The sequence below is a fragment of the Nicotiana tabacum genome, chromosome 5 (genome assembly GCF_000715075.1).
Source record: "Nicotiana tabacum cultivar K326 chromosome 5, ASM71507v2, whole genome shotgun sequence".
In the NCBI taxonomy this organism is placed as follows: domain Eukaryota; kingdom Viridiplantae; phylum Streptophyta; class Magnoliopsida; order Solanales; family Solanaceae; genus Nicotiana; species Nicotiana tabacum.
The window spans coordinates 68688962-68761050 of NC_134084.1; the positions used below are offsets into that span (position 1 = coordinate 68688962).

Below are 72089 nucleotides of genomic sequence, written 5' to 3' on the forward strand. Positions count from 1 at the left end.
TAGAATGATCTTATTGAGGCAAAACATTTCTCAAGTATATGCAGAGGGACTATTTTTCATGTTTTTTGGTGATTTTGGTTGGGAAATAAAAAAGAAAATGAACACTTTCCTTTGCCATTCACAACAACGTACTATTTAGCATTAACCATCTGCGCTGGGAGAATAGCACAAAACAAAGGATATCCCAGACATTCTACACAATAACTAACCTAATAAAACAAGCATCAGCGTACGAATCACATGATTTTAAGTCATGAATAGGGGCTGCTGAATAATGCACATTTGCTCAATGCTTGCAACAAAAAGGCTCTTGTTTTTCAAGAACAACAATCTATGGCATGAAATCTTACATTGAGCAGTGGCTCCCAACTATGGAAAATTCATTAAGCCAAATCTGATAGGAAACATCTCATCTTTAGATATTCCATTGTGACGGATGAATCGAGCAGTAAAGGCATGCTATTGTACCAGAACTGCGCTTTCTATATATACAATGCATAGAAGTTTGTACACTTCATCACCATTAAGACCATTAGCTGATGGAGAGTTTGTGCTATGCGTTCAACTGGGCCCAGTATTCTCGGTAGGGAACATAGATATGTGTATGTGAAACAACAAAAGAACTCACCAACTATTAGATTTTGAACACATAATTTCAAAAGTATAATGAGTTCAGCGCTAAGAACTTCAATGGTTAAATCCAGCAAGCCCAAATCCTGGATCCGCCTATCGCCATCAACATCTACCAGCCTTCAACTTTGAGCATGGGAAGGTAATCTGCGAGGTACATCCTTTCCTTATGAAAGAGATACCATTAGATAGCAAACAAAGGATCTGTTCTAATAGAAATGAGGACCATGCTCCTTAGCTCTTTCAAAGTAGAGCCTCAATTGTGAAATGGAAACTGCCACCAACTGCAGGATATTGTTGATGGGCAGCTTTTGTACTCTTCAAGTAGTTGCCTTTGGAAAGCTGGATCAGAAGTTCTTGATGTTGTGAATCACTTAAAAAGTGCTAGCAGAGAGATGCTACCTATGTAGATTCATACTCACTGGAAGAAAAAGAAAGAAATAGGATGTAGCTTTCATACTCAATCCCAAGGAGACAAGAGGGAACTATAACAACATATCTTAGATAGCCGACGGTATTTTCACCATTTTGTACCTTTTAAGTTAAATCTCAATGTGTCATAACATCAATCCTGGGAATGACCTTGCTTAATAGAATCCTTCCCCACAAGATTCATGAGCTCTGCCTTTGCTGCTTCCGTTATTGCTTTGAAGTCTGTTTGCATATACCTTCCCCTGAAACCAGCAAGCACAGGGAGCTTATTCAATATACTTAGTTGAAGGTTATGAACATGAAAAGTGAGAGGTTCAACAGGCTTTTTTTGCCATGTTTTTTGCACAGCTATAGAAAGAAATACTCAATGCTGTAAATGATAAATGATTAACTCTAATCATCTTTGGACGAAAAAGATCCGAGCATATTTTTCTCAAAAGATCAGCTTTAGAGAGGATGTACCAGAAGTGAGTTCTCGACCACGAAGAAGACGGGAATGCTGGGCTCGCAATGCCATGCAATATCCTTGCAATAGCTCTAGGAGTAAACTTGGCATGTGAGTTACACTGTAGAAATACCTGTTCCATGAAACAAGGAAAACATTAAGACTGCATTGTTTTCTTCCCTTCGGAAGAACTATTTGAGAAGAGAACTACCTTTATATCAGCTGTCAAAAATGGGCTGCAATTAAGAAATCGATTGTGTTAGCATATAGATTGACATCTTTGGGAGAAGAACTGATGCTGTATACTCCATAAAAAGACAAACTAAAGAAAGTGTAGAAATACGTAAATGAATAGAACAAGCTGCAGTCTGTAATAGAAACAAAATTATTCTGATCCCCAAAATTCGAGGATATAAAAGACATCACAAAATAAGACACTGTCTACTGGATGCTTAAAATCTGATAGACAAGACATCTAACAACATGGGAAGTAGCAATTACATCTTCCTATGCATGGACAAAGCAATAGCCCAGAAACTGTGATAGGTTTCTCACCTGCTTCCACCAATCTTCTTTGGAACGTCAACTTCAGTACCACTTATAAAATACTCTGCAATCTTCCTTTGCAAGCAAGGTGTGTGTTGACGGCCAAGGCAACCATGCACCTTGTCACATGCTTCTGCTGCAAACACAGCAGCATCGTACATCGTGTCCATCTTCCTTACCTATGACAAAGGCACAATCACAAGACTGGGAGACAACAAGAATACTATATCTGTATGTCAATAAAAGCTTATATGCCTGATATTTTTGCATGAACAGCAGAAAGCTATACCAAAGCCCTTCAACTAGTAGGCAATGATACCCTGGTGTGCTCAGGATTGTTCCTAACATATATGGATCACTTGGAGGTGACTTACATGTAGTCTAGGTAACAATTAATGCAAAGTCATGATAATTTACTGTAAGAGATAACCGGACAAAGGAAATAAAGGCTTAGGTGTTATCATTAAATTGAACGTGTTGTCTATTAATTTTAACTTAAACATAACATCTCTTCATCCCCTCCAAACACCAAAAAGAAGAAAAAAATTATTTAGACAAAAATGCACATCTGTTCCTTCAAATGAGTAGATTAAAAGTTCACAGGAAAATAACCTACCAATGGAACTAGGTAACTGTTAACCTACATTACTGTTGGCCAATGAGTTGGTAGCTTCATTTATAAATGAAAAGCTGTGTGGATTCCAGTACAGCACATGTTGTATAGTCAAAAAAGTGAATCTAACTCTAGGTGATATGCGCTCAGGCTCTTACCTAAGGATAGTAAATTTCTTATTTGTATCTTGCTCCAATATCAAGAACCCAACATTTGTTTTATTTTTACATAAAACAAATATCCGCTTCAAAAGGAAGCAAAATTACTTCAATTTCTCTTGCCAAGCAGAACAACAAAACAAGAATAGAGGAAAATGGACAAAAGGATAAGTAAGGACAATAAGCTATAGGTCAGTGGAAAGTCACCATCTATTTGATACTAAAATCAACTTTGAGACCATCTTGATACATTGAATCATAATTCTGGAAGAAGCATGACCAGTCAATTTTTAAAACAGATGGGTGTGGCACTGAGTTGGCACTGTTCTGACGATCCTGCGCAAGTTCAATGACACTCTTCCTATGATGAAAATTCTCATCACGTTTAAACAAGGGTGTCCTCCTTTCATCTTGAACCCAGCTCTGGGATAAAGGGTTAGGGAGGAAAAACAGGACAATAGGAAGAATTGCATCTTTGGAGGAACATGAAGGAAAATCAAACTTCCGTTATTAATGAAGAGAGTCACCTTACAACTCTCAACCTCAGATAACCACTTTGTAAGCCATGTTGCTAAAGAACAGATATCCTTTGGGACTTCCATGATAACATAACAATAAGCGTGATCCTTCAGCTCATATGTAACTTCCCCCTTCAACTGAGATAGGAAAGAGAGAAAGTTATTCATGTCTAATAAAGAAAGCAGAAAGTGAATAATTAATGTTGAACTGAAGATTGCTCAAGACCATCAACTTTTGGTGTTAATGTCACCGTTTGAATAAAAAAAATGGCAGAGACATGAAGCGCACATACAAATAGATAACCATGCACAAACACAGATAGTAAAAGGCTTCATAATATTAATATCTATATTGTTCCTTTAGTATTTCTACGTATCAGAAGGTAACCCTTAAGAAGTACTGCGCAGAATCTTATGCTGAACATAAGTGTATATAGTGAAGTACAACATTCTGCTGGATTTACCCAAAACTATAAACTGGAATTTGGCTGGTGCATCATTGTTCATCCCGAGTCAAGTCAAACAGCACTGCCGATTACTGCTAATATTTCTTTCTTAATAAAAAAAATAAGAAGCATGGGCCAAATGCTCATATTATTCACAGTTCTAGAAAAAGAATGATTGGGTTTCCAAAAGCACTAAAGCAATCAAAGAAATCATTACCTAACCCACCCATACAATTTTGGGGAAATTCAGATCTTTATAGCCAGCTTTGGCATCAACGCGCATACTATGTAATACCTTTCATGAACTCCCTTCACATCCTGGTGGAAGACCACCACAAATATGAAGATGATAGTAAGGCTATCAGAAACCAAAGACTGAAGAATATAATGTTTTTCATTTTTCCTGTCAGTTTTCTTGGAGACGAATTCTGCTCAGGTAATGTTGTCATTAAATGTTATTCTGACAGTAAGGCTATCAGAAACCAAAGACCAAAGAATATAATGTTTTTCATTTTTCCTGTCAGTTTTCTTGGAGATGAATTCTGCTCAGGTAATGTTGTCATTAAATGTTATATCCAAAAATCAAACTTGCTGAAGAGAATTGCATAACTCCTGCTATGCTCACTATCTTCATCATCATCCTCAGTTTAACTAGGATCAAAGATTTTGATGAATTACTATATGACATCTTTGTGTTTCTAAGATCTAAATCTTTACTGCTAAAAGTGTCAAAACATGACGTAGAATAACCAATATCAATCTGGAATAGTAAGAGGGGTCAGGAAATTCACACATAACTTACATCAGTATGTCTAGTCTTTCACTAATATCGCAAAAGACCCCATAAAAGAACTACTGTCCATATAATAGCCGCTGATGGAACTTACCTTCAGTGTTTGCAAATGGTTTGACAAGTCATTGACTTGCAGTCTGGTGCTGTTTGCTACACTTGTTATGTCAAATATATACTGCCCATCTTTGATCTCAGAGCTAATATACATGAAGTGTATAACATTAGATATAACAGAAGTTTGTGAGAGCATATGTTTGTTCTCACAGGAAACAAAAATAAGGTACTCACTTCTTCAAGATAGCAGCAACCACAGCATCTTTCATAGCTAGCAATGCAGGGGAAGTCTGCAATAAGTTGTTAAGTTCATGATGTAATGTGAAAAATGGAAGCCGCCACAAAAACAGCAAAAGGAGGCAGACAACCACTTTTAGGTTTCTTTCTAGTTCTTTTAATCGCAAAATTCTAACCATGCAGGTCTAATCCTTACTAAGTAATGTTCAAAATCAAACCAAACGTTAGACCAACTGAAAGTAAAATTAGCCCTCGAGCATATAAAAATCTGCCAACTGGCTGTTGTACTTAACTTGCTATATTAACTTTAACTAACCTGGTGAAAGTGTAACGTGCATGTTACACTCATCTGTGGGAGCAGGTGCAAGTATTGGACCTCGCCTAGCTCCAATTGTGTTAAGATCGTTAGTATAACCTATGAGAGAGAAAACCAGCTCTTCAGCATCTTACTAAGATAAAAGAATGTACAACATTCAGTTTCGGTCTTGCACTATCCCACATTTGTATAAAAAATGGAAGCTACTTTCACAGCAAAGGTATTCAACAACAGATCAGAAGGAAAATACCCAGGACCTGCACACATCAGGTGGTGTGGAAGTTTATTATCTATCTCTAATTGAGTAATAAGGATTAATATATGTTCTGATAACTGTAGAAGAAATGTTCCAGCTCTGTTTAAGCAATGACTTAAAATGCCAAATACTGCATGTACAGGTCAATTTCATAAAATAAAATAAAAGAAGCGCAGGTATTATTATTCAGGATCTAGGACTTTCTTCTTTTCATGTCCAATGTTCCATAAGAATGTTTCAAGGATTAGTAGTCTCATCAATATACTGCAAGTTATAAATTTAAACACAGCCAAAACATTCAGTCTGTGACTGTGCTCAAGGATGTACGATGAAAGGGCCGTGCCTTTGGGTTGCAAATACAGTCTTGAAAAAGAGTTTTTAACCCAAATAAAAGATCAAATTGGTTTCTGGAAAATATAGAAAAAGTGATTGGGTAGTAATAGAAGCAATCAGAAAACTGATACTCAGCATGCCAATTTAAATGACAGAAAAAGTACCTCTTCTTTCATATCGAATTTACGACTAGCAGACTCTTTAACTAATGAACATATTTTCCCAGCAGAGTTCGTGCTGCCACTGAAAATTTGACACAGCAATTTGTTCACCACATACTCGTCGACACCATCACTGAGAATAAACAATATGCAAAGCTTTAGAATCCTTAGATTCAAATGATCTCTATGAATATTAAGAGTTTTTTCCTTTCTTTATCACCTGTACATAAGACTGCGAGTCTTAAAATAGGAAACATCATCAAAAAAGAGATGGCAATATGAGATTCTACCATCACGTCCAGCACGACCAATCTCCTGCACAGGTAGCATCAATTATTTGGTTAAAAGAATTGCAAAAGTCAGTATCTCGGAAATTGCAACCGTCATAAGCATAAATATCGACCTGGACATACTCTTCCAAGCTTTCTGGTAAGCTGTAATGTATTACCTGAGACAGAAGCATTTAGCAAGTCTTAATATGAATGTTGATAGGAAGTCAGGCACAATTGCTGCACATTTAATGCAGCAGTACTTGGAATCTTTGGTCAACATAAACATTTTGGAGATTGTTTTATGTTGAAGTGCACCTTGTGGCCAGAAAAATGAGAGATGATGAGCTATCAAAAGGAAGTGTGGGCAACTAGTAATCTCACACAGCAAAAACAGATAGTTACTTCTTATAATTACAAGAGAAAATCCATGTTGAGTTGAACTGGGATCCCGAAACCAACCACATAGCAGAATAAGTATTTAGGAACAAAATGTTGAATATAGTGATGTTCTTGATTTCTTCTTGGAAACCTCCCTAATTTGGAGGTTGATGCAGACAAAAGGGCAAATATATCATATAGGAAAACCAAGATCAGTTCTTACAGCTTCAATATCCTTCTTATTCAGTCCCATGCCGAATGCCACAGTTGCAACAACCTTGCAGAAAATATTCATGCAAGTTAAAAAAAAACTTCATTTATATAAAAGGATAGTATTTAATATCTGTAAATTAAAATGAATAGAAAATATGAATTGCTTCTCTCACCACTCTTATCTTGTTTGCACAAAACAGTTCCTGCGTACGGCTCCTTTCCTTTGCGAAAATTCCACTGTGATAACTCTGAAAACAATTCAAATTGTAAGTCACTTAACCCATTAGGCATCAAATGATTTACATGAGGATGCAGGTAACTGTAAACTGTTTACAAAGAATAAACCAAAAGGCAGATACAAAACCTTTGCCGAGATATTACTGTCACATAGATATTTGCAAATGAGATCAGTTTCGAACTGTGCACATTGAGGAGGAAAAGAAAAAACCAGAAGTCAAGTTATGTGATACAGCTACAGAAAACAAATATAAAAAATGAGAGTATCACAGACAAATAGGAAGCAGCACCTGAAATTTGCAGTAAATGATGATGCTTTTAGCCTCTGAAAAGGGGGAAGACTTCAGCAAGGTCATCAGATCTTTCATCCTGAAATCAATTGAGTAAATTTGTAGCTTTCAGTTTGTTTGTTTGTTTTTTTTTTTTTTTTTTTTTGGGGGGGGGGGGGGGGGGGGGTTGTTATTCAGTTTGTCAAGGGAAAAGATTATGATAGACTTACCTGTTTTCGCTCAGAGATACTGACAATTGCAAATTATCCCTTGGTTTCACTGATTGGATAAGATCACTTGATGGAATATCCAATGCATGCATCACACTATACAATGTTTTAGTAGTTGCTGTTGCTGTCATTGCAAGTATGCATTGAGCCCCGAGTCTATCACGCAGTAATGATGCTTTAAGCCGCATATATGAAGGCCGAAAGTTGTGTGACCTACCAAAATGTTCGTGATTGTTGATACCACATAAAGTTACACTTAAATAAGCAAAAGAAAAAGAGAAAAGATAACAAAGTTGCAAAGCTAGACTAGAAAATGTAACTTTGAAAAGGTCAGACTCACCATTCAGAAACACAGTGGGCTTCATCAATAACCACAAGTGAAATTTGAGTGTCACAAAAAATGGATAAAAATTCTGAATTGAGAAACCTCTCTGGTGAAACAAAAAGGACCTGAAACATAAGCATCCGCTTATTTTTTAGGACAAGGAGATACCGGAAAGAAAATGATCTCAAGGAACTGCTATCGTATCTGGTTTATAATATTAGTCAACACTCAAATGAGATCGAGTTTTATATGCTCATCCAAGAAAGTCCACATTAAACTTGGCCAGCAGATGTGTGACTAAAGTAATAGTGAATGGATTAAAGCTACTTTGATAACGGCGGTGTCCGGCAGCTTTGCACACATCAGCTATTCCAATGGGTACATGTATCATTCTATCAGTAAATGTACGTAATAATTCTAGTCACCAAGGCTTTAGGCAAATGGGAAGAAATCACCTAGCCTTTTTTTTGGCCTCGGCTGGGATTAGAACCCTAGTCTCCTATGATCTCCATTCCAGTTCCATCAGCTGCTAGGTCATACATTTGGGTGTACATCAAAGCAACTTTGGAGGAAGTAAAAAAAGCTTACCTTTATGGATCCCTCTTCTAGTAACTTATAAGTTTCCAAAACCTCCTCAGGTGTCTGCAACAGTGAAAACATTAACTCAGGAATAGCTCAAAATGCCATAAATTCGACAGGGCTAAAATTGCTAATAAGTTATACGCAACCTGGCTGCTACACAAAAGACCACCCTCCACAGCAGCAGGCAGCTGCTTTAGCTGATCAATCATTAAAGAAATCAAAGGGCTAATAACAACTGTAACTCCCTGAAAAACCATTGCCGGCAACTGATAACACAGCGACTTCCCAGCACCCGTTGGCAAAACCAACATTGTAGATTTCCCCGAAAGCACCATCTTGATTGTCTCCAACTGGTCATCTCTAAATGAATCATAACCAAAAGTCAGTTTTAACAACCTCAACAAATTCTCATCTGACGCCTCATTTCTAACCCTCATCACAGCTTCTTCAATCAACTTTGTCTCAAAATCCAATCTTTCCCCTCCTCTTCCCTTAACTTCCACAACTAAACCTTCTTCATCACACAAACCATTCCCCCCTTCCCCCTCCTTACCTACAACCCCAACTTTCTTTTTCCATCTTCTATAGATTTTTTTACCACTTGATGAATTAGAATTCCTTCTTTTGAATTTTGATGCAAACTTTTTACCATAACCATTTATGTTGAGCCTTACAAAGTTACCCTCATTAACACATTTAACCTTCTTTGCTGGCAACGAAGACGACACGATGCTCCCTATTAAATTAGGATGTTTCCTGACAACTGTTTCCTTCTTTTCAGTCTGTTGAGCCAATCGGGGTTCAATAGGATCAGCTTCAGCAGGCTCAAGATTGAGAATGGCTTTTCGGGTTTTCGAAAAGGAAGCAAATTTGGATACGCATAAGCCTCCAGCAGGAAGAACTTCACCAGAACTGTTGTCATTGGACAAAAGGGTGTCGTTACGATGGATTAGAAAAGGTAAATCGGAGAATTTTGGTGGGGAAAGTGGATTTTGAATTAGGGGTTTCGAACAGGAAGCATTTTTCGTTAAATTTGGAAGAACTTCACTTGAAACGGTGTCGTTTTTGTGAATTTGGAAGGGTAAACTGGAGGGATTTTGTGAGTTTTGAATTGGGTTTTCTAGGGTTTTAGGGTTTGAAGGAGGATTTTTTCTGGGTTGTTTGGATGAGGGTTTTGGTCTTAGAATTGGGCGGGAAGATTTTGTGGAAGTTATAGAGGTTTTTTTGGCTTGAGTTCTTGACTTTGCGGTAGAAAGAAGAGCACGGCGCAACGGCAACGGCAACGGATGAGGAGGGTGGCGTGGTGGGGTTGAGGATACGTGAGAGCCATCGGAATCGGAATCCATGGAAGATTTGCTCGGAGTTAAAGACTCTGGACTTTTGCTTTTTCACTCTTACCTCCAAAGTTTTTCCCGCCAAGATCCTCTGAAGGTCAATGTTGTCATTTCGTATAAACAAATTTCGTCACTAAATCCTTTTCTCATAATTGTTTCTTTTTCTTTTTCTCGAGAGAATATGAGATTTATTTCATAACTTGATAACAAACAAGCTACTATTAGCTTATATGTTACATGTATCATCATTTAATATTATATATAACACTATTTGATTAAGAAATAGGGTTTAAAGTATTAATTCAAACTAATTGAAATAATGGCCACTAGTTAGTATTCAGTACTAGTTGGTTGGGAGAAAAGGAGACCAATTTAATTAGATACTTTACATAATTTGTATCTTAAGAAATTTGTAAAAGCTATAACAGAAAAGTGTCAAATATTTTAGAAAGATATGAAATTGAATAATGTCAGGTAAATTTGATAGAGAAAATAAGGAAAATTTTATTTTGTATCTCATACAACTGACACTAGTTGTATGAGACATCTTTTTTATTTCACAGTTTTGTGGATCCAAATTTTTGTGGACCCAAAAGTGTAAGATTGGGGTCCACAAATTTGTAAGACAAAAAAAGACTCACACAACTAATGTGAGTAGTGTGAGGCACACAATAAAACTTCTCGAGAAAATAATAACAAATGCGAACACGATATAACCACAAGTTGAACATATCTCCTTTTAATACTCACTCTATGATCTAACCATTCAAATTAGGTGTTAATGGTATAATATGGTCTCAGGCATATGGTAGTATTCATGTTGATAATTGTGAATAATAAAGATTATGGCATATTAGCTAAAAGAATTACTATATGAATTAGCAAGATCAGGTGCCAGTACAAGAAAATGATGTTGTATCAAGAAAAGTTTGTTTTTATGGGACAGATTTAGAATTTTTATAACATAGGTGCACCACTAAAGAAAGGAGAAAAAAAGAAAATATTAAATGGAAATTAGTCTCTATTCCTCTAGGTAAAAAACTAAGCATTCAACCAAGTGGATCATTTAATCTCTTTAAAGCATGGATGCCAACAAATAATATTAGATCAATTCTGACAAATATATACATAAAATACCTAATCCACCCCGTTTACGGGAGCTTTCTTTGATTGTAGTGAATGGGTCAGGATTTAGGAACAACAACGAGAATCTCTTTATGATAAACATATATTCAGTTTGCAAATTCATTATTACGGGTAGTTTCTATCCAGAATTGAACTAATGAAGTCTACAATACTTGTCCTGAAGGGCGGCCCAGTTGGGTTTGGAGGGTGTTGTCCATACGGACAACGCGGGTTCGATCTCCCTCAATGTTCTCTGGGTCTGAGCTTGTAGCACGGGGATTGCCTAGTGCGGTTTATATCCCTTGTTTGATTTGAAGGCTATTACACAGTGGGAAATTTACCCAGTGCACACAGAGTGTTCACCGAAAGGGCAAAGGCTGTGGCAAAAGCTGTAGCGGCTGCGAGCTTTCATGGGATTCCAAAAAAAAAGTCTACAATACTTGCAGCCACCACAATACCTACTACCTAGTTACTCAGTTGATTAGGCATAGAATAAACTCCAAATTTTCATTGCAGAACAATAACAACAATTAGCAGAATGAATGAATTAAAGTAAATTTTATGTACTGATAATGATATTTTTTGCAGAATAAATCATTAAAAAGCTAACTGCAAGTAAATGTTTAGACTAGAAAATAATTGATAAAGAGTACTGTACTATTTATCATCTCTAGCTTCTTGGTCTGTACTATCTCCTTGTACTTCAATATGGAGGACTTGTTCTTCTTCTTCTTCTTCATCATCATCATGAGGAAGTTTCACAAGAAGAATAATCAACTCATCATCATCCATTCTAACAGCCCAGATTTGAATTATGTTCCCCTCTTTGATATTATTATCGTTACGCATATCAGTCCATTTCCCATTCAACACATAACTAACACTTGTCTTACATTCTTCCTTGTGTTTCTGCTTCTTCATCTCCCATCTCCTCAACTCAAGTTCCCCAATCTTGAGTGACGGTTCCATTACTCGGACAGTCTTGGAATTCACATGTTTGCCAATAGTACTACGCCTACGCAGATACTCTTCTTCTTCATCTCTCAGAAATTTCTCCTTAATTTGTGCTGCTGGTATTGACAGCCTATTATGACTTTCACTTGCATCCGTTTTGTACACTTGTTTTTCTATTATCAATTTCACCTCTTTTACTTTTTTCCCTAACTCGTTTATCCGATTCTTGAATACTGCAGGCAGTTCATTTATTTCAGACTTAAAAATTTCAGACCTTTTTCGTTTGAGACCTGAAGGACTTCCACGAATTAATATTCTTTGTTGTACTTCATCATCCATAGGTCTCTTCAGCTTCTTTTCTCTCCTCAATATCTCTGTTGGCATAAGTTTTTTCTCTGAATTTTCTTCTTCATCACTAATTTTCTTGTCAAACTCATCTTTGACGGACCAAGTGAGAACGTCATTAGTAGTTTCATTGCTTTTCCAACAAGTAAAACCGATCATATCAAAACCCATTAATCGTTTCTTGAAATTGTCTTTCTCCCACCTTTTCATAATTATTTTTGTACGCTTACGATCATCACCGTCAACAATGACGACATTGTTATTTTGTGCAATTCTTGAAGATGAATTAGCACCCATAAATAAGTCATCTTTCAAATTCCTAGTGGGACTTTTGGGGAATTCCACCATTCTTGAAGGCGAAGTAGCATCTGTTGAAGTTGCAATTTTCTTGTTGATTTCTAAGTTTTCTTTCTGATGAATTTCAGAAGCACGTTCACAAACAGCACCCAAGATATCAAGAGGACACCAATTGGGATGAACTTCTATATCTTCAACGTCTTCAAGTGTCAATTGCCTCATCTTTCTCTAAAATGAAATTATATCAGTTTGGAAAAAGAATTCTTCACAAAATTGTTTGTTATATAGACTTTGCCGTTTTCCTAATTCAGCCCAAACTACAACTCCTAATTATACAAGGAAAGATTTAATTTCTTACGCGTTCCTTCATAATATAATCGTTAATTTTAGACTCCCAGTATACTTAGGTTATGCATTTCACTGCTGCTTGCAAATTCTGTAAACGCCCATATAATAATATTCTTTTTTATACAAAATTAAAAATTAATTTGAAATCCTACATAAATAAGGATTTTCATTATTTAAGAGGGTTTAAGTCTTTGGTTCTGGAAAGCATGGGATGCATATGCAACTAAATAAAATTTAAAAAACAGTAAGTTGAATAATATATATAGAATTATGAAATTTCAGAAGAGATACTAATACATTTTTGTCACTTGTTTAGAATTCAAATTTTAGATCTTATTTGAGCTACGTATTCCCCTCATGTATCTTTTTTGGCATTTATATAACTAATTAGATTGTTTGAATATATATATATATATATATATATATATATATATATATATATATATATATATATATATATATGTCAAAGATGTTTAGTATATCTCCGATCAAATTCGGATACTAGGCCAAAATATGAAAGCTATTACTATTACATTTTAAAACATGTCTAGAAAAAGTAATTCTAAGGATATATGCCCAAAAAGCTTCATTTGTAAACATCCGAGGAACTACCAACTCTTTGCACGAAAACTCTTTGTGTTTTCGGGCAAAGAGGGGCAGCTGTGAGCACGTAATTTTTGCTTCACGGAAATTACTCCAAAAGAAATCGAAAATAAAACAAGTTACCTTCGGGTACAATTTTGAGAATTTGCGTGACATTTTTGGTAATCATTTTTGTCCGTAAATGTTTACTTTTTTGTAGTTAATCGCGAAATATAAAATAAATATATTACATGCTTATTTAGGATTTAATTGTACATTTAGGAATTAATTAAATCATAGTTTGGTTTTTAAAGAAAAATCGCAAAAGTATGCTTTTCGTCTTATGTTTGTTGCCATGGTGTGATTTTACCTATTTAAATATTTTAATATGTGTGTGATAATTGTGTTAAGTGTTAATTAATATGTGTTTAGTTTTACTTTAATTAGGTATTGTGTTTTAAATTAGAAAATAAAAGAAAAGAGTGCAAATTGGTCTAAAAATCGGATTGTGCTAGTTTCTTTAGGAAAATTCGAGGCCCAAAAGCACCAAAACCAGCCCAAGGCAGCCGGTCCAAGAGACCCATCTCCCAGGCCACCAAACGACGTAGTTTGATACCAAAACTACGTTGTTTCAAGAACAACTCATCTCAGTCGTTCAAACCAAGTTGATTTGACGACCCTCGTCCCATCTTCCTTACCCGTTACCTGACCCGACCCATTCCACCCAAAGACCAACCCGTTCTCACTTAACCAAACGATGTCGTTTTCTTTAAGTGAGAGATCCAGGCCGTTGATCTCGACTGATCTAACGGCTATGATCAAACGACCACCCCGGTATATAATCCCCCTTCTCTCACCCCACGCCCCCCATAACCAAACCCCCCCCCTTTCGTCTTCATCGTCTCAGGGACTGAACCAGACGATCCCCACGAAACCCTAGCGCCGCCCCCTTACCCCATCGCCTGAAACCCGACGGTATCAACGTCGTCGGTCACCAAATTAACACCCCTAGTGCACCTTGCCCCCTGAACACGAATCTACAAACCATTTGGCTTGAATCAACCTACATCGTCTCAAATGTTCATTTGAAGATTCGAGCCAAACCTCAACCTACACCAACCGACCCCAAATTCACACCAGTTACTCCCTTGACCTCCCTCATACCCTAATCAATTGTGGTTCCGTTCGAATCTAGTTGGAACCATTCGAACCCTAAAATCAAACCAAGAACCTTGGAAAACCAAAGCTGGAACCAGTCCGAAGGGGAGAAATTTGGGTGTCTAATGGACCTTAGTCGATGTGTTCTCAGTCGAGAACACTCGATTAAGGTCCCTTCGACCTCAAAAGAGTCGAGTCAAGTATTCAACCTGATTTCGTCTAGTCTTGTATTTGTTTAAGGTACTCCTTTCCTCCTCTCTTGTTCTTAGTGTTACGTCTAATTATTGTTTAGATGGTTATAATTTAGCTTCGTTTGATTGATCCCATTGTGCCCCGTCAGACCTTTTTATTGGATCCAATTTTATTATCATTTTTCTGTTTATTGTCATTTGTTGTACGCTGTAATGTGTTATCGATTAGTCTGATGTGTTTGAATGCTAGAGTAGCATGAGAATTAGTCTGATGTTTAATTCATTCTTGACTGTAACCCCTCATGTTTCGTTTGTGTTCTGAATGATGTGTTAACATGTTTTCCTGGGTAATATTTGAGTCCAGATTTGAGCCTGTGGTCATTTTCAGTTCATTGAGCTTAACTTATGATTCGTTTTGTTCAGCCTGATTTAGTGAACCCCCCCCCCCCTTTGTGGAACTCTGCTGTTTGTTCCCTACTTTTGTACTCCAAATCTGTTTAGGGCATGTGCTGGTCAAGATGCTTTCAGTCCATCCTGTTTTGCTGAGTTTAAATGTGTTTGTTTTCCCATTTATAGCTAGTTCAATATATGTTGCCTTGAACTCTTAGGTTTTATTATAAATGCCATCTGATTTAGTATTTTGAATTACTAGTTGATTTGAATTGATTGTAGTTGTTGTAACTAGTTGGTTGAATGAGTAGGTTTGAATAGGTCATTGATCAAAGTTTGTATCCAGCACGTAAGGTTTTTGGTTTTGGGCAGTAATATTAAGGGTTTTTCAGGGGCAACTTGGGAATGAAATAGTTAGGATAGTATTTTAGTGTTAGTGCTTTGATAATGGAGGTGTTAATTAATACATTAATAGGGAACAAAAGGAAATGGGGGTTGATTAATTGGAAAAGGCAATCTTAGTGGCAGATTTAATGGAAATTTCTGATTTTTTCAAAAGAGAGGGGTCGGGCATGCACTAAGTTTGAAAAGGGGCAGACTTGTATAAAGAGAGAGAGGAAATCAGAAAGAAAGGGGGAAAAAAATAGGAGAGCTTTCTGGAGAAAAAATATACTGCTGGACTGCTTCTTTTCTTTGAATTGGTTTTCCATTCCCCATTGGAAGTTTAGCTCCCATACCCTTTTTTTTAAATAAAAAAAAACACCAGAACATAGTCTTCTTTGGTTTTCAAGGAAGAAACCTTGTCCAGTACTAGAATTTTGGAGTCTTTCGACTCATTCGAACCCCAGTAGCAAGTCATTCCGTTTGTTCTGATTCATTTGGGGTTTGGCTTGGGAGGTGTTGGATTCATTGTGTTGAACATATTTGGTCAATTGGAGTCATCTCTGTAACTCTATTTGGTTCTCAAAACCATTCTGAAATTTGGTTTGGTTTGCCTTTGTTGCTTGGAATTTCTGTCATTAATCTCGATTGATTCAGAGATTTCACTGTGTTGCTGAACCTGTCTGTCACTATACTACTGCTACTTCTACTGATCTTCCTCTTCTTCTCATTCTCCAATTCAAGTACACATTTTGAATCTCACACTGATGTAACAGTAACAATGAGTATGAAATGAAAGACGCGAAGAATTTTTTAGTCATTTGGTGCTGTATCTATAGTCTTATAAAGTGTTAGCATATTTGTGCAATTCTTTAGGTTGTAATTCAATAGGAAAATACAACAGGTAGTTTCGTATTTAATTGAAAACTTAGTTTGTTTAAGTATTGTGATTTACAATTGTTTAGTTTGTTTAGTTGTACGTATGGTGTAATTATGTAATTCATGGAACGCACGAGTAGTTAGTATGTCGATAATTGGACTTCATTTTTAGTTATATTCTGTACGTATAAGGTAGATTGCTACTAACCCTGCCAAACACAATACAGCTTTTAATCATTTGATTTAACTCTATCAAAAATCGGATTCCATTAGGCAGTTTGTAGGATAATGTTCGAATCTCATTAGTAGCGTCCTCTAGTAGTTAATTCCATTAACCTAGTTTAAATAAGTTAGTCTCAATTCAACTTGAAGAATGTTTAGCGTGAGTTTAGCATTTTATTAATCTTGTATGCAATTTTTTATGTTAAATTAAAAGCATGTTCGATCATGGAATAAGGCTTGAAACAATTCCCCGCCTCGTAAATAGTTAATCCGATAATTAATAAGAGGCAGAATTAGCCAAGCATGTAATTTAATTAGCGTGTATTTTTTTCCATTTATTTTAGAAAACGAAAAAAATAGAAAATGTAGTCATGCTAAGATTATCCTTTTAAAATAATGAGACGAGCCTCGCCAAATAAAAAATACAAATTGCGGGGCCCTCAATAATTGATCATAATAAATACTTAGAATTTGGGATGGACTATTTAGTGAATTTCACTGCCTTCCCCAAAAATAATAACGCGTTAAACTCTTTAGGCGCGACTTAACTAAATTACATTCTTAAATTCGGGTGCGCATTTATGTGACCCAAATTCAAATCTCAACGGAGTCGAAATGTGTTAACAACTACAGGTGCATTGATTGTGACGTGGTTCGAGATGCATTTTCACGACGTTGCAATTCTATAAAAAAATAAATGATAATAATAAAAGCGGTTTAAACTTAAAGCACATAAGTCATAACATGTATTTAAATCAGATATTTAGCCATTATAACAATTTGAGCGACCGTGCTAGAACCACGGGATTCGAGGGTGCCTAACACCTTCTCTCGGGTCAACAGAATTCCTTACTTAGAATTTCTGGTTCGCAAACTTCATTTGGAAAGTCGAAAATTTCCTCGATTTGGGATTCAAGATAAACCGGTGACTTGGGACACCAAAAGCCAAACCTTTCCCAAGTGGCGACTCTGAATTAAATAAATAATCCCATTTCGAATATTGTCACTTAATTTGGAAAAACTCTCTTGCGCATATATCCTTCGGGGTAGGCGCGCAAAAAGGAGGTGTGACACCAACATGGTCAATCTTCCAAAAATTTCCTTCTTGGCTCCATCTTTTTCCAAAAGATCAGTTGCTCTGTTCTGTTCCATGTAGTTGTGCTTGATCGTTGCAGCGGAGCTGTTAATTCAGAATGAATATTAGAAGTGTGTGGGACGCTACCCAGAAATCTTATTACCCAGTCATCATCGAAGTTTTTGAAGACACCTTACCGGCATTAGTGTTATCTAGTGTTGCACCATTAGTGTTTAGCTTATCAGGGGCGGCCCGACGAATTTTACCGCCTAAAGCCAAACTTTATGAGGGGCCTTAACTTTTTAATTTTTTTAATTATTTATTTGAAGTCTATTTTTTTTAGCTTTTCTTAGATACAAAATTATTAATAATTTTCTTATAATTAATAACTTCTAATGAGTATTTCTCCATTGACAATATAGCTAATCCATTTAACCTTTCGTGTGACATTGTTGTTCTTATGTAAGATTTTATCAATTTTAATTTTGAAAACTTCTTTCCGCTGAAGCAACAGTAACATGAGTTATGAACACTATTCCATAAGCAATTTAGGCATTTGGAAAAGAATTAAATCTTTTTATTTGATTAAGTGTATCAATTAAACTATTATATTCTAATTGTACTATTTTCTTAATACTTTTAATTCAAAAAAATAAATCTAGACCATCAATATCGAATTGATTATTATGCTTTAAGGAACATTCAAGATTAAGCTAAGGCAATATATTTTTTAAATTTCCAACATCTAGTGATCTTAGTTTTTACTGCCAAATAGAAAACCAAAAATATTTTCATATGTTTCGAATTGTTCAAATCTATTGTGAAATGAAAAAATAGTCTTGTCTATTATGCATAAAAGTAATCAACTCTAGAGGACACTTCGAAATATTTTGAGATTTCATTATCAACATTCACATCAAATTGATAATTGCTATATATCACACGTTTCTTACGAAATTCGGGTTCGATATTCATTTCAAGTGCAATTTCCTTGGTAGAAATCATAGCATTTGCAAATCCTTCTTCTCTATATTTCTTTTAAAAAAATAAAATAAAATTTTTCACTTTACATAACTTTTTTTTTAAATTTATACATAGTCTATTAGGTGTAACAAAAAAATGGGGCCTCCACAAATATGGGGCCTAAAGCGGTTGATTTGCTTGCTTTATGGAAGGGTCGCCCCTTAGCTTATAGTAGCCTCTTTCTGGAGCTCCCATTTTATATTAATAGTAATTTTACTGCAAGTTACTTCATTACCAATAAAAAAGTGTTATTCAGTGGCTTTTGATATGGTATTAGTAGCTGGTGTAGGGTGTCTTTTTTTGTTAACAAGATTGTAATTTCTAGTTAGCCATATATGCGAGAAGCAGAAAGGGAGAAGAAACTCCCAGGACAAGTTAATACTGAAGGGCTTTTTCCTTAACTTGTTCCATGTATTTGGGAAAGCTTGGCTAGCGAAGATGAGATCATTTTGGCAATAATCATTGGTGCAAAGAAGGCTAAGATTATCCATAAAAGTTTTGCATTTGGATATTCAAAGAAGATATGGGTAATGATTTCAATGTTGTTGGAGCAGAAGCCGTAGATGGGGTCAATACAAGGACGGCTCAAAAGATCTCGAGGCCTAAGATGAAATAATATTGAGAGACCCTTGAATTTATTTTATAAAATTTGTACACTAACAAAAAAAATATTTTCTAAACAATAAATTAATCATTTAAGATAAAAAAAAAATAAGGAAAAAATTGGAATAAGAGCACAAATAATAAAGTGGTGGATTATCAGATGTTGAGGTCCGAAACTCAAAATGAAAATATTGATTTTGTTATCATCACAAACAAGAAAAAGAAATAAACGTACATAACGTAATAGTTTATGTTTTGCATTGACATTGTTAAAAATATTTACACCTTCTGATCAATTTAAACGATTATTATAGTTCATTCTATTAAGTAGCACTCATTGGTAAATATCTAAAATAAATTGTAAATAACCCTATATAAGATGTTGAATTACACTAAAAGGAAATCGGTGCATGAATGCTTTTCTATTCATGCAGTTTCAGAGAATATTGTAAAGGAAATTCTTTATGTTTGTCGATGTATATAACTAAATTCTGATGTAAAAAGAATAAAATTAAAATTGAAGAGTGAAGAAAATATACTAGTTAATGAGTAAAGAAAATTATCATAATTTTGAACTTATTAGTAAAATAACCTTAATCAAATAACAAAAAAGTACATTATAACACTTTTATTTATCATAATTATTTGTATATGTTATATAGGAGTATCTACTACTACTGCTAATAATAATAACAATAATAATAGTTTAAAAATAATTTGGGGCCTTCAAATTTTGGGGGTCTAAGGTGACGACCTCACTAGCCTAGCCTTAGAGCCACCCCTGGGTCAATATTGACTCCAGTTTTCTGGAGAAAAGCACCAGTAGGAAGTCTTTCATAATGAAGGAGCCAAAAGAAGGTCTTGATCTTGTTAAGCACTTCGAGGTTCCAGATCCAGCTGAAGTTTTTGGTGGAGCTAGCTGAAGTAGAGAGGTTTTTGGAGTCAATTAAATGGTAGGCTGATCTAGTGCTAAAAATATCATTACTGGTAAGCCCCCATATCGTTTTATCCTTTACTACTGGCTCTGGGAATGATGGTGGGCTTGAGGGTGTTGATGACATTGTCCAGAAGAGTGATGGACAGAGAAGAAGTGTTTCAGTTATCATTGTTGTAAACACTAACAAATTTAAGAGAGTAATCAACGGGGTTGAGGGTCCCTCAATCATGCTTCTAATGGAATTGTTATTAGGGATCCAAACATCATTAAGGAAAGTGACTCCATCACCTTTAAAAATATTCCAGCCTTGGAGAATACACTGCCAAATGGGGGACTTGGCTGTTTTAGGTATTTGAGTCCGATTGCAGTATTTGGATATCAAGACTCTAGCCCAGAGAGAGAGGTAGGTTTATGAAAAATCCTCTAGGCTAGCCCAATATGCAAGGCTTTTGTTCTTATACTCAGCTTTTTGAATACCAAGGCCGCTCGCACTTTTAGGCTTGTGACAGTCTCCCAACCTACAAAGTGCATTTTTTTCTTAGCAGGAGTAGTACCTCAGACGAAGTTCCTTTGGATTCTATTGATAAGTTTAGTAGTGTGGACAGTGACGGAGGTAGGATCTCAAGGAAAGAGGGTTCAAAAAAAAAATTTGTAGTTAGTGGGAATTGAACCTATGACCTTATGAAGGTTTTGAACTCTCTTGACCACTAAACTATATTTTTGGGTTGTGTTAAGAGGGTTCAAAACTTAAAATATATAGAGTTAAAAAATAGATTTTGCCTTATATATACAGTATAATTTTTCGGCGAAGGGGGTTCGGGTGAACCCCTTTCCGCCCCTAAATCCGCCACTGAGTGTGGGATGACAGTTTTGTGAATTGTATTACATGGCTAGGAATACTACTAAGAAAGACTTTGCCACTGTAGCTTTACCTATCATGTACAGGTAACTAGTCTTCCAGCCAACCAACTTTGAATGCATGTTGTCTATGATGAATTCGAAGTTACTGTTAGTAGGCCTTTTGTGAAAAATTGGGAAGCTCATGTATTTGCCAAGGGAACTGCTAGATTAGATGGGGAGGTTGGCAGAGTGAGCTATGACCTGATCAGATTTGCAATTGGAAGAGAAAATGCTCTGGACTTTAATAAGTTTATTTTCTGACCAGAGGCTTCACTGAAGGAGTTAAGAGTATGAATGATGGTGCTACAATTTTTTGCATTTGCTCTGGCAAAAAGAGTTAAGTCCTCGACAAAGAAAAGATGAGAGATCTTAGGACCAATCCTGCTGATGCTAATTGGAAACCATTCCTTGGCATCAACAGCTCTGTTAATGAGCCTAGAGAGCCTTTCCATCCAAAGGATAAAGAGGTAGGGAGAGATGGGGATTCCTTATCTAATACCCCTGGTAGGCCTGAATGAATCAGTCTGTCCTCCATTAACCAGCTCGGCGGGAAGAGGAGTGTACCATGAGAGAAGCAAGGAGGTCAACCTCTTTCAAATATACAACATGGATTCTGGCAATGTAGTTGGACTCTCATGTCGATCCGAATGAATCATCCTTTCAACGGAGGTAAATCTTTGCCTGCTAGGCAAGAGGATAGCAATTTTCAAATTCTGTCTCGGTAGGACATGTATATCTATTACTATGAAATTCATAAATGAAGTAGTTAATGGTACACAACTTCAACTTTTAAAAATTATTTTTCAACACAACTTCAAAAATTCTTTTGGCAAGTTTCAATCAATTCTATGTTCAAACGCTAGCGAAATAAATAAGATTGTTTCAATTATCAGAAATAATAGTTTTTGCATTTTATACATGGAAGCTATGTATATAGTACGTATGAATATTTCATTTTAGAATTTGAATTTTTTTTATTTTTCACTTCAATTGATATCAATTTGCTCAGGTACGGATAAGTCAATGTACTTCAAATCCAAAAGTCCAATGTAGGATTTCTGTTATACAGGGGTTTAAATATTTAATTTGAATTGCATTGTGACCGTTAATATTTGCAAGATTTTTACTATTTGAGGGGTTTAAGTGTATAATTTTAAAACACAAAGAATACTTTTCAACCCGAAACCAAGAAAAGCGTAGTATTTAACCAAACTATATATATATATATATATATATATATATATATATATATATATATATATATATATATATATATATATATATATATATTATAATAATAATAACTTCCCACACCCTAGCTAATTAACCTTTTTATCTGCAGCAAAAATATAATGAACCCACATGGAGGGTTTCTGAGTTAAGGATTTCCTCTAGCACCAGAAAGTAAAAAGAATTCACACTTGCTCTCCAGTGGAAAACTACAATCACATACAAATGACTAACAAGAATATGGCCATTGGAACAACCTCCAATGCCTTCTGCTATTTATCTCCCTAACAATCAATTAAACTTTACAATGATTATGTTATTAGAAACATATTTCCTTCTTACAAAATAATTCAAAACAAACAAAAAAAGGAATTGTTGATTACCAAATAGGCCCCCAAGGATACTCACATTATGGTGCAGTTGCACTTGGATTCAAGTTTTGGAGGATTCAAGCTATCACCTTTAATAGGAGCTCCCACAATGCGAGTTGTGGATTTGTCAGTTTTCTCATCACTCTCGGTGTTGGTGCCGTTTCGAGGAGATTTTGTGTCTGTATCCATCTTCTGCCTAGCCTTTAGTGAGGACTTAGAATTACGTCTACCAGAGGTTCTACCACGCGGATCCCTTCTATCCGAATTTGCTTTGCCCACTATAGTCACTGTGGGCCGCGAATCTTCAAACAAAACTGAATTCTCTTTTTCGATAGCTATGTTTGCAGCTCGATATGCAAGGTCATGTACAATGGAGCTACAAAACAGTATTGTGTCAGTAGCTTCTTCTAGTGTCAAGCTTCTCGCCTTATTTCCTCCTTGCCCCTCCAGTGTAACAGTTGATTCTTCTGTCAAAAGAGATGGATCTTCAGATACATAAGAGTAAACAGGTGGATATACACCTTAAACTTTCCTTAACGGGATTAAAGGATTGTAAACTTGATTCCCTAAGTCATTTGGTTCAACAGTTAATATAGCAGCCCAACCCCAAAAGGGAAAACCTTAACAAGAAAAGCATATTTACAACGCAAGAAATATACATACCGAGAATGCTGTCTTTGTGATCCATGGACTCAGATTTTTCAACAGTCGCTACAATTTCATTGCCATCACCAGCCGCTGTATGCAAGGACTGCTCATTTAATTCATCTATGCTGCTCTCCGAGTGAAAGGAGCAAATATCAGATTGTGAATCAGGAGAAACATGGCCGTTCTCAATTTCCAGCTCAGATATTGCATCTAGTGAGCTCTGATTCAAAGAATCCACAACCTCCACTTTGTCAACGGAAGAATTTGAGACATCTTCCTCAATAAGATGAGTTTCAGAAATCAAACAACAAGGTTCCACTTTCACAGAATTGTCTGAGTTGCTTGCCAAGTTTTCACCATTCATAGATGAAGTGGACTCGTCAAAATTTGCACTTGACGGCACAGATCCTGTGGGATCCACTGACTTAGAGGAAATTCTACAATTATCATCACTCTCAACATCAGTGCAAAAGTTGTTCACTTTTGTATTTTCCCCATGCAGCAGTTGTTCTACCCGATCAACATTCTTTTGCAAGTGGGCAGAAGCAGATGTTTCAGAGAACTCTTCAAGGGAACTTGTTGTGATGCTTAAAGTTTGGACCGCATGACTTGAAGTTCCAGACAAGGATGAGTTGGAGCTTTGGAGCTTTCTATCACCCTGATTCCTATAATTTTCCAAGTCAAGTTTCCTTCCACTTAATTGCCGCTGGAAGCGAGACTCTGTCTGACCAGTGGAACCTAAGTCAATGGACGATGAAGCGGATGCACTGCCGTACCCAGTGGAGCTTCTCAAGCTGTTCGCAGTGTCTCTTACATATGATAAATCATCATAATTTATATTAGTGGCATAGAGTGTTCTGTTTTGAACAATGTTCCCTTTCCCACTACTTGATATATTTAGCAGCACTGAAATACCTGCACCTTCTGGAATTTCAGTAATCAGATCAGGCTCGGAGCTAATGTTAGCATTGGGTGATTGAGCCATAGCTTGGCAGTTGGCAAGAGCTTGCACGCCTTCATCCACATGTGGATTCATAAAAGACTTCTCACCTGCATCAGGAGTCAATCTGGTATGGCAATCCCCTAATATATTCTTGCCAGTTGCTTCTGAGGAATCATGTGAATCACCAGCTGGCACAAAACCATCAACTAGTCTGTCTTCTAGGATTGCTGTCAAAGTTTCAGGAGAATTCTCACCAAGCAATTGTACTTCTGAACTACTGCAATCTGAACAAAGCTTTAGATCTCCATCAATTGTTTCAGTGTCACAGTACCACTGACCACATCTACAACACTGTACCGCATCTTCTAGAGCATTCATATGTGTCACATTGACATTCGAGTTCATGACTTCCAAGTCTGCTGTGATTTCCACAGCTTTATCATGTGGACTGCCAATTTCATAGCCAACAAGTTGAGAATCAACCATCAGGTCACCATCAAGTTCACCAAGCGGACTGCAAGATGCCCTATCATATATTTGCTTCCTAAGAGCTTCATTCGTAGCATCAGCCTTATCAAGGACAAAAACTTCCTCCTGTAAATCAGCATATGTTGTTTTTACTTGACCATTACCTATATCCTCCTGGTTTTGCTCACTTCCTTCAGTGTCATGCAGTGCAGTTGTAGCTTGATCGGAGCTAGCATTACTGCTAGTTGTGATAGACGAGTTTCTGGAAATCATAGAACGATGTGCGCCACTAGCTTTGCCCGCGTAGAAGGTTGAACTAGGGACACTTGACATGAGAGGCCTGAACATATTCTGGGGAGCTTTCCTTTGATCCTACAATGGGGTTGTGCATGGATGGACTTCAGAAAACATATTTTCTCAAGAAATTCAACGAGAAAGCTGGACATTCTCCCATGCAGTGATTATTTAGCTGCAACTGAGATTTTGTATGTGCTTAATCAGAAAAACTAAGTGCTGAGTTCCCTGCTATAATTTGCTTATTAAGTTCCATGCTTTTGGTGTTAGTGCAACACTGCTAGTTAACAGGCCTACAGATATCTTTAATTAGTTTGCTGAGGAGTTTCACTTGCACTGTGGTGATGCAATGGGTTAACACTTTCAGTTTTGCTAGTTTGAAGATGTTTACTTGCTAGCAATGCTACACTCACGTGGTTACTTCCCAAACAAAACTAAAAAAAATGCCAATGAAGGAAATCACAAAGTAACTTGGTAAGCGGAAGGACAAGCAGGAGTAAAAGGTTAGTTGATGGTCCTTGGCAACTATTCTTAGTCCTCTATTAAGTGGTGTGTTGGCTTTTGTTTGATTGGGTAACAAAAACCACCTAACTCAATTTTATTTGGGGTGCTTATTTACTACCTTGGTGTAAAAAGACATGCCTTAAACCACAAATGAAGCATCAATGGACAACAACATATGCAGAGAACGATGAAACATGAGTATGTACACAGCCTACACCTCATCTTCCTCATTCAAGGTGCATATAACAAGTATACTGCTCTTTGTAACTGTTACCCTTCCATTCTACGTTATATAACTATTATCTCAACTAAACCATAGTGACACACTTTATAAATGATTTTAAATATGATGCTGAGCACTCTAATATCAACCCATACCTGAGTTTGAACCTAGAAAAGAGATAATGTAGTGCATCAATCTTTCTTACCATGCTTAGATCCACTAGCTCCATTGGAAAAACATAACAAAAAATAAATGTAACAGACACAGTTCTTCATTTTATGGAGAACTTTGACAAAATATTTGTTGATAAATAATTTTAAGAAATTATTGTTAGTTGGAATAGCTAATTCTACATGTTAAACTAAACAAATAAAAAGGTAAGAATTAGAAAACAAGTCTATTTTCAGTATGTAGTAGTTTTAAAATTTCTCAAAAGTTAACTAAGTTCCCAACTTGGCAACTTCTACTCACTTAATAACGATGAGGCTTTCCGAATTTTAATGCAAAGGAAATAAAATGAGAGTACAATAAAAATGAGTTTGCCTCTCAACTACCAACTAACATAATAAAAATTTAAAAAATAAGTTTGTTTCTTGATAACTTTCTTTTCAAGGAATATCGCTTATTGGAATTCAATAAAAGAATACCATATTTGCTACTCTTCCTTTCCCCTTCAAAGCGAGTCATTTGGTATAATAAATTGCACAATGAAAATGCAATTGCATGTATACAAAAAGATCCTTTGTAATAAAAACAAGAAAGGAAAAGCCATAATTTTCTCCATTTTTTATCCCAAGGCCAGTATGTTGCCATTCAATCTTTTATGCTTCATGGGAAAATTAAGATAAGGAAGAGAAATCTGGGAAAATATTTCAGCTTAAAGGGTTTAAAGGACGACCAAGCTTCGCTGGTAGAATAACCAATTATCCAACTAGACAGACACCTTACTCTTCTGTAATTCCAGATCCTAGACGTCACATTATAGTCCATCACCCGGTGCTATCAGTATTTCATTGATATAGTAAATTACTTCTGTCAGCAGATTTAGAAAATTTGAAAATACTATGGAGAAGAATACAGGTTCAGAAAGTACCAATTAAAAAAAAGGAACACAAATTTGGAAGATATTAGTGTGTGTGTGCGTGCCTTTATATTGTAATTTAAGAATATTGCCAGGATAGCTTCCTTAGTAAAATGTGGTACATCAAGGAGAGATGCTTATGCATGTTTCAAGTGTAATGAAAATGTTAAAGCTGTTAAAGAAGTTTTTAGGCATAAATAAACCAAAAATTGTAACTTCCAACACCATCGCATACTTCCTAAAATGTCAATATTTCTTTAAGCTTTCTACTTGCATTTTTGACAACTAGTCCCAAGCATTAAAAGGTACAGTCTAAAGTATACATGTCAGCTGGGGACCACCCAAAACCCATGTTTAGCACAAGTTGAGCAAAATGGTTCCATTTTCCAATTAACTGTACATGCTATTGACATCTTTATGAGAAAGCGATAGAGAACATTAATGCCAGGTTCATATTAGTGTTTCACATATTCGAGTAACTAAAAAGAATGGCAAGATTAGAAGGAAAGTAATATACCATTTGCCGGATTGCCATGTCAAAGGATCTCTTCGGAGCAGAACTTGAGGACACTACTCTTGTTGGCTTCTTTGAAAGGCCAAGAGCTTTCTTACTTTGAAATCCATTGATACTTCTTGGACCTGAGCGATCTGAACTGCTCACAGGAATGGATTGTAGAGAATCTATGTCATCATCACCAGACGATGCAACTGAACCTTTACTGTGAGAGCTAAAATGGTCACGTTCATGACTATGCGATGAACTAACACTTCGAGTAGCAGTCGGGGACATTGATTGTCTTCCAGACCTAGTTCCGCTTCTGGATGCAGGAGAGGATCCTCTCACATAGGAAGCAGGGCGATCACCCAGTGAAGTGCGAAGATTAGGAGGTGCCTCCAAAGAAAATCCTGGAATATTTGACTGCCATGCCCTAATCTTTGGTGATGCCGAGTTCCCTCTACCTGTCTTGACAGGAGAGGTGCCCCTCACTCGCAATGGAGCTGCAGTACCACTAGAACCTGTGCTCATCCTCCGAGGAGTTGGTGTAGAGGACCTTGGAGGAGGTGTTGAGATTTTATTAGGTGAGGGAGACGGTTTCCTTGTTGGAGTAGAATGCCGCAAGTTAGGTGGTGGACTTGAATGAGGAGCTGAAGATGGTCTCCCTCTTGATTGATTGGCAGTATAGCTAGACTTAGGAGATGGGCTAAGGCGATTTGGACTGGGGCTACCTCTACTACTTCTGTAACTCTTGTCCATCTGTCATTCAATCCATATGAAAGTTATTAAATTGATTAGCATTAAAACAGGAGCTCCATGCATTTGATATGGTTAGGTAGCATTTGGTATGTTATTTGACTATAGTTATTAATACAGTTCTCGAAAAAGGGAAAGGAAAACAGTCACACAACTAAAATGCTCACCGTTGACGATCTAGAGATTGAAATAGGTTGACTTCTAGGTCGGCCCCTCTGCTCAAGATTAGTTGGGCGTGTCTCATGACTCTCATCATCCAAAGAAGGAAAAAGAGGAGTGTCCGGAGGGGTCAATAACCTTTCATCAATAACTCAGCATATTAGGCATGAGGGGAATATTGAAGAACTTACACCAGCTAACAAGCATACTAAAAGAAATAAATAGTTATGTCTCTGAAGAAAAAGAGAATGCATTCATCAATCTAAAATTTTACTGTAGCCTTAGATTGAACAGAGCCTACACTTTCTGGCTCCAAAGCTTTGGGCTGTTAAACAAACATAAGTTTTTAACTAAATCAAAAACATTTATAGCAAGTTTTGACAAACATGCAGCCAGTGGACAAACTACGGATTTGAGTTCATTTTCAACATCTATGCACAATCTGACAGAATTGGGGAGAAAAGAATAAATGCATGAAAGATAAACATAACCAACCAGTCATAGTCATTCTTATCACCCTCCACATTAAGCAGGTCACTACTCTCTCCTCGAGCTGGAATTGATACTCCAAGCTTATAATCCGAAAAATACCTCAATTTAGTTGCTGCCAACAACAATGAGCAATATCGTCAGGCAAATTAAAGCAAGAACAACTTTCTGTGCTTCATAGCAAAATAAAGCTCTGAAATGTAAACAAGAATTTATTGCAAACATCTTACAAAATAAGTCGTCCAAGTCATCATTTGATTGAAGCAAGAAATTATCTCTTTCTCTGGTTTGCACCTCATTAAACAGGGCAAGATCATCATCTTTCTCCCTCAAATGAATCCCACTTTCAAGACTGCGCCCTCTCTTGTGATTTTCTGCCCTGAGCTCCCTTCCAGGAGAGCATCTCATAGCCGGTGAAGGAGGCATCACAGTGTCCGCTTCAGCTTACTCAATCAGTCAAACTCCCCCCAGGAGTCCAACACTAAAATAGCATATCATGTTCCCCATAAACAAAAATCGTGCAAAGACTTTCAACCCACTTTAACTAAAACCTCTCAGCTTTCACTTAGGAATCGAAAAGCTAACTCAAGTTTACAAGTAAATCTCAAAGTGGGAATTCAAATTACTCCAAACTACCTCTTCTACGTACAATTCACACATAGACAAAAGTCCTTGCCATATTGCACTTCAGTGTCTGAAACTAGCTAAAATGACCTCAATTCCAAACACCATAATCTAAGGCCAAAACTGAATCTTTAGCCACTAAGTCAACTCTATAACAAAATCTTGGCGACAAAACCACAGTTCAACTCCAAGTGATCAATCACTATAAGCGTGGATACTACAAAATCAAACAGGAATTCGCCCAAAAATGCACAATTACCAACCAGTATCCTCAAGAAACCTAACCCAATCACTAATTACACAAAAGCAAGTCAAATAACTGTTCCCCTTGAGCTTATAACCTCATCAAAACTGGAATTAGCATAAATAGAAGAAACCACTCAAACCCCGCTACTCCAAAAGCTTAGCTTGACACCATAAGCTTGAAACTTGAAGAAAAATCTGAGCTTGAAAGAAGGAAAAATCTGAGCTTGAAAGAAGAAAAGATCAAGAATCAGCAGAAACCCAAAGCTGGATCTGCAAGAAATTGTACAGATCAGCAAAATGAAAAGATGGGTTGTGAAATAAAACAAAAGTAAACCCAAGAAAGCATTTTTCCTAAAAATGCAGCTGAGTTTGTTGTGGATCAAAATAGAAGTAAACCCTAAGCAACCATTTTTTCCAATAAAAAATGAACACCCAAAAAAGTACCAGAAATGAAATTGCTGCAGAAGCAATTGATAAGGATGATGATGATGATTCTTGAGCAGTGGAACAGGCTTTTGGCTTTAGGGTTGAATAGTAATTTGCTGTTTTGCTTCTTTCCTTCTCAGCAACAACAAGTTTTCCCCTTCTTTTTTTTCTCTCTCTCTTTCTTTCTGCTATCTGATAGTTCCACTTTTTTTTTTTTTTTTTTAATTTGGATAATTACAGTTAGATAAGAGAATATTAGCAGCTAAACAGAGTTTGTTTGTGATGTTTGAGGTTATGGTGTGAGCAGAGTTTTGATGTTCATGAAAAGGTATGAAAAGCTAAACATCACAAGTCACACGTGAGTTTGTGGATGTGTTTTTACTACTACTACAAAGTACAATTCCCTAGGCTGTGGATCACTAGTCTTCACATCCTAATAATGCCTATGCTTTTCATCCGGAATTACTGTAATACTTTATCTATCTACTCAGTTGTTTTGTATTTTCATCAAATTCATCTCTTTACTTCTGTATTTCACCTTACGGGAGGGTTGTTGGATTGACTTATTTTAAATGTTTATTAGTATTTAAACATTATTTTTAGTTCTTGTAGTTTTTGCAATGTAAAAAGTGATTAAAGGCACTTATTTTTTGCATAAAAAGTACAAAAATAAGTAAAAAGCTAAATATTAGTATTATCAGAAGCGGATCCAGAATTTAAATTATATGGGTTCAATTTTAATATTTTTAACATTGAACCCATTATAATATGGGTTCATATCTACTATTTTTGCAATTTTAGTAAATTTTTACATACAAATTTTGACTCCGCATCAAAAGTTATGGGTTCAGTTGAACCCGTAAGTTATACACTACATCCGTATTACCACCTTATTACCAACATAATCATTGAATTTAAAGTACAATAATTAATATGTCTAATTTACTACCACCTCCTGTGCACTTTAACAGCTTGTTTGGATCATTGTTACATGTTCTATGGTATCGTATTGTTACTTTAAACACAATGTTTGTTTTGATTGTTACTTAAATTTTATTGTATCGTATCATTAAATCTGTTGTTACGTAACGACGAATTGTGTCACTTTATGTAACTAGCAATCACTTGTCTTTTTTCTCTCAATCTTACCCTTAATTATTGTTAAATATTTTTATTTTATTATTTTTCCTATCTTTTTATATAGCAATTTTATCTCGTATCATAATTTTTCTTTATAATATTGCAAGTTTATTACTATTCATATTGCGGGTGCATGATATCATGAAACGATGGCAAACGACACAATCTATCCAAACATTGTATTCATCAAATGATACAGTACAATACAATACAATACGATATATTATGAAAAGATAACAACCATCCAAACAAGTTGTAAGTGATTTTTTTAGCTCTTTTCACATACATTAAGGAATTTACATTTTAACATCAATTAACAACGAAATTGACCGTATTAACCTTAATTTGCTCATTAAAAATATAACAAACAACTTCAAGGCTCTTTACTCCAATGGCAACTTTGGAAAGAAAAAGTTAATTCCTTCTTGATATCTGAAAAAATCAAATATTGTGGACCGCAAAAGATAGACCAAAAAATCACTTAGTAGACCGAGGGAGTATATGAATTTATATATCAATTTTAAAAAATAAAACTTACATATTTATAAGTTACTTTAGAAGTATAATAGATCAGAATTTGTAGAGTCAAAGTATAAAACAAAATTAAAGTTCAAAATCAACAGAAAAAATCGCTTCACTCCGTAAATATAATACTTAAGTCATTTTTTAGTGAGACAGAGAGTATTACTTTTGATTAGACTGTTATCCTTCCACTGTTTAGTTTTAATTACACTCTCTTTGTTGGAGTTCAAAATATTTGGTGAATTAATGCAGATAAGATTTATTAATATTAGATAAACTTAGAAGTTGCCTTTGAGTGACTTTTACTTTATAGTGTGATTTGTTTTGCTTCGAACTTGAATTGTCATACATTCCATATATTGTTGGCGAGTATTCATAATCCATCTAGCCAATACCTTGTTGGCGAGTATTTATTCTGTTTCCTAATATTGTTCTTGCATAGAATTGACGTATTTTACTGGTTGAATAATAAATAATATATTCATAATTATGATCTTTTAATTATTAAAACAAAAAATCGAATGTTGCATAAGGTATGGACGATATTGCTGTCATTTTTCATGTCATGTGCGAAAAAAAAGAAGAAGATATAATATAGGTATGAGTGGAGTACCCTCCAAGCTAGGTTTATGAGTCATGGGCTTGTAGCCTGTTTGGCCAAGCTTTTTTTTGCCAAAAGTGCTTCTTAAAAATTGAGGTGTTTGACCAAGCTTTTGGAAGGAAAAAAAAGTGCTTTTGAGGATAAGCAGAAGCAGTTTTGGAGAAGCAGAAAAAAGTAGTTTCTCTCCAAAAGCATTTTTGAGAAAAATACACTTAGAAGCAGTTTTTTAAAGCTTGGCCAAACACTAATTGCTGCTCTGAAGTACTTTTCAAACTAATTAGCCAAACACAAACTGCTTCTCACCAAAAGTATTTTTGAGAAAAGCACTTTTGAAAAAACGCACTTCTCAAAATAAGCTGATTTTTTCAGCTTGGCCAAACGGGCTATTGATCTTCATGGGTACAGAAGACCATTCTCTTATACTAAAAATAGTCGTTGGATGTATAATTCATGTATAACTGTACATAATTTATGTTTATTTGTTTTTGTATATAATCAATGTATTTATGTATATAGGATAGAAAAATAAATAATGAATCTGACCGTCTATTTGTGTAATAATTTCTTTATTAATTTCATATTTATCAGACCTAAATAATTAATTCAATTATTTTAGCCCGTAGTATTTATTCGGACTAACATGTATTGAATTTAAAATATAGTTCAAGTCATTTTATGGATTTAAATCAATAAATTTTGTATGCCTATAAATGTCCCAAACTTCAAGACCTGTTAGAAAATAGACATGTGGAGCTTCGAAAACTAGGAATGGCGAAGACGTTCATTTTCTTCCTTCGATCTTCCAAAATACGTCATGGATTGACATATGACTTTTGTTACGACCCAAAATCTCATCAAGTGGTGATTACACATAACCCAACCCGCTAGGTAAGTCTATCAATAAATAACACAAATAAGCCTAAATTTTTAAATAAATATTGAAATAAGAATGCAAAAATTTAATACAACCATTTTCAAAGGCTGATAGTATAAATCATGAGCAACTACGATTCAGATTTATAATGTGGGTACAAATAAACACAATATTTATTTGAATATACATAAACAGAAACACAATAATCTAAGCAACCATGAACAAATGACGGGTAATAACTAGAAAGCTAGAGTGTCTAATGCACATCCTCAAACGCCGCAATCGCTAAGCTCTAAGATATTTGCACGCAAGGTGCAAAAGTATAGTATGAGTACAATCGATCCAATGTACTCAGCAAGTATCTTGACTAATTTCGGTAAAGTGATGGCGAGGTTTAGACAAAATATACTCACTTATTATACCGTGCAATCTATATGCATAGAATATAATAAGAAGAGAATAACCAAAAGAAATTAGTCAAAAAAACAACGAATATCAACGATAAGGTGCACTTTAAGGGAAAAAAGAAGAAGATGGCAACATGCTCTTCCAACTTTTCAGGTCAAAATTATATACCGAATATACAAAATCCATATACAGAAGAAGATATAAACTTAGTAGCACTAGCTCAAATATTCCTACACCTAGGGTTGAGTGTTTATACATGAAGGTTCCAATTCCATATTAATATATTATTTAGAACTTTTACGTATGCCTTTACATGAGTCCGGTATATTAAGGTATAAGGATTACTTTTTCGCTATATCAATCCGACACCTCCCAAATGTACAACGCCGCATTGACAAGTCTCATGCATACATAATAATGTATCTAAAATCATATAAAGGCGTTAAGCATGTAGGTTGTATGTATGAATGTACATATATGTGTATTACATGTTACCGACTCAGCTCAACAAAATCATAATACCTTTGCAACATGCAATCTGATCCAACATAATACCATTATAGCGTGCAAGCTAGATCTGTCAAATGGGTCGGGTCAACCCACGAATCGATCCACATAATCCATTAAAATTGACCTTTTAACTAACCCATGACCCACGAAATCCTAATCGGATCAACCCATTAATTTAAAAGGCTTGGGCCGAGCTAACTATTTTGACCCACTTAATTGATAGTTGACCCACGGCTCAAGCCGCTCGGACCAGCTCGGTAAGAATTATTTTTAAAATATAGAGTATATTAGAGTTTTAGGAGTTTTAAAAATATAGAATTAGAGTATATTGGAATATCATTTTTCTTATGTATTAGACTATTAGTTATAGAAATAGTCGAATTTCATGTTTCTCAAGTTTTAACGTTAATAAAGTATGATTTTTCTTTTCTTTTTATTCTAATTGGCTTCAACAACATGTAGTAATTTCAAGTTCGTATATATGTAGAAAAATTTAATTTTTTTATCATTTATTATTTTTTGACTTAATTGGATTTGGCCCATTAGGGCCCAGGTTACGGGTTACGGATTACGGGTCGGGTTAAGAGATTTTGATTAATGGATCAAATCCGGATCGGCCCCTATAAGAAAGTGAACCGGATCGGCATAGTTAAGGACCCCCGGGCCAAGAGTTAATGAGTTCAGGTTCTGGTCGGTCCATTTAACAGGCCTAGTGCAAACCGATCCAACGACCATAATACCATCACACGATTCCATGACAGCGTACCACCCCATCACACGATACCAATCTACACAAAAAGTAGTAACAACGAATAAACAACTCAACAAGGTAACGGTAACAAACAAGGTGTAGATGCAACAGTAGCAACCAGGGTCAAAAGTATAGATATAACAATTACAAACAAGGTAAAAAACGTAAATGTAACAGTAGAATAAGGTAGAGCGCAAAGATATTATAATAACAAACAAGGTTGTTACAACCCAAAACCCCAATTAATGAGGTCACGATGGCGCCTAACACTGCTAGCTAAGCAAGCCAACATCTAAGATAAATAAGGAACTGGTCTAATAGATAACAACATGATAAAGTGGAATAAGAGTAAAACTCAAAAACATATATATAAATAAGTATAAACTATACACCTTTCACACAACCTCCAAAGATTTAGAGTTGAATTAGAGTAAAACTCAGAAACATATATATAAATAAGTATAAACTATACACCTTCCACACAACCTCCAAAGATTTAGAGTGGAATAAGAGTAAAACTCAGAAACATATATATAAATAAGTATAAACTATACACCTTCCACACAACCTCCAAAGATTTAGTGTCATAGAGTATATTAGCTACTAAGAATACTATATATAAGGTTTGAAATAAAATACAATAATGTATGGTACAAGGAAACAATAATAATAAGAGTGAAGGTGACTCTAGAGTCTCCGGACGGAAAGCAGCACTACCTCGAGTCTCTCTGGTCACCAAATTATGCCCCTCGCTGGACGCCACTAGTAGGGCTGTCTATCGGGCGGATTGTTACGTTTAACGGTTCGACTTAGCAGTTATCGGCTCGTAAATATACTAATTCGCTAGCCAAACCGATAAGATATCGGGTGGATTGGTATCGGTTTCGCAATTATCGGACGGTTTATCGGCTAAATTAAATAACAATGAATGCATATACCACTTGACATTAAATTACCAAATTTAAATCTTAAATTCAACCCGTTTATATAACACAGTCATGCCCGCATTTCTAGAAGTCACTAACTGGAAATTTGTGTTTTCTGCTTAGAAGATCTAGTCAGAATGGATATAGCTTTACTAAATTAGTGTTGCATATGGCTATTTTCTTTCTACTATTGCATCAAGCCATATAGCCAAATGCAAGTTCATTTTCACAACCGGCAGAAGTCACTAGAATTTGAAAGTGAATTTTTAATAGTCTAATACCACTAAGTTAGTATATGCTATAAAACAACAGTATAGTTAATGTCTTAGTGAACCTTCTGAACGTGAATAGTAACTGCTACTTTGTCAAATAGTGGAAGGCATATTTAATATACACTAGTCTAATGATACGCGCATTGCGCGTTGTGAGCACGTGATTTTTGTTTCACACGACAATCACTCCAAAAAGAAATAAAAAAAAACAAATATAATTGGCCCTGCTGTACAATTTCGGATTTCTGTACGGCACCTTGTGGATTTATTTGTGATTTTGGCCCATTCTTATTTATTTACTTTATTAAAATAAAATTCAAAAAATATATATGTGTCCTGCGTAATTCAAACCGTAATTCGGTCGTTAAATAGAAAATCGTGAATAGGCATTTTCGTCCGTGATTTTATTTGGTTTGACTTTACCGGTTTTGAAATATTTTAGTATGTGTGCAAATAATTGTATTTGAGTGTGTATTTAATTTTAATTTGATTTTTTTGGCTTAGCTTTGTTTTAAAATAAATAAGAAGAAAAAAAAAAAAAAAAAAAAAAAGACCCCTTCCGGACTTGGGCCAATTTTAACAAAATTGGCCCAAACAAACAGCCCAAGACCCAGGCCTGCCCAGCCCAGGTCACCTGATGCCCAGGACGTCCAAACGACGTCGTTTGAGTCGTGCCTGATCTGGGCCGTTGATCTCAGAGTGATCAACGGCCAAGATCAATCCCCATAACCCATCAACAAACCCGACCCATTTACACCCGGACCGACCCCAACCCCTTACCCTTGAAACGACGTCGTTCCCTGTTAGCCGAAGGATCCTGGCCCTTCATCTCGTCTCATCCAACGGCCAGGATCCACTTGCCCACTAACTATATAAGCGCATAACACTACCCTGCCCCCCCCCTATCCAAACCCCAGCCTTCGTCGTCTTCACCACAACACCTAAAACCCTAGCCGCCTCTGCATACTTCCGCCATGAAAGCCGGCGGCATGGACGCCGGTGACCTTCCCTTGAACACCATAGGACCCCCAGGCCATCCTGAACCCAAATCTACCAACCCCATGTTTCGAATCACCCCCCAGGTCCTCGAATCTTCATTCGAAGATTCGAGTCAAAACTCGATCTGACCCAACCAACCCCAGTTTTGTACCAGATACTCCCCAGACCCCCCTCGTGACCGAACCATACTTGGTTTGGTCCGAATCTAACCAGGGAAACATGAATCCCGGATCTGAGTTTTGGAACTTTGTAGTTCCTCGTCACTAGTTCATACCCGTTCGAGCCAAAGAAATTAAGGTCCAAGGGACCTTAATCGAAGTGTTTCTCATCTGAGAAACACTTCGATTAAAGTCCGTTCAGCCTTAAGAAAGTCTGTCCAAGTCCGGTTCAAGGTTTCCGATTTTTCAAGATTTGAGGTGAGTCTGCCTTCTTCCCTTATTTGTTTGGTCCATGTGAGGGATTAGATGTCTGTTCATGTTTTGTGTCAATTTGTGTTTTGAATTTTTATCAACTTTTGTTCGTCCACTCTGTTTGAACATCTGTGTTTGTCTGAATCCTTCTCCTCCTATTCTGATACGGCATGCGTATTGGTTGTATTCCAATTTGTACTAACTAACTGATTCCTCGGATGCACCATTCTATTTTAATCAGTATAAGTCGAGTCACGTATCCTATACTTCTGAATGTTTGATTTTCGGCTACGATTGTGTATGATAATGCTAATATAGTCGAGTCGACATGTGTCGTCAATTAATTTCAACTGTCTGAGCATAGTAAATCGATTTGCTTCTGTTGAACATTTGTTGAAATCAATTCAGAATCAGTTTCGTTTACCTATAGCTGTTGATTTGGACCAGTCAATGTAAAAAGGGATTGTTTATGTTTAAATCCTGAATTGGAAGGCATGTGCACTCGTGCACAGCATGTGCATTGGTGCACCTCATGTGCCTTGTGCACAGCCTGTTTTTCTGCATTAAGAAGCTTTTAAGTTTTAAACAATCTGACAGTATATGCTGTCAGATATATTCTACTGCCCATACTTGGCTTTAGTTTAAAGAAGTGTTTAAACCTTTTAAAAGTAAAATCTGCCAGGGAATGTCATGGGATTAATACTTAAATAGCTGAGTGGAAACTGAAAAGAGATGGGCACATGGGAGGGGTATCTGATTAATTTAACAGGCTGTAAAAGGTTTGATGTTGAGGCTTATAAAAGAGAGGCACATTAAGAGATAAGAAAAAGGACATCTGATAGGGGCACACACAGAGAGAATTGGAAGGAGAGAAAAAAGAAAATAGACAGACTGTGAGGAATTTCTGAAAGAAAGAGCTGAAAAAGAAAAACACAAACACAGATAGAGAGAGGTTAAGGGATAGAAGGGGTACAGTCAACAATCAGAAACTGTTTCCTCCTATTATTGTTTGGGTTTCAGCTGTTCAATTTGTTCAAAAACAATTCTGATTCTTTGAAGTTCCAGTTGTGTTTACTTCGAGTGTTTTCATTGGTTTACTACTGTTTTGGTCTGTCTGGAGTCCTGATTCTACTCCACTGGGTGTTGCTGTCATTTGGCTACTACTTTCTATTGGCCATAGTTGCATTTCTGCACTCGAGCCTGTTCTTGCTGTATTGTTTTGTCTGCTGCTATCCTGCCCTGCTGCTGCTGCTATTTTGTTTCCTGCTGTTGCTGATTTCCCTATCTTCTTCCTCTTCGCTTTGGCATTTTCAGTTGTTTCCAGGTACACATCTCAAGTCTCACATTGGTGTAGCTGAATGTAACATTGAAAAAGCATGAATAGAAAGATTTGAAAGAGTTATAATCACCCGTTTACTGACTGCCTTTTCATAAATGTTGTCAAGTTTATGTAAATTGTAGTTTATAGCTGATAGGGAATACATTGTTAAGCTTGTACTATGCTGATTTGAACTGTGGTGTTCGATTCGTTTAGTGGCATACAGGATGTAAACAGAACTCTTGAAATGAGAAATTATTTAATGTGATTGTTAAAATTAAATTCACTTTTTCAGCATGTATTGAATAAGTAAGGGCAAAAGGCTATTAAACCTAGCCAAACATAATGTGGTTTTGAACTGCCCGGTTTTCGATTTCTTTAGGCCTTTATAGGATTAGTTTTGAATGTTATCGGGGGTATTCTTCACTAAGGAATTCTATCAACCCTGTTTAAACAAGTTAATCTAACTTTGGCCTAAAAATGTTTGTTCGGATTAAGTGTCGTGTTTCATTAGACTAAGCGGATTTCTTCTGTCAAACTAAAGCAATTTTCCATTGAAGTGTAGTGTTTTCTCTACTTTGTAAATAATTAATCAGAAATTGATAAGAATCCGGATTAGGCAAAGGCATATAGTTAAATTAGCATGTTCTTTTTCTTTTAGTTTTAGAAACAAACGTAATAGAAATGTAGCCACTGTAGGGTTCCCTTCTAAAATAATGAGACGAGCCTCGCTAAATAAAAAGCAAATTGTGGGGCCCTCAATAATTGATCATGATAAATACTTAGAATTTGGGACGGACTGTTTAGTGAATTCCACTGCCCTCCCTAAAGAGAATAACGCGTTAGATTCTTTAGGCGCGACTTTAAGTAAATTATATTCTTAAATTCGGGTGCACATTGATGTGACCCAAATCCAAATCTCAACGAAGTCCAAATGTGTCGACGATCACGGGCGCATTGATTGTGACGTGGTTCGAGATGCATTTTCACGACGTTGCAATTCTATAAAAAATAAATGATAATAATAAAAGCGGTTTAAACTTATTAAAAACACGTAAGTCATAAAATGTACTTAAATCAGATATTCAGCCATTATAACAATTTAAGCGACCGTGCTAGAACCACGGGATTCGAGGGTGCCTAACACCTTCCCTCGGGTCAACAGAATTCCTTACTTAGAATTTCTGGTTCGCAGACTTCATTTGGAAAAGTCGAAAATTTCCTCGATTTGGGATTCAAGATAAACCGGTGACTTGGGACACCAAAAGCCAAACCTTTCCCAAGTGGCGACTCTGAATTAAATAAATAATCCCATTTCGAATATTGTCACTTAAATTGGACAAACTCCCCTTGCGCATTTATCCTTCGGGGCGGGCGCGCAAAAAGGAGGTGTGACAGCTCTGGCGACTCTGCTGGGGACAACGGACCCAGAACCACTGGTTCAGGGTTCAAGAATTCGAGCTTAGAATAATTATTATATTTGGCTTTATTATCTGATCTTTATTACATGTTTTTGCATAATGTGCCAAATGCTGTCTTTTACCGCTTTGATATTATCTGAACTGTATATAAACTGTGCCGAAACCCTTCTCTTCTTACCTCCGGGGAGAAGCTCGCTGGTCGAGACTCCCTATTCTGTTAATGTCAATACCTAAAATAAGAAAGAGGACGGACAAGTTACAAAGCCGGACGATCTCGCGGGTCCCCGGTACGTAGCCCCCTCCTCGACTCGAGTTGTCCGCTCGGGTACACAGTCTAGAACAAATACCAAGGTTTAAACCTAGTATAACGAAACTTCATGCCGGATCCCTAATAGGAACGCTTATTTGCATCACATTGCATTTGACTTAGGGGACTCAACACAGGGGTTGGGTCCGTCTAGGACAGGCAACCTGAAATGGAAAGACCATCATGCTGCATTCCTATCTGTGTTATGCATTTATTTGCTTTCATTCCGCATGTCGACCGGTTCATAAAAAAAAAAAAAGGGAAAGTAACAGCGTAGGGGAGATAATTACTTAATTTTGGAAAAATAAAACCAATGTCCAAGTAGTGTCAAAACCTTGCCGAAATTTTCTTAAAAAAAAAAAGAAAAAAAAAACTGTCTTGTTTATTGAGAGTCATTAAAAAAAAATTTATAAAAATCTTCTTTTATCACTTTCAAAATAAAAAAAAAGGGGTATTTATTTTTAAAGTAAAAAAAAAAGTAAAAAAAAAAAAAAAATTTTCATAATTCAAAAAAAATGTGTTGTTTCTTTCGTAGTGCCCCTTTTATGAATTCAGACTAAAGGTCCAAATTTTTCCTAAAAAGAAATACAATATAATCTTTATCTTTTTTCAAAAATGTAAAAAATACGCATTCTTGATTTCTAGGTTTATTCGATTTTTTCCCTATTTTACGATATCCCCGAACTACGCCGGTTTGATTCTCACCGGATGTGAGATACGTAGGCAACCCTCGTCGGGTTCAACCCCCATTTTGCTAAAATAGCCAAAATCAAAAAAATATATGTTTCAAATTTTTAAAGAGTCATAAATAAGTCAGGTGATGCTGTTTTGACATGAATAGCCGAATGGTCCCGAAAGGGGACGCCGGAAGGCTGACTTTGCATAAATAGCCACTTTTGGGTTTTGCTTAGCATTTTTAGACCCACACAGCCTTAAAATCTTCGTCCCCGAAGTGCTTAAAGGCCGTGTTCAAAGCTTGGTCCCCTCTGTAAAATATTTTGAGTCAGTCATTTTTGTTAAAATCACCTTAATAAATGTGCAGGATGAGCACGATGCAAAATGAACATTTTTCAATAATGACCAAAATCCCTATCAAGTTACGGCTATGGTGGAATGATCTAGGTGTTGAAGGGCAAAATGAGGTTAAGAAAAATCTGAAAGGTCTTGTGGGTCTGTTGGAAATCCAGCCTCGGGGAGATATCATAAGAGCTTTGGTTACCTATTGGGACCCGGCGCACAATGTTTTCCATTTCCCTGATTTTGAGCTCACCCCAACTTTGGAAGAAATGGCCGGATACATCGGGAATACTGAACTTCCGTTGAGGGAAAAATACTTGGTCGCCCCAAGAGTCGTCACGGTACATCGGTTCCTGGATTCATTGAAAATACCTAGAACAGTCCACAACCCGGATCTAGCAGCCGGATTCTGTACTCCAGACTTCATATATGATAGATACGGTCACGAGGGGGGATTCAATAATCCAATCAACAAACTGTGCAGCAAAGGAGTTCGTCAGAAGTGGGACGAGCACAGACGGGTGGCGTTCATGATAACGTTTCTGGGTCTTCTGGTATTTCCCAGGAAAGATGGAAACGTTGATTTGAAGATATCTGGGGTCGTCGGCACTTTACTCACGCAAAGCAACAGTACTCTCGCGCCTATGGTGGTATCCGACATCTTTCGAGCTCTCACAGCTTGTAAAGCTGGGGGAAATTTCTTCGAAGGTTGTAACTTGCTTTTGCAGATATGGATGACCGAGCACCTTTGCCATCATTCCGAGATTTTGAGCCGTGGTTCCCCGGGTAAGACCCGCATAGAAGAATCTTACGCAAGAGCCCAAGAGATCAGTTTGCCCGAAGGAGTCCTGGCTTGGACCTCGTTCTTTCAAGCTCTTACTGCCAGCCAAATACAATGGAAGTTGGGATGGTTGCCCGTTGATGAGGTCTTATATATGTCAGCGACTAAAACTCATTTCTTGCTGATGGGGCTTAAGAGCATTCAACCTTACGCACCCGGCCGAGTTTTAAGACAGTTCGGAAAATGCCAGACAGTACCTCATGAGGAAGATCTAAGCACTCAAGCAATCGAGATAAGTCCTAACGGACAGTTCCCAGAAGCAAAGATTCGCCAAATCTGGAATGAGGGTCAATATTTGAAATCAGATACTTGCGTGCGGGATCAAGCCAAAGGAGAAACGGCGCCAGGTTACCTTGCATGGTACAGAAGGGAACTCGAGCACGAAAGGCCAGCTAAGAGACCCCACATCCGGAATTTTACCGAATCATCACAAAAGCAGTGGGATTGGTTAGCAAAAGAAAGAGGCTATTGCACCGAAATCAGCAGGTTAAAGCAACAAGTGGAAAAATTGAAATATGAACACAACGTGCAAGTTGCTACCGATCTGGGAGAACGGAACAGGTTGATTCAAGAAAATGAAATGCTCAGAGCCCAGATCAAACAGATAAGGTTGGATGCAGATAGACAACCAAGGCGTCGATCGGACGAGCAGTTGATAAAAGGGCTAAAAGGTGAAATCAGGGAATGGCGAGATGGTTTGGAGAAATCTGAAAACATCATAGCAGGGCTCAAAGCACAGTGGGGTACAAGAACAGACAAGCATCGCAGGTACCTGAATCGATTGGAAAGCGACCATGAGAAGACTGTTGCTAAGATAAAGAGAGAGATGGCTGCACTTGAGATCAAAACAGCTAATCAGGCCAAGGATTTCCAAATTGAGAGCAGATACTGGTATGACTCAATAGCCCAGATGAAGTTGGAAGTACGACGACTGAAGCATCAGCATGTACAAGATGCTCAAGTTTTCAAGATATGCAGCGATCAGACAAAACGCCTGCTCATAGAGAAGAAGCAAACCAGAGATAGGATCAAGGCCATTGCCCATGCCATCACCAGACGATGCCTACGATGTGAGAACATGTCCAGCGCTACCGTCCTCTCGGCAGTAATGGGTTATGTCAAGCAGACTATGCACGAGCTAGATCAACTTGAGAGGGATCTCACGCCTAGGACCGCGGCGAGGCCGAACGACGCCCCGCGGAAACCAATTTTTAAAACCATAATGCATTCATAGGTCAAATCTGTATCTTAGCATCTTCTGCCTGTCCTTCATCAGGGTGATTTTTAGTCTATTTTTGAGTCTAGGTTTATTTTCAAAGTTTGCTTTTTCTTTTGCAAAATGTAGTTTGTAACAGACTGCTTCAATAATAAAGAGTTTGCTTCTTTCACGCTCATTCGTGTTTTCGAACTACGTAATGATCTGATTCACGTGAGTATCGTGATACGTAGGCAATCCTCATCGGATCCGATCGCATTTTATTTTGCTACAAAAAAAATATATAAAAGAAAAATAAATGAAAATAAAAAAAAAAAAAGAAGAAAAGGGGGAAATAAGAGGAAAATACCGGAATGACGCATGCTCTCGTAGCAGACATATAGTAATCCACTTAACTGTATAGGTGCATCATGCCCAACGTGAGATTAACTATCTGTTATTTGCTGCAAATTAACCGTGCGCTTGTCATTGAGCATGTTTCCAGGGTTTTTGAAAAGACGGTTGGTTTGGTGAAAGTCTGGCCTCGCACTCATACTTCACGAGGTCAAAGAGAGGTGTTCAACTACCTATTGTTAGGACCAGAAACAGTACTCACACCTACTTCACCAGGTCAAAAGGAAGTGTGGAAATGTCTTCGGAAATTCCATTGCAAACAGTCCCCGTCTCTGAGGAGAGCTCAATCTCAGCCGTCCTCACGCCTGAATCCGCAACTGCAGAAGAAAATAGAATCCTACGGCTCCGCATGTTGGAAATGCTGGATGATTGGAACAACGGGAAAGAGCCGCCAAGTGTCGTCCCCGGATTCCCTGAATTATTCTCCAGGTCAGGTGGGACTTCTAATGTCCCCATAAATTACCCTGCTACCCCATTCGGGTATCCAGCCAACTCCGTTTTCTCCGCCGGATCACCTTCTGAGCCTCATCCCCGAATGTCGGCCACCGATGCAAGCATGAATATCTTTACTGCATCGCCTTGCCCAGCTACGGCACAGCCTGCCACATACAAGCCAAGCTTTGACTCATCCTCTTTTACATTCCAAGCACCATCGTTCTCAATGGAACCAACCAGGTTCGCTACCAACAATAATCCTCTACCGCCTCAGTGCGAACTCGCACCGGGACAGGAACAGAACCCCAGGATTGCAGAACAAAATGAGATTGCTAAGAGAATGAGAAGCCTTGAACAAAGTTTGAAGAATATGCAAGGGTTGAGTGGACAAAAGAGCGTCTCTTACGCCGATCTGTGCATGTTCCCTCACGTGCACCTGCCAACGGGTTTCAAGACCCCCAAATTCGAGAAATATGATGGGCACGGTGACCCCATTGCACATCTTAAGAAATACTGCAACCAATTGCGGGGAGCCGGCGGAAAAGAAGAACTGCTCATGGCATATTTTGGGGAAAGCTTAGTAGGGATAGCTTCGGAATGGTATATGGATCAGGAAATGTCCCGATGGCATATATGGGATGATCTCGCCAGAGATTTTGTAAAGCAATTCCAGTATAACATCGACATTGCGCCAGACCGAAACTCTCTGTCGAATTTGAAGAAGAAGCCGTCGGAAAGTTTTAGAGAGTATGCTATTAAGTGGCGTGAACAGGCGTCGAGAGTGAAGCCTCCCATGGATGAAGTGGAAATGGTCACTACCTTTCTCCAGGCTCAAGAGTCTGACTATTTCCAAAACATGATGTCGGCCATGGGTAAGCCATTCGCGGAAGCAATCAAGATAGGAGAAATGGTAGAGAATGGGCTGAAAACGGGTCGGATTCTGAGTCAAGCAGCCCTAAGGGCAACCTCTCAGGCCATCCAAAGTGGGTCTGGAGGAACGACAAGGGGGAAGAAGAAGGAAGAAACGGCTATGGCAGCCTCTGAAGCAAGGGAGTATCGTCATCACAGGCCCCATTTTCCGGAAAGGGCCTCACAACACTACTACCCCCACTCAAATGCGGCATATGCTCATCAACCTTATATGGTCATGAATGCCCAACCTTATAACCATTCACCACAACAAGCCAGCCGAGGCCCAGCTCCACCTCCCAGAAATCAGCCTCCTTACCGCAACCACTATAACCCACAACCCCCTCAAAATAACTACCGCTCCCAAGAGCCACCTCGACGGCGGACTTTCACGCCCATCGGTGAGCCATACTCGACTTTGTTCCCAAAGTTGGTTCAGTTGGGTTTCCTACAACCCATCCCTCAAACAAGGCAAAACCCGACATCTCCTTCTTACAAAGCCGGAGTCAGATGCGCCTATCATTCAGGGGCCGAGGGTCATGATACAAACGACTGCTGGTCATTGAAAAGAGTGGTCGAAAATTTGATAGAGCAGGGGAAGATAGTGCTAAGGGACGAAGAGATCCCAAATGTAACTAACAATCCATTGCCCGCTCACAATAATGGGCCGCTGATCGGCATGATTTGTGAAGACAAAGAGTTCGACCCTGCCTTGAAAGCCATAATTGCCATTGTCGACACAGCGAGGAGGCCTGAAACAGACCAGAAATCAGAAAGGGGCGAGGAGGCCAAGGCTGCAGAAAGCAAGCCCGAAAAGAAGGTGGAGAAGAAAGTAGTACCAGCAAAGGGTGGAGTTCTTTACATACCGCGAGGTCAAGCCAAGAAGACGCAGAACTTCGGGGTCAAAAAGACAAAACCTATGTATGTGCCAAAAGGGGCCTATGTGGTCCGGGGGACGATTCAACCACCTCGGCCGAATGAGCCAGTGGTTATCGGACGCGTGCCACAAAAGCCAATGACCAACCCGTCCACAGTACCGTGGAATTATCAAAAGACTTTGGTAACATACAAAGGTAAGGAGGTCATGGAAGAACTTCCAGAAAATACTTTCGTTGGAGGGTACTCAAATACCCAAGAACTGAACAACGCCACACAAAGGCGCTTCCCTCCAAAGGAGCCTGTGAGTGTTGAAGAAGCGGAAGTGTTCTTCAAGCAGATGAAGATGCCAGATTATGAAGTGATAGACCAGCTGCGCAAGCACCCTGAGCAGGTGTCCATGCTGTCACTATTAATGAGGTCAACCGAGCATCAAAAGATCCTGCTGAAAACCCTGAATGAAGCATACGTACCGGTCGAAACCTCGGTGGAGCAACTAGAGCGGATGACCGAAAGATTCTTCGCCGTCAACCAAATCTCCTTCAGCAAGAACGATCTACCCCCGGAAGGAGCAGCACACAACAAGGCATTGCATTTAACAGTCAAATGTGAGGACTACTATGTCAAGCGGGTGATGCTGGATGGGGGATCAGGTGTTGACATCTGCCCGCTCTCCACGCTGCAAAGGATGGAAATTGAGACCGGAAGAATTCGACCCAACAACGTCTGCGTGAGAGCTTTCGATGGTATCAAGAGAGACACCATGGGAGAAATAGACCTGTTGCTGGTCATAGGACCAGTCGAATCTCGAGTCACTTTCCAAGTGATCGACATGGACACATCTTACAATTTCCTCCTTGGCAGGCCTTGGATCCATGCGGCAGGAGCCGTGCCTTCTACTCTTCACCAGATGGTGAAGTTCGAGTATGAAGACCAAGAGATCGTGGTCCATGGAGAAGATGAACATGCCATTTATCGGGACCCATCTATCCCGTATCTTGAACCAAGAGAAGGGAGTGAGCATACGGTCTATCAAGCTTTCGAGGTGGTATTGGCAGAGCAGCACGAAGAGGGAGTACCTTGCCCCCAGCCTTTCTTGTCTAACGCTTCGGTTATGGTGGCCAAAGAGATGATCCGACACGGATTTAGGCCAGGGAAGGGGCTTGGACGAACCCTTCAGGGAATGACGGAACCCATTACTTTACCAGTCATCAAGAAACCTTTTGGACTAGGTTTCAAACCTACTCCAGCAGACGAAAAATGGGCAAAGAAAAGGAGAAATGAGGGCTGGAAGTTGCCTCAACCACTGCCGGATTTACATGCGACTTTTGTCAGGCCAGGGTACACTGAAGAAGAAGAAGATGAGGTCTTCACAGTTGAGGAAATCGAGGGAATATGTGGGGCAATGAGGGAAATGCTCTACGAGGTCCACATGGTTCAACCAGGCGAAGGCACGAGCACTGCTGAGATGATATACATGGGGCCAAACGCCAAGCTCCAAAACTGGGAGATCACGCCATTCCCAACTAGACGGAAGTCCGGGTAGACTTGTCCTGCCACCTTTCCTGTATCACAAGTTATCCCCGGGACATAACTTGAACGTTTTCTTCTTTTCATTTGTTATTCCGAATTCCTAGTTGTAAACGTTGTTGTCTTCCAATTTTCCAAAGAAAATGAAAAAAAAAATCTTCATTGCTTTCCTTTCTTTCTTTCGTTCTGATTTTATTACTTTTCCTCTTATCTTCCTTTTCAGTCCTAATAATGCGGCTTTAAATATGACATGCTTGCGGACTTCACGCCCGGATCACAATGAGCTATTTAATTGCGAATTAATGGATCCAGAACCAGAATATGATGCGGAAGAGGCTTTTAGGGAGATAAACCGAGAGTTGGAATATTTCGAGAATAAACCTAAGCCAAATCTGAATGACACTGAACCGGTAAATTTAGGAACCCCGGAAGAAATCCGGGAGACCAAGATAAGCATTCACACGGACAAGAAAACGCGAGAGGCGATAATTCAACTTCTTCTTGAATTTAAAGACGTGTTTGCTTGGTCATATGATGACATGCCGGGACTAGGTGTCGATCTAGTGGTTCACAAATTGCCGATTCATCCTGATTGTCCTCCGGTTCAACAAAAGCAACGAAAGTTCAAAACCGAGGTCAGTGACAAAATTAAAGAGGAGATCACCAAGCAACTGAAAACAGGAGTGATCCGGGTAGTCCAATACACAACATGGTTGGCGAATGTGGTTCCAGTACCGAAAAAGGACGGGAAAACTCGAGTATGTGTAGATTACCGAGATCTGAACAGAGCAAGTCCTAAAGATAATTTCCCGCTGCCCAACATCCACATCCTCGTTGATAATTGCGCCAAGCACGAGATACAGTCTTTCGTAGATTGTTACGCTGGGTATCATCAGGTATTGATGGATGAAGAGGATGCCGAGAAAACTGCCTTCACCACGCCTTGGGGCACCTACTGTTATCGGGTCATGCCGTTTGGTTTAAAGAATGCTGGGGCTACTTACATGAGGGCCATGACCGCCATTTTCCATGACATGATGCATCAGGAAATAGAGGTGTACGTGGACGATGTAATAGTCAAGTCCAGGACACAGGATAATCACATCCAAGACTTGAGGAAATTCTTCGAGAGACTAAGGAAGTATGACTTGAAGCTAAATCCAGCCAAATGCGCTTTCGGAGTTCCGTCAGGTAAACTTTTGGGTTTCATCGTAAGCAGGAGAGGTATCGAGCTAGATCCGACTAAGATAAAATCTATCAAAGATCTACCTCCCCCAAGAACGAAGAAAGACGTGATGAGTCTTTTGGGCAGGCTGAACTACATCAGTCGGTTTATTGCCCAGCTGACAAGCACGTGTGAGCCCATATTCAAGTTGTTAAGAAAGGATGCGGCGATTAAGTGGACAACGGAGTGTCAAGAAGCCTTTGATAAAGTCAAAGAGTACCTTTCGAATCCCCCAGTCTTGGTCCCTCCCGAACCAGGGAGGCCACTTTTCTTGTATCTGACAGTCTTGGAGAACTCCTTTGGCTGCGTCCTGGGGCAACACGATGTGACCGGGAAAAGGGAGCAGGCGATCTACTACCTGAGCAAGAAATTCACCAGCTACGAGGCCAAATACACTCTGTTGGAGAAGACATGCTGCGCTCTCACATGGGTTGCTCAAAAGCTGAGGCATTATCTCCAAGCACACACTACATTCCTCATAAGCAGGTTGGATCCCTTGAAATATATATTTCAGAAACCAATGCCTACTGGGAGACTGGCTAAATGGCAAATCTTGCTTACGGAGTTCGACATAGTTTATATCACTCGCACGGCAATGAAAGCCCAGGCGTTAGCAGATCATTTGGCCGAAAACCCGGTCGATGAGGAATACCAGCCATTGGATACCTATTTTCCAGATGAAGAGGTAAACACCGTAGAAGCGATCTCGGAGGAAGCTCATGTTTGGAAGATGTTCTTTGACGGAGCCGTGAATGCCAAGGGTATAGGGATCGGGGCAATTTTGATCTCACCTGCCGGTCAGCATTATCCCGCCACAGCTAGACTTCGTTTCTTCTGCACAAATAATACAGCTGAATATGAAGCCTGCATTATGGGCATACATATGGCAATCGATCAGGATGTCAAAGACTTACTGATTATGGGAGACTCTGACCTGATCATCCGGCAAGTTCAAGGCGAATGGGAAACTCGGGATGTCAAACTTATCCCATACCGACAACATGTGGAGGACCTCAGCAAGCGCTTTAACTCAATAGAATTCAGGTATATTCCGAGGTTTCACAATGAACTGGCAGATGCACTTGCTACTCTGGCTTCTATGCTACCCTACCCGGGCAACGCCCACGTCGATCCTTTGGAAATCCAAATCAAGGAAAGACACGGTTACTGCAGTGTAATCGAGGCGGGATCAAATACGCAGCCTTGGTACCATGACATCAAGAAATTCTTGAAGACGCAAGAATACCCCGAGCATGCAACTGGAGATCAAAAGAGGACCATTAGGCGACATGCAAGTGGTTTCTTTTTGAGCAGTGAATTGTTATATAAGAGGACTCCGGACCTCAATCTCTTAAGATGTGTCGACATCGAGGAAGCAAGAAAGATCATGCACGAAGTACACGCAGGTGTATGTGGACCTCACATGAACGGGTATGTCTTAGCGAAGAAGATCCTTAGAGCAGGTTATTACTGGATGACCATGGAAAAGGATTGCTTTAGCTTTGTCCGGAAGTGTCATCAGTGTCAGGTGCACGGTAATTTGATTCATGCACCTCCCACAGAACTGCATCCCATGTCCGCACCTTGGCCATTTGTCGCTTGGGGCATGGACGTCATTGGACCAATTGAACCAAAGGCTTCGAATGGACACAGGTTTATACTGGTTGCCATCGATTACTTCACAAAGTGGGTAGAGGCTGTCACTCTCAAGTCGGTCACCAAGAAAGCTGTAGTGGATTTTGTACACTCAAATCTTATCTGTCGCTTCGGCATTCCTGCGACTATCATTACAGATAATGCAGCAAACTTGAACAGTCACTTGATGGGAGATGTGTGCGAGCAATTCAAGATAACACACAGGAATTCCACTCCTTATCGGCCAAAAGCCAATGGTGCTGTAGAAGCTGCAAATAAAAACATCAAGAAGATTTTGAGGAAAACAATACAAAGTTCCCGACAGTGGCATGAGCAGTTACCTTTTGCGTTATTGGGGTATCGCACTACGGTGCGCACATCGGTGGGAGCGACTCCTTATCTTTTGGTTTATGGAACCGAGGCCGTAATACCGGCAGAGATAGAGATTCCTTCACTTCGAATCATTGTCGAAGCAGAAATCGAGGACAGCGAGTGGGTTAAGACTCGGTTAGAGCAATTGACGTTGATTGATGAAAAGCGGATGGCTGCAGTTTGTCACGGACAGTTATACCAACGAAGGATGGCCCGTGCTTACAACAAGAAAGTCCGACCTCGGAATTTCGAAGTAGGACAGTTGGTACTGAGGCGTATTCTGCCGCATCATGAAGAAGCAAAAGGAAAGTTTGCCCCAAATTGGAAAGGCCCATACATCGTAAGGAAAATATTGCCAAGAGGAGCATTGTATTTAGGTGATATCGAAGGAAATGACCCTGACACAGCGGTGAATGCAGATGCAGTCAAGAGGTACTACGTCTAGATCATACTCCAAGTGGTCCTGACACGTTGAAAAGGGCGAAGGTGTTTATTCCCCACTACTCCCCAAACACTGCCCAATTCTCGCTACCACCTTTTGAGCCATTATATATAAAAAAAAAAAAAAAAAAAACAAAACATTGATTGAGGCCTGAACTACGTTTGACTTGATTCCGAAAGGATACGTAGGCAGCCTCTCCCTGAGGTTCAGTCACACCAACAACAAAATCCCATTCACCCTGAAATGGAAAACCGGGGCATGTCAGACACTTGAGAAGTTTAGTATCAGCTACCTCTCTTCACCAGGTACAAGCCTTCAAATCAATTACCAAAGATGGTGGGAAACCAATAAGCATCACAAAAGGAAACCAGCACACCCTGAGTTGAGAGAAATAAAATGAGAGAGTCTCGGCGGTGAAAACCTTCGGGCACCACGAGGCGACGGGAGAAGAGAAACCAAAATGAGAGAGCTTGTTTAGTAGAAACTCGCAAAGAGTGCTATCAAGCGACGACAGGAAGAGAAATGAGAGAGGTCAGCCAGTGAAAACCCGCAAAGGGCGCTGTTGGCCGAAAAGGAATGACGCCACCCCAAGAAGGTCGCGGCAAAGTTCCACCAGTTTTGGAACCACAGATCTGTTCTGGTCTAGGAAAACGCAAGTTCATGGAAGGTCAGACGTCCAGTCCAAAAGGCATGTCATGTCATTTAAAGCCAGCATTATCTTCCTCAGATAAGTCTTTCTCTCCCCGAAAAGGGTATTTCTTTTCTGATTTGTTTTCCCCTTTTGTTTCTTTTCGAATCCCTTTCGCATTTTAACCCCGAGTTCAGGACACACCGGAAAGGGTAGGTGGCATGGTTTGTTTACACGGAATCCCGTCTCATGAAGGAAAGCACCTCATCTCGTTGATATGATTACCCAAGCATGATGAATCATGACGTTTGATGGTGTTCCGGAGAAAAGGAAAAGAGAGAAATCTTGAAATCTTCCCCAGCAAGTCCACCTTCGGACAAATCCCCACAGAGTCTCCCCCTGTACAAATCCCAACAGAGTCTTGTACAATCTCCCACAGAATCTCCCCAAATTATAAAATTATAAGAAAAAAAAAGAAAGAAAAAAATGGAATCTCCCCAGCACATCCCAGCGGGTCCTTTGGTAGACATCCCCAACAAGCTTACCCCAACAAATTCTAGAAATCCCACTTTGAAATAAATCCCCCAGCATGCCCATTGTACAAAATCCACACAAAGAATCCACTTTGTAAATATTCCCCACAAAGCTTCCCTTTTGTACAAATCCCCACAAAATACCTCCAATAAAACCCCCGTTGAGAACCTCCAAGCAAAACGGGACACAAAAAAAAGAGAGCCTTACGAGGCAAATCATCACAGAATCTGGAAATACAAGCCTGAGCGGTCCAAAGGGTTTCGGCATATGAATCAAATCAATGGCGGGACTTCACAACAGAAATGAAGACGCAACAAAGCAACTGGGAACGATCGAGGTCACCGAACCGACCGTCATTTCCGAACTAACAATTGTTCTTTATCTGAAAAGTTGAAACAGGTATAATCCAAGACAACCGTGCAAGAAGCAGGTGTCGCCCAAAGAGGAAGGTACAAGAAACATTTTGACAATAAGGAATTCACTCGAAAGGTAAGCTTCCACGAAACTCCTTTTTATCTAAAACAAGAAAACTCAAAAATAGATCGTGTAGTATTCTCGAGCTTTATCCCCAGCCAGTCAGCATTAGGGTTTTAAAACCTAAACTGAACTTTTTCCTTTTAGCCAGCATTAGAGTTTTAAACTCTAAACTGAGCTTTTCCATGCAATCAGCATTAGGGTTTTAAACCCTAAACTGAATTTTCCTTTAGTCAGCATTAGGGTTTTAAACCCTAAACTGAACTTTTTCCTTTTAGCCAGCATTAGAGTTTTAAACTCTAAACTGAGCTTTTCCATGCAATCAGCATTAGGGTTTTAAACCCTAAACTGAATTTTCCTTTAGTCAGCATTAGGGTTTTAAACCCTAAACTGAATTTTCCTTTAGTCAGCATTAGGGTTTTAAACTCTAAACTGAATTCTCTTTAGTCAGCATTAAGGTTTTAAACCCTAAACTGAACTTTTTCCTTTTAGCCAGCATTAGAGTTTTAAACTCTAAACTGAGCTTTTCCATGCAATCAGCATTAGGGTTTTAAACCCTAAACTGAATTTTCCTTTAGTCAGCATTAGGGTTTTAAACCCTAAACTGAACTTTTTCCTTTTAGCCAGCATTAGAGTTTTAAACTCTAAACTGAGCTTTTCCATGCAATCAGCATTAGGGTTTTAAACCCTAAACTGAATTTTCCTTTAGTCAGCATTAGGGTTTTAAACCCTAAACTGAACTTTTTCCTTTTAGCCAGCATTAGAGTTTTAAACTCTAAACTGAGCTTTTCCATGCAATCAGCATTAGGGTTTTAAACCCTAAACTGAATTTTCCTTTAGTCAGCATTAGGGTTTTAAACCCTAAACTGAATTTTCCTTTAGTCAGCATTAGGGTTTTAAACCCTAAACTGAATTTTCCTTTAGTCAGCATTAGGGTTTTAAACTCTAAACTGAATTCTCTTTAGTCAGCATTAGGGTTTTAAACCCTAAACTGAACTTTTTCCTTTTAGCCAGCATTAGAGTTTTAAACTCTAAACTGAGCTTTTCCATGCAATCAGCATTAGGGTTTTAAAACCCTAAACTGAATTTTCCTTTAGTCAGCATTAGGGTTTTAAACCCTAAACTGAACTTTTTCCTTTTAGCCAGCATTAGAGTTTTAAACTCTAAACTGAGCTTTTCCATGCAATCAGCATTAGGGTTTTAAACCCTAAACTGAATTTTCCTTTAGTCAGCATTAGGGTTTTAAACTCTAAACTGAATTCTCTTTAGTCAGCATTAGGGTTTTAAACCCTAAACTGAACTTTTTCCTTTTAGCCAGCATTAGAGTTTTAAACTCTAAACTGAGCTTTTCCATGCAATCAGCATTAGGGTTTTAAACCCTAAACTGAATTTTCCTTTAGTCAGCATTAGGGTTTTAAACCCTAAACTGAACTTTTTCCTTTTAGCCAGCATTAGAGTTTTAAACTCTAAACTGAGCTTTTCCATGCAATCAGCATTAGGGTTTTAAACCCTAAACTGAATTTTCCTTTAGTCAGCATTAGGGTTTTAAACCCTAAACTGAATTTTCCTTTAGTCAGCATTAGGGTTTTAAACCCTAAACTGAATTTTCCTTTAGTCAGCATTAGGGTTTTAAACCCTAAACTGAACTTTTTCCTTTTAGCCAGCATTAGAGTTTTAAACTCTAAACTGAGCTTTTCCATGCAATCAGCATTAGGGTTTTAAAACCCTAAACTGAATTTTCCTTTAGTCAGCATTAGGGTTTTAAACCCTAAACTGAACTTTTTCCTTTTAGCCAGCATTAGAGTTTTAAACTCTAAACTGAGCTTTTCCATGCAATCAGCATTAGGGTTTTAAACCCTAAACTGAATTTTCCTTTAGTCAGCATTAGGGTTTTAAAACTCTAAACTGAATTCTCTTTAGTCAGCATTAGGGTTTTAAACCCTAAACTGAACTTTTTCCTTTTAGCCAGCATTAGAGTTTTAAACTCTAAACTGAGCTTTTTCCCATGCAATCAGCATTAGGGTTTTAAACCCTAAACTGAATTTTCCTTTAGTCAGCATTAGGGTTTTAAACCCTAAACTGAACTTTTTCCTTTTAGCCAGCATTAGAGTTTTAAACTCTAAACTGAGCTTTTCCATGCAATCAGCATTAGGGTTTTAAACCCTAAACTGAATTCTCTTTTAGTCAGCATCAGGGTTTTAAACCCTAAACTGAACTTTTTCCTTTTAGCCAGCATTAGAGTTTTAAACTCTAAACTGAGCTTTTCCATGCAATCAGCATTAGGGTTTTAAACCCTAAACTGAATTTTCCTTTAGTCAGCATTAGGGTTTTAAACCCTAAACTGAACTTTTTCCTTTTAGCCAGCATTAGAGTTTTAAACTCTAAACTGAGCTTTTCCATGCAATCAGCATTAGGGTTTTAAACCCTAAACTGAATTTTCCTTTTAGTCAGCATTAGGGTTTTAAACCCTAAACTGAACTTTTTTTCCTTTCAGGCAGCATTAGGGTTTTAAACCCTAAACTGAATTCTCCCTTTGTTCGGCGCTAGGGTTTTAAACCCTACACTGAACTTTTCCCCAGCTAGTCGATATTAGGGCTCCAACCCTGCACTGAGCATGCATATCCTCTTTCATCAATTTTATGAACTACCTAGTGAATAATTAACGAAATTTTCCTAGTGAAACTGGGGCAGAAAATTTCGTTCGTTTGTTTTCTCCCGCAGGTCTGACCTCGAGCCACATGAATCGAAATGACCCACGAGATGAATCCCAGTTCGGAATCAAAGAAGAAAAAGACAAAAAAGAGATATCCCGAGATATCAGAGTAAAGGGAAAGCAAATCGACTCCAACATTTGACTAACGTCCTGACCTCTGCCGGTCACATTTTATTCGGTATCCCGGAGATTAAAAAACAAGTCGCCACAGCTCGCAAGCATCAAGATTCAGATCGGAGTCTACAAGCAGAATCAGCTAAGACCCAAGATCAAGTCGTAAAAGAATCATAGATAGGAATCTTGTAACTAGCAGTTGACATGCATAAAAGTAGTTAAGTTCAGTTTCCAATTTTCGCTTGGTTGTAATAAGGCGGTCAGTGACGTAGCAGTGACAACAGCAGCAGCAGTAGCGGCAAGCATTGCAGTCCCATGGTAGTCCCAGCTACCAAAACTTCTCGAACTACATTGACCTGATTCCTGTTTAGCCCAGGATATGTAGGAAATCTTTGAAGCAAGATTCGGTCAGATCTTTCAAAAAATGCTTCATACGGAGTGGTCTATAGGCAAAAATCGCTCATACACGCTCACTTGATCTTTGCACGAAAACCCTTCGTGTTTCCGAACAAAGAGGGGCAGCTGTGAGCACGTGATTTTTGTTTCACACGACAATCACTCCAAAAAGAAATAAAAAAACAAATATAATTGGCCCTGCTGTACAATTTCGGATTTCTGTACGGCACCTTGTGGATTTATTTGTGATTTTGGCCCATTCTTATTTATTTACTTTATTAAAATAAAATTCAAAAAATATATATGTGTCCTGCGTAATTCAAACCGTAATTCGGTCGTTAAATAGAAAATCGTGAATAGGCATTTTCGTCCGTGATTTTATTTGGTTTGACTTTACCGGTTTTGAAATATTTTAGTATGTGTGCAAATAATTGTATTTGAGTGTGTATTTAATTTTAATTTGATTTTTTTGGCTTAGCTTTGTTTTAAAATAAATAAGAAGAAAAAAAAAAAAAAAAAAAAGACCCCTTCCGGACTTGGGCCAATTTTAACAAAATTGGCCCAAACAAACAGCCCAAGACCCAGGCCTGCCCAGCCCAGGTCACCTGATGCCCAGGACGTCCAAACGACGTCGTTTGAGTCGTGCCTGATCTGGGCCGTTGATCTCAGAGTGATCAACGGCCAAGATCAATCCCCATAACCCATCAACAAACCCGACCCATTTACACCCGGACCGACCCCAACCCCTTACCCTTGAAACGACGTCGTTCCCTGTTAGCCGAAGGATCCTGGCCCTTCATCTCGTCTCATCCAACGGCCAGGATCCACTTGCCCACTAACTATATAAGCGCATAACACTACCCTGCCCCCCTATCCAAACCCCAGCCTTCGTCGTCTTCACCACAACACCTAAAACCCTAGCCGCCTCTGCATACTTCCGCCATGAAAGCCGGCGGCATGGACGCCGGTGACCTTCCCTTGAACACCATAGGACCCCCAGGCCATCCTGAACCCAAATCTACCAACCCCATGTTTCGAATCACCCCCCAGGTCCTCGAATCTTCATTCGAAGATTCGAGTCAAAACTCGATCTGACCCAACCAACCCCAGTTTTGTACCAGATACTCCCCAGACCCCCCTCGTGACCGAACCATACTTGGTTTGGTCCGAATCTAACCAGGGAAACATGAATCCCGGATCTGAGTTTTGGAACTTTGTAGTTCCTCGTCACTAGTTCATACCCGTTCGAGCCAAAGAAATTAAGGTCCAAGGGACCTTAATCGAAGTGTTTCTCATCTGAGAAACACTTCGATTAAAGTCCGTTCAGCCTTAAGAAAGTCTGTCCAAGTCCGGTTCAAGGTTTCCGATTTTTCAAGATTTGAGGTGAGTCTGCCTTCTTCCCTTATTTGTTTGGTCCATGTGAGGGATTAGATGTCTGTTCATGTTTTGTGTCAATTTGTGTTTTGAATTTTTATCAACTTTTGTTCGTCCACTCTGTTTGAACATCTGTGTTTGTCTGAATCCTTCTCCTCCTATTCTGATACGGCATGCGTATTGGTTGTATTCCAATTTGTACTAACTAACTGATTCCTCGGATGCACCATTCTATTTTAATCAGTATAAGTCGAGTCACGTATCCTATACTTCTGAATGTTTGATTTTCGGCTACGATTGTGTATGATAATGCTAATATAGTCGAGTCGACATGTGTCGTCAATTAATTTCAACTGTCTGAGCATAGTAAATCGATTTGCTTCTGTTGAACATTTGTTGAAATCAATTCAGAATCAGTTTCGTTTACCTATAGCTGTTGATTTGGACCAGTCAATGTAAAAAGGGATTGTTTATGTTTAAATCCTGAATTGGAAGGCATGTGCACTCGTGCACAGCATGTGCATTGGTGCACCTCATGTGCCTTGTGCACAGCCTGTTTTTCTGCATTAAGAAGCTTTTAAGTTTTAAACAATCTGACAGTATATGCTGTCAGATATATTCTACTGCCCATACTTGGCTTTAGTTTAAAGAAGTGTTTAAACCTTTTAAAAGTAAAATCTGCCAGGGAATGTCATGGGATTAATACTTAAATAGCTGAGTGGAAACTGAAAAGAGATGGGCACATGGGAGGGGTATCTGATTAATTTAACAGGCTGTAAAAGGTTTGATGTTGAGGCTTATAAAAGAGAGGCACATTAAGAGATAAGAAAGAGGACATCTGATAGGGGCACACACAGAGAGAATTGGAAGGAGAGAAAAAAGAAAATAGACAGACTGTGAGGAATTTCTGAAAGAAAGAGCTGAAAAAGAAAAACACAAACACAGATAGAGAGAGGTTAAGGGATAGAAGGGGTACAGTCAACAATCAGAAACTGTTTCCTCCTATTATTGTTTGGGTTTCAGCTGTTCAATTTGTTCAAAAACAATTCTGATTCTTTGAAGTTCCAGTTGTGTTTACTTCGAGTGTTTTCATTGGTTTACTACTGTTTTGGTCTGTCTGGAGTCCTGATTCTACTCCACTGGGTGTTGCTGTCATTTGGCTACTACTTTCTATTGGCCATAGTTGCATTTCTGCACTCGAGCCTGTTCTTGCTGTATTGTTTTGTCTGCTGCTATCCTGCCCTGCTGCTGCTGCTATTTTGTTTCCTGCTGTTGCTGATTTCCCTATCTTCTTCCTCTTCGCTTTGGCATTTTCAGTTGTTTCCAGGTACACATCTCAAGTCTCACATTGGTGTAGCTGAATGTAACATTGAAAAAGCATGAATAGAAAGATTTGAAAGAGTTATAATCACCCGTTTACTGACTGCCTTTTCATAAATGTTGTCAAGTTTATGTAAATTGTAGTTTATAGCTGATAGGGAATACATTGTTAAGCTTGTACTATGCTGATTTGAACTGTGGTGTTCGATTCGTTTAGTGGCATACAGGATGTAAACAGAACTCTTGAAATGAGAAATTATTTAATGTGATTGTTAAAATTAAATTCACTTTTTCAGCATGTATTGAATAAGTAAGGGCAAAAGGCTATTAAACCTAGCCAAACATAATGTGGTTTTGAACTGCCCGGTTTTCGATTTCTTTAGGCCTTTATAGGATTAGTTTTGAATGTTATCGGGGGTATTCTTCACTAAGGAATTCTATCAACCCTGTTTAAACAAGTTAATCTAACTTTGGCCTAAAAATGTTTGTTCGGATTAAGTGTCGTGTTTCATTAGACTAAGCGGATTTCTTCTGTCAAACTAAAGCAATTTTCCATTGAAGTGTAGTGTTTTCTCTACTTTGTAAATAATTAATCAGAAATTGATAAGAATCCGGATTAGGCAAAGGCATATAGTTAAATTAGCATGTTCTTTTTCTTTTAGTTTTAGAAACAAACGTAATAGAAATGTAGCCACTGTAGGGTTCCCTTCTAAAATAATGAGACGAGCCTCGCTAAATAAAAAGCAAATTGTGGGGCCTTCAATAATTGATCATGATAAATACTTAGAATTTGGGACGGACTGTTTAGTGAATTCCACTGCCCTCCCTAAAGAGAATAACGCGTTAGATTCTTTAGGCGCGACTTTAAGTAAATTATATTCTTAAATTCGGGTGCACATTGATGTGACCCAAATCCAAATCTCAACGAAGTCCAAATGTGTCGACGATCACGGGCGCATTGATTGTGACGTGGTTCGAGATGCATTTTCACGACGTTGCAATTCTATAAAAAATAAATGATAATAATAAAAGCGGTTTAAACTTATTAAAAACACGTAAGTCATAAAATGTACTTAAATCAGATATTCAGCCATTATAACAATTTAAGCGACCGTGCTAGAACCACGGGATTCGAGGGTGCCTAACACCTTCCCTCGGGTCAACAGAATTCCTTACTTAGAATTTCTGGTTCGCAGACTTCATTTGGAAAAGTCGAAAATTTCCTCGATTTGGGATTCAAGATAAACCGGTGACTTGGGACACCAAAAGCCAAACCTTTCCCAAGTGGCGACTCTGAATTAAATAAATAATCCCATTTCGAATATTGTCACTTAAATTGGACAAACTCCCCTTGCGCATTTATCCTTCGGGGCGGGCGCGCAAAAAGGAGGTGTGACACGCGTGCACCCATGTCAATGAGTATATAACTTTTTAAACAAACGTATAAATATTATTAAATATTATATTTGTATGAAAAGAATAAAAATAAAAATAAAAATTCTAAAATTAATAAATCTTGATCCTTCCACCTCAATGCCCCAAACGTACACCTGGTATGCGCCCAACGCCTAACTTGCAATCATCTATGATTAGATTTGTATGTAGATCATCAAAAATTCAATAACAGTCCTTTGAGCAGTCAAAAACTTTCTTTATTAATCGTATTTCAAGATTTGAGAATATAATATCGCGTCGCAAAAGTGAATTTGACAAAACCTTTCACCCAAATTTCTTATTTTTGTCTTGTCTTGATTGTTTAAATTTTTCTTTTATTTTTTTTATGTTATTTTGTTTAACAATAAAAAATTTTATTTGTGGTTTATGAAAGTTATTATTTATTAGTTAGTATTAGTGAGTAAAAATTTATGAATATTCGTTAATGTTCTTTTAGTAATGAATTAGCATTTTGAATTGTTTGTCAAATAATTAATAGCTTATTAGAAGCACACGATAGTAAAATATAATATGTAATTGTGAATTATTCCTCTAAGAGTAAATGTTGTTTTTCTAATTTATTTAATTCTTAACTTGGTTGCCTCTCAAAACATGTTAATGAAGGAGGCATTAGTCTTTAATTTACTTTTTTTATTCATGTACTTCTCGCCCAAAATCTATATAATGGATTAAAGTTATAGATAGTCAAAATAAAAAATAGATTTTAATGGTAAATATCTTTTAAAGAAAATAATTATATAAATTTGATATATAATGAAAAGTTTAATATTTAATTTGGATGAAAACTGTATGTTGATGGAATCTTAACATGCTTTATCAAATTTATAAATACACGTTCCTAATTTGTAGGTCTAAAAAAGTAGGAACAAATTATTATAAGTGAATTGTTCGATCTATACAAGGTCAAATTTTAATTGATTTAATGTCCTAGATTTTAGACTTATATGTAACCGTTTAAAAAAGGAAAACCTTAATAAATAAAATTTTACTTGATTTGAAACTTCTCCATATTAGGAGATAATTTAAATGACAATTTTGTCCAATATAAAATCAAATTCTAAGGGTAAAAAAGGCGAACGACATTTCGCTAAGGTCCTTCGTGCTTTTAATATAGTACTAGTTTCTACGTTCGTGCATTGCACGAGATTATTAGTCAATTATTTATGAAAGAATTTAAAATTAATTTTTTGAGATACAAAACGAAAGCATCGTCTTTCATGCAAATGATGTGTGAGAGATATATTACCATGTGAATGAATTTTTTCTCCATAATACTAAGTTGGGGTAGAAATTAGTGTCTTACACCAATGCACATTGGTGTGGAGGTACATCGAAGTAAGATTTTCGGAGTACTTACCGCGTAGAAGGTATAAAAGAACCAAAATCCTACGAATGAAAATTATTTTTTCAAATCAACACCAAAACACATTCCCTAACAAAATGTGTCAATTGTCAAGCAGATATGAAACTTTTTAAAAAGCGATTGACTGAAAAATAATTAATATGTTCCTAAAAGTCCCAAAAGAAATCATAGAATCCTAGAGTTATTTACATTAGAATTCTATTATTAGTTGGCTTACTTTTTTATTTACATACGTCTGAAACTTTAGAAATATTTTTTTAACCTTTTTTTTTTTAATTTACCTAGATTATAGATATATTTCTTTTTAACCCCTTATACAATTTAATAACTGTCTCTAAATTTCATAATGTATATATCTTATCTTATATAATCACTACAAAAAATTGGAATTAACTACGAATGTCGTCGCTAATCTGCTATTAAAACGCTCGTAGCTAGCAGAATTTCTTGATAATCCGTTGCTAATCCGTCGCGAAATGAGATTAGCGACGGATTTTTCTGTTTAGCTACAGAATTTGTCCGTCGCTAAAACCTAATTTTTTTAGTAGTGAATAGTTAATTTTAAAGTACTAAATATTACATAAAATAATATGAAAAATATTATAGTTATGTTACATAATTAAAATATAAAAATAATTTATATAAGGTCAAATCTTAATGGATTTTAAAGTTCTATATATTGGAACTTCCTACATAGTTCAAATAAGTAAATATTTAATAGCAAAAATTTAGTTGATTTAAAAGTTCTAAATATTAAAAAAATAATTAAATTATAATTTTGTCCAATATAGAATCTCTACTGGTAATGTCAAATATTCTAGAAACAAAAAAATGGAAAAGTTCATACTTGACTTCAAATTCTTTAAATTATATTTTTAAATTATTATAATATACTCTTATACACAGTTCTTTTTTGAGTAACATACTTGTAGTGTTAATCTCCATTTGCTTTATATCTATTGCGTAATTAAGAATTCAATAATCACGTGAAATTCGTTTTTCGAATTTGATAGGAAGAAGTATTACAATTGTAATTTGGAACTGAATTGAACTGGGATTTAGTTGTCTTATTCTTCTTCTAGCTGACGTCAAATAAGTTTCTAAATATATTTAATTGATTTTAGTCCTAAATATTAGGATTTCATAGGATTTTCAAATAGGAAAATATTTAATAACCAAAGTTTTAGATAATTTTAAAGTTTTGTATATTAGGAAAGTAATTAAATGACTATTGCTAAATAGTAGGAAAATAATTAAGTCTATCGCTATACATTATAAAAATAATTAAACTTCCACATTAATTAAACATATACAGATGAAAAGTTGGAACTTAGATTGGTATTAGAAGTTTGTTCAAATTCATATAATTATTTCCAACGTTACCACTTTTTAGTTGGAATAGAAGTTATGGATATTGGTAGAGTAGGAATTTACACGTGGTGTATCTAGAGTTTAAATTGGGAAAGAATTTCATCCTAGGGTAATATTTTAAATATTACAATTATATCCACCTTTAACTCAAATATTTAAGGGTATAAAAGTCTATCAAAGTTAGAAGGATATTTTAGTCGTTCAACATTTAGCATAAATTATTCGTGCTTTTATAATAATATAGATAGATAGGGGTAAAAATATAAATATAAAAATTCTTAACGGGTTAACGGTTTATCCGTTAAAAACATTGAATAATTCACCCCCAAAATCGATAAGTCGTTAATTATAAATTTCAATCCGTTCACCAACCGTTAATTCGATAATCTAAAAAAACAGAATCTTAATATTTATAAATTAGGAATTGTTCGAGCTTGTATTCTTAGTGATAATTAACAGGTACATCAAAACCTTAGTTCTCTGTGGGATTCGACTGCAGACTTTTAAACCAGATTATATTTGCAGCGACCGCTTGTCCTTTTTAGGACTAGAGTTGGGTGTGATCACCAATCCTTGTGGTGAAATTTGCTCCAAAATCGCTCAAATCCGAGTTCCATAGCTCAAAATATGATAAAATGATCGAAACCTTCGTAACAGAGTTCTTATAATCACTGAACAAATATATGAATCGTGATCGCGAAGAATAAAAATCACACTGCCTGAAACACTTTACGCGTTCGCGAGCCTACTCTTGCGAACGCGATGCCCACATATGCCAATGCTCCGCGAACGCGGACAATTCCACGTGAATGCAAAAGAGAAACCACCAGCTCCCTGCTGCCTCGTCTCAACACTATGCGACGCGATTCTTCATACGCGAACGCGATGCTCAAGCCTCCAGACTTTACCTTACATGATCGTGTCCGCATCTCCGCGATCGCAAAGAACAATTGAGGCGTCAGAAACCAACAATAAATCATGAAGAAAATGGTCTGATTCCATCCCGAAACTCACCCGAGCCCCTCGGGACCCTGTCCAACAAGTTTCAAAATATAACACGGACCTACTCGAGGCTTCAAATCACACATAACAACATCAAAACCACGAATCACACCTTAAATCAAACTTAATAAACTTTTGAACTTTCAACTTTCAAAACTCGCGCCAAACCATATCAAATCAACTCGAAATGACCTCATATTTTACACACAAGTCCCAAATGACATAACGAAGTTATTCTAATTTTCGGAATCACAATCCGAATCTGATATCACCGAAGTCAACTCCCGATTAAACCTATAAACATTTCAGACCTTCAAATTGTCAACTTTCGCCAATTAACGCCAAAACCTTCAAGAAGCATCCAAATGCAAATCCGGGCATACGCCCAAGTCCAAAATCACCGTCTGGACCTAACAGAACCATCAAAACTCCGATCTAAGGTCAAATATATAAAAGTCAAACTTGGTCAACTCTTCCAACTTAAAGCTTCTATCATGAGATTCGTTCTTCCAAATCAATTCCGAATCACCTGAAAACCAAAACTGACGATTCACGCAAGTCATAATACATCATATGAAGCTACTCAAGACTACAAATAGCTGAACGAAATGCAATGCTCAAAACGACTGACCGAGTCGTTACATCGTGAGTGTAAGGATCAATAGAGAAGTATTATGAAGAAGTTAAAGTTGTTGAAAAAAATATTGTCGTCTCGTCTCTAAGTTTAATATTTCACAACAAAAAAACAGGTTTTGAGGCAAACATGGATCTTAACACCTTGAGACTTGGTAATTTAGAAGGTGAATTGGTGACATAAAAGATATCCCTAAATCAAGAAGCGTATGAGATTACCGAATCAATAATATATGCATGAAAAAGTAATCATGCTGAGAAGAATTAAGAAAAAATGGTGCAAGTTTAAAAAACAAAGGAGGTGCAAAACGAATATTGCACAAGAGAAAGAAGCTTTTATCTAATAGTTGGAGAAAAATGAGCAAATAAATAAGAGAAGATTGATGACAAGTACCCAACAACTGGAAGTTGGAGAGAAGGTGCTCCAAGCCTCCAACAATTGAAAGTTCAAGAGAAAGTACTTCAACAAATTAAAGTTGGAGAGAAAGTGCTCCAACAATTGAAAACTAAAGAAAAGTGCTTTAACACCTCTCTATAGAAAGATCCTCTTCTTTGTTTTTCCTCCCGATTGTTCTTTCATTTTTAAATCTTGTTGGCTGTTGATTAAGGAATGGGGAAGAGACGAGCATATGTTGCTATAAGTGACAGTATTTGAGGGAGTCAAATACAAGCTTGATGAGGATGCTCATCAACAATGTATGCATATTTTTTTACTCTTAATCTGTTGCATGCTTGTAATTATAGAGTGGATTCATATGTACTAATAACTTTGCCTTTTGTTTGGTGTAAAAATGCCTGCTTTTTGAATTTTAGGAATAATTATAATAAGTGAATTCTCTCTATGTATGTAGAAATTAGAATATAGAATAGACGTATCTAAGTGGTAAAAGAAATTAATCAAAAAAGTACCAATTTTTTGAAAGTTAGATTGGTAAGAGGAGGATCATTGATTTGGTTATTGAAGGGAGGATAAAAATTTATGGTTTTATGGAGGAAGTGAAAGTATGAAATATTAGAAAGAAAATGAGAAAATAAAAAGAAAGAAAAATTTTAAAAATGTCATTGGAGGAAAAAACAATTCAAAAATGGCAAGGTAATAGGAAATATTAAATGCTAAACTATTTTTGCCCTTTTGTTTTTTCTTTTTATTTTGTAGAAGGTAAGGAAAAGTAAAACAATACTTGGATATAGATTTATTAAATTCCTAAAATGTGAAATAGAAGTATCTAACTTAAACGTATCTAGTAGAAATCTTAGGAAAACAATTGAGATGAAGGGTCAAAATCAAGTGTCTAATGCCAGCAACTCTTTTAATATTTCAGTATTAAAGAAAAAAAATTATGTCGTTAATTTAACATATTCACTAGTTATTATATAACACGTTGCTAAGATATCATTAATGGGATGTGGACAGGTTTAGGAGAAAAAGATTAACTATAGTTATTTCTCTGGCTTGTTACTCTCTTTTTGTTTACGTAGATTTTTTGGGACTTAAAGCAAAGAAAATTAATAAGTAATGTTCAAGGACCCTAGTTATGATTGTGATACAAACTGTGAAATTCATCACGAACTCACAACTGCTCAATCATAACAATAATGTGACGACCCAAAGGGTCATCACCTATTTTCTTACTCGTTATGTGCTTCCGAGGCCTTGAAAACCTCATTTAGAGTCGCTTCGATTTGCGTGCGCAGTCCGGGCGCGTAGCCGAAAAGCTTAAATATGAAATTCTGTGAAAAATGTTAAGTCTTGACTTTAAAATGAATAAATTTGACTTCGGTCAACATTTTGGGTAAACGGATCCGGACTCGTGATTTGATAGTCCCGGAGCCGTAAGAAAATATGGGACTTGGGCGTATGCCCGGAATCGGAATCCGAGGTCCCTAGCCTGAGAAATAAATTTTTAAGTGAAATTATTTTCAGAAATTGTTTAAGGAAATTCGAAGTGAAAACTGATTAGAAAGCAATGGTATTGGGCCTGTATTTTGGTTCCGGGGCTCGGTATAGGTCTTATATATGACTTGAGTCATTCCTGTGAAATTTGGTTAAAAACGGACGTCGTTTGACGTGATCCGGACCTTAATTGAGAAATTTGATGTTTAAAAGAGTTTTGAGAAATTTTATTGATCTCGAGGTTTAATTCGATGCTCGTGATGTTATTTTGGTCATTTGAGTACACAAATATGTCTGTAGGATGTTTTTGAGGTTGTGTGTATACTTGGGTTGGAGTTTCGAGGGCTCGGATGAGTTTCGAGTGGGCTCCGGAATGCCTTAGGCTTAGAAAGTCAGATGTTGCAGGTTCAGGAAGTTGTAGTATTTGAACCCTCTAGTGCGGTCCACGAGAAATCGCGTGCGACCGCGGAGAGGCCAGCGCGGTCGCCTTTGTGCGGTCCGTGGTGGAGGCTGTGCGGCCGCAGTCACCTATGTGCGGTCCGCCCAGGGCGCTGAACTACAGGTCTTCAGGAAGGGGCCAGCGCGGCCGCGGTCGCCTTTGTGCGGTCCGCGGTGGAGGCTGTGCGGCCGCGATCCATTTGATGCGGTCCGCACTGGGGGTCTGAGAGGGGTATAAATAAACGGAAATTTCAGTTATTTTTCACTTTTTCAAAACCCCAAAACATAAGAGGCGATTTTTCAAACAACTTTTTTTCTCCAAAATGTTGGTAAGTGATTTTTAACTTATTTTCTTCACTCCTTAACATCTCTTTTTTTTTAAACATGATTTCAATTTCAAATCAAAGATTTTCATGGGGGAAATTGAGTGTTTTGGGTAGAACCTAGGTTTTCTAAAATTGGGGATTTGGACCTCAATTTGAGGTCCAATTTCAAAACAAATTATATATTTGGATTCGTGGGGGAATGAGTAATCGAGTTTTGGTCCGAACCTCGGGTTTCGACTATGCGGGCCCGGGGGTGATTTCTGACTTTTGGATAAAACTTTAGAAAATCCATTTTCATGCATTGAGATTGATTCACTTAGCACTTATTGATGTAATTAAGTAACTTGTGACTAGATTCAAGCGGATTGGTGGTGGAATCAAGGGGTAAAGCTATAGTTGAGACTTGAGTGGTGATCAAGGCATCGAGGTAAGTGTTTGGTCTAACCCTAGTTTGAGGGATTAGGAGTTGAGTCCTATTTGCTACTTGTTTCTTGTTGAGTACGACGTATAGGCATGGTGACGAGTATCTATACGTTGGTGTCAAACATCTTAAATTGAAAGTTGTTGTGTTCTTAAATGACACTTGGGTGCTTTACTTAATGATCTTCTATGATTGAGCATTTTCAATAATTGAACTTAGTACAAGTTGAGTTGAGGTTGGTTATAGCTGATTCTCCCTTGCCGGGATGACTAATTCAATATTGTTGTTCCCTTGCCGGAAAAATTATAACATTGTTGTGTTCCCTTGTCGGGAAGTTATTATATTATTTATGTTCCCTTGCCGGAATTTCTTGTGATTGTGTGATGAAATGTAAAAGGGAGCGGGTGGTACGCCTACCACGAGATATAATGTAATGGGAGCGAGTGGTACGCCTACCATGAGATATAATGAAATGGGAGTGGGTGGTACGCCTACCACAAGATATAATGAAATGGGAGCGGGTGGTACGCCTACCATGAGATATAATGAAATGGGAACGGGTGATACGCCTACCACAAGATATACTGAAATGGGAGCGGGTGGTACACCTACCACAAGATATACTGAAATGGGAACGGGTGGTACGCCTACCACAAGATATGAGAAATGGGATCGGGTTGCATGCCTGCAACAAGATGAAACTGAAAGTGAAAGTTGCTTTATTTCTCCTTATCCGTGTTAGAAGTTAAATTGTAGTTTCCTTACTATTCTTTGGTATTCTGTTTTATCTGCTACCCCCGGATCATGTTTCCCCTTTCCCAGCTTTGATTGTTTATTACCTGTTTACTTTTCCGCCATATAGTATATAACTGCACAGGTTTATCTGGAGTCTGGTCCTAGCCTCGTCACTACCTCGCCAGGGTTAGGCCAGACACTTACCAGTACATGGGGTCGGTTGTGTTGATGCTACACTCTGCACTTATTGCACAGATCCAGGTCTTGGACAGTAGCAGTAGCGCGGGAGCCAACTTTCAGTCCAGTGAGACACCGAGGTAGCCTTGCAAGCATCCGCAGGCCCGACGTCTCCTCTATCTTTATTTCAGTCTATTATCTCATGTATTTGAGACAAACAATTTATATTTCTCTTTCAAACAGCTGTATTTAGTACTCTTAGAAGTTCGTGAGTAATGTGACACCAGTTCTTGGGTAGAGGCATATGTTGATTTCCGTATTATTGTTCAGTTTCTTTAATTTAAGTCTTCCGTACATTTATTAAATTTCGATGTTTTCATGCTATCACTGATAATCATTAAAAGGAATGATTTGTTAATGAAGTAAGCTGTTAAGGATTGGCTTGCCTTGCTCATATTAGTAGGCGCCATCACGACTCCCGAGGGTGGAAAATCCGGGTCGTGACAAGTTGGTATCAGAGCTCTAGGTTACATAGGTCTCACAACTCACGAACAAGCTCAGTAGAGTCTGAGGGATCGGTAAGGAGATGTCTGTATTTATCCCCCAGAGGCTACAGAGTTAGGAAAATCTCACATTTGTTCTTTCTTGTCGTGCGGATTTGTTCCTCAAATGCTAATTGGATTTCTACTCTGTCCTTTGGCAGATGGAGAGAACTTGCGCTTCCTCATCTACCGCTCAGCAGTCCGAGCCCCCAGTGGCAACTCCCACTAGGGGCAGAGGCCGAGGCCGTGCTTGAGGCCGAGGTAGGGGCAGAGTTCAGCCCCGAGCAGCAACACCAGTGGCAGAGCCTCAGGTTGATTTTGAGGAGGAGGTTCCGGCCCCAGTAGTTTCGGTGGGCCCAGCTCAGGTCCTAGAGGGGTTTATTGCTACCCCATTTCTTCAGGACGCTCTGGTCCGATTGGTGGGCCTCATGGAGAGTGTCACCCGAGCAGGTTTGCTTCCTGTAGCCCCAGCCACTTCTCAGGCTGGAGGAGGGGATCAAACTCCTTCTACACGCACTCCGGAGCAGGTAACTCCTCAGATTCAGACTCTAGCAGTTCAGCCAGTTGGAGCAGTTCAGCCGGGTGTAGTAGCTCAGACTAGTGATGGAACGGTTTTGTCTGCCGATGCTTTGTGGAGGCTGGAAAGGTTCAACAAGCTCTTCACTACTACTTTCAGCGGTGCTTCTTCTGAGGATCCCCAGGATTTTCTATATAGCTGTCACGAGGTTCTCAGGAACATGGGTATTGTTGAGACCAATGGGGTCGATTTTACTACATTCCGCTTGTCTGGATCCGCCAAGACTTGGTGGAGGGATTGTCACACCTCCTTTTTACCTGCACCCCCGAAAGGTAAGTATAAAGGAGTTTTTCCAACTTAAAGTGACAATCGAAACGGGATTATTTTTATGTAAAATTCAGAATCGCCACTTGGGATAATTTATGGTGTCCCAAGTCACCGGTTTTAAATCCCAAATCGAGGAAAAGATTGACTCTGTATTACAGTCTGCGAACCAGAAATTCGGGTAAGGAATTCTGTTAACCCGGAAGAAGGTGTTAGGCACTCCCGAGTTTCGTGGTTCTAGCACGGTCGCTCAACTATTATAATTGGCCTATCATCTGATTTTAATACATGTTTTAACCTATGGTTCAATTAACTTTATAACTGCTTTAATTAATTATTAGGAAGATACAACATTATTTAAAACACGCCTTGAACCACGTCATATGAAATGCACCCGCGATCCACGACACATTTTATTTAACATTGTTGAGATTTGGATTTGGGTCACATGAAATGCACACCCGAGTTTAGGAAAGTAAATTATTAAAATAACGCGCCTAAAACAACTACGCATTTGCAACTTGGCGAGGGCCATGGAAATTCAACTAAATGGTACGCCTCGATTTCTAAGGATTAAAATATTAATTAAGCGAGGGCCATGCATTTTGAGATTTTATTTGGTACGGCACACCTCGATTCCTTTCAATTCCAAGCTAACACAACTAAATGGGTTCATGCCGATATAATCAATCCAATATCCCTTTTAATACGATCCAACACATCTAGCATATTAATTCTAATGAATTCAAATGAATTTCCTCCAAAACACAATCTAGCATATACACATTAACAACAGATCTGTTCTTCTCATACGATATAAGTCATCAAAACAAACGAGTACTATAGCCAAAACAAAGAAAAGAGTAAAACAAAGAACAACACAGTAAAGGAATATCCAGTAACATCGAGTGACCTTAAATCTTCATATCAGTATTCCAACGATTCATAAAGCAATAGAAACAAATCAAGGAAAATAAAATATGATCTAGCTACTTACAATGCAACAGAGCAACTTAAACCATGGACATCTATAATATAATTAATCACACCATAAATAAAATCAAAGAGGACCAAGAAATGAACCTGAATGAGAAACTTTAATTAATTCTTCCCGAAATCTCTTCAAACGAGTACATAAATAAAAAACAAGCCAAACTAAATCAGCTACACAGCCACCGGAACGAAACTGAGACAGCGAACCAATGGTGAATCTCAAACCGCAATTTCGAACCTCAACGAACAATGACGGCCTCTGAACCGAACTTCATACGAAGTCCATGAAGAATCGAAGCAGAACTTGAAATGATTTTCGTTTTTGTGTTTTGAATTTGAAACCCAAGTTGAAGCGAAGAAGAACTGAAAATGATGGAATGGAGGACAGTGGCAGACGACGGTGGTTGTCGGAGTGGAGGTGGAGTTGGATTGTCATTTGGCTGAAGGCAGCGGCGCTCCTCTTCAGATTTTCCCTGGTGTTATTTTTTGTGTCCCTTTTTTATGGATTTATATGTACATAGAACTAAAAGACAAAAGCTTTCCTATATATATCCCTAAGATTGCACTGAAACAAAAAGTATCGAATGAGAGGTAAGTGTTGCAGCCATAAATATTTCGTTCAATCAAATGTATGACTTTACAAAGGAACCAAAAATTGGCTGAAACAAAATCGAGCAGAATCACCAAAAATAGACCATTCTTCAATGGATTTCGTACAGTATATAATCCAATTGAATTCACGGCGTAAAAGTTTAAGTAAAGTGTGATATTTAGGAACGAAAATGGGAACAGAGGGTGGAGGGCGGAGGCCTTATCTATTTTGAGAATCTGCCGTTTTTTGCTTTTGTT

General features: G+C 37.9%; 2 protein-coding genes across 4 annotated transcripts; both read right to left on the minus strand.

Annotated features, from left to right (window-relative positions):
• Nucleotides 1–465: 465 nt before the first annotated feature.
• Nucleotides 466–9881, minus strand: LOC107760761 (ATP-dependent DNA helicase Q-like 5). Its single transcript, XM_075253656.1, has 20 exons — nucleotides 8591–9881; nucleotides 8451–8504; nucleotides 7878–7987; nucleotides 7538–7750; nucleotides 7329–7407; nucleotides 7166–7219; nucleotides 6975–7049; nucleotides 6812–6865; nucleotides 6342–6386; nucleotides 6159–6253; nucleotides 5942–6071; nucleotides 5189–5287; nucleotides 4870–4925; nucleotides 4676–4778; nucleotides 3352–3480; nucleotides 2063–2232; nucleotides 1719–1743; nucleotides 1525–1640; nucleotides 1165–1304; nucleotides 466–1051 (listed from the first exon to the last, which is right to left on the minus strand). Exons 1-19 carry the CDS (start codon nucleotides 9788–9790, stop codon nucleotides 1196–1198), a joined length of 2916 nt encoding a protein of 971 aa, XP_075109757.1. The 5' UTR covers nucleotides 9791–9881; the 3' UTR covers nucleotides 466–1051; nucleotides 1165–1195.
• A 12636-nt stretch (nucleotides 9882–22517) lies between these two features.
• Nucleotides 22518–30493, minus strand: LOC107760762 (uncharacterized). Of its 3 annotated transcripts, none has more exons than XM_016578863.2 (7): nucleotides 30165–30493; nucleotides 29081–29990; nucleotides 28857–28965; nucleotides 28370–28499; nucleotides 27468–28205; nucleotides 23453–25220; nucleotides 22518–23256 (listed from the first exon to the last, which is right to left on the minus strand). In XM_016578863.2, exons 2-7 carry the CDS (start codon nucleotides 29274–29276, stop codon nucleotides 22823–22825), a joined length of 3375 nt encoding a protein of 1124 aa, XP_016434349.1. In that variant the 5' UTR covers nucleotides 29277–29990; nucleotides 30165–30493; the 3' UTR covers nucleotides 22518–22822. The 3 variants fall into 3 exon arrangements, with proteins under 3 accessions (XP_016434349.1, XP_016434350.1, XP_075109758.1); XM_016578864.2 differs by having other exon boundaries at nucleotides 29081–29938; nucleotides 30165–30451; XM_075253657.1 differs by having other exon boundaries at nucleotides 29081–30451.
• Between the last annotated feature and the right edge of the window lie 41596 nt (nucleotides 30494–72089).

Excerpts from the sequence above, each read along its gene's own strand:
- LOC107760761 (XM_075253656.1), bottom strand. The coding sequence starts at position 9,790 with ATGGATTCCGATTCCGATGGCTCTCACGTATCCTCAACCCCACCACGC. Across the intron at positions 6,387-6,811 it reads ATAAGAAGGATATTGAAGCT|GTAATACATTACAGCTTACC; the intron begins GTAAGAACTGAT and ends CTTCTGTCTCAG. Across the intron at positions 6,254-6,341 it reads GCTTGGAAGAGTATGTCCAG|GAGATTGGTCGTGCTGGACG; the intron begins GTCGATATTTAT and ends CTACCTGTGCAG.
- LOC107760762 (XM_016578863.2), bottom strand. The coding sequence starts at position 29,276 with ATGCCTCCTTCACCGGCTATGAGATGCTCTCCTGGAAGGGAGCTCAGG. Across the intron at positions 28,206-28,369 it reads CAATCTCTAGATCGTCAACG|ATGGACAAGAGTTACAGAAG; the intron begins GTGAGCATTTTA and ends ATTGAATGACAG. Across the intron at positions 23,257-23,452 it reads TCACAAAGACAGCATTCTCG|AAGAATCAACTGTTACACTG; the intron begins GTATGTATATTT and ends CTCTTTTGACAG.